The sequence below is a fragment of the Thamnophis elegans genome, chromosome 9, assembly GCF_009769535.1.
Source record: "Thamnophis elegans isolate rThaEle1 chromosome 9, rThaEle1.pri, whole genome shotgun sequence".
NCBI lineage: Eukaryota > Metazoa > Chordata > Lepidosauria > Squamata > Colubridae > Thamnophis > Thamnophis elegans.
Window position 1 is genome coordinate 33832739 of NC_045549.1, and position 72089 is coordinate 33904827.

Genomic DNA, 72089 nt, shown 5'->3' on the forward strand with positions numbered 1-72089 from the left:
GTGGTTCACAAGGCTCCCCTCGTCCGGGACCTAATATTAGACGAGGGGGCAGACCTGGCATGTATTACTGAAACCTCGCTGGGCCATGAGGGAGGAGTCCCCTTCACTGAAATGTGCCCTGAAGGGTTTCAGGTGCTCCACCAGGGGTGGGGGAGTGGCAGTCATCATCCGAGGGTCATTAGTTCCTCGTAGGATCCCTGCTCCAGAGATTGTTGGGTGTGAGTCCCTGCTGGTGAAGTTGGACCTTGGGGGTCAAGTGGGTTTTTTGCTAACGTACCTACCTCCCAACAGCATTACAACAGCCTTGCCTGTGCTCCTCGAGTCAGCAGCCGAGCTGGCGATTGAGTTCCCCAGGCTTATAGTGCTGGGGGATTTCAACTTGCCGTCACTCGGCGAACACTCTGATGGGGCGCAGGAGTTCATGGCTTCCATGACAGCCATGGACTTGACCCAGGTAATTCAGGGTTTGACTCATACAGCAGGTCACACGCTCGACCTCGTATTTCTCTTGGAGCAGTGGAGACGTGATCTAAATTTGAAGGGCATTAAGATCTTGCCCTTGTCATGGTCAGATCACTTCCTACTGAGGCTTGGCTTTTGGAAACCAATCCCCCACTGTAGGGAGGGGAAACCAATTAGGTGGTTCCGCCCCAGATGCCTGATGGACTCTATGGGATTTCAGACGGCACTTGGTGAGATACCTGACTTTCTGGCCCACAGTCCGGCGGAGTACTTGATCGCTGCTTGGAATATAGCGGCGGTGGAGGCTCTAAACCGAATTATGCCTTTACGGCCTCTCCGTGGCAGTGGATCCAGGATCCTTGGTTCACCGAGGAACTCCAGGAGATGAAGCACCAAAAGAGACACCTAGAGTGACGCTGGAGGGCTAGTAACTCTGAATCCGACCAAACACAATTAAGACCCTTTATTAGGACTTATCTAGTGGCGATATGGGTGGCAAAATGTGTGCATTTTTCTGCTCTTATTGCATCTGCAGAATCACGCCCAGCCGCCCTGTTTAGGATAGCCCGCTCCCTCTTGAAAGGGCGGGATGAGGACGAGCCTCTACAGGATAGAGCTGAGGAATTTCTTCAGTTTCTGTCGGATAAAATCGCTTGGATTTGGATGGACCTGGACTCCACTTGGACGGTACCAGCCGAGGCGCCGGGGGAAGGTCTTGATCGGATTTTATGGAGTAAGTTTCAACTTGTCGCTCCTGAGGAAGTGGACAAGGCCATGGGGGCAGTGAGTGCCTCCACCTGTTTACTGGACCCGTGTCCCTCCTGGCTGGTCTTGACCAGCAGGGAGGTGACACGTGGCTGGCTCCAGAGGATTGTTAACATCTCTCTTTGGGAGGGATCCTTCCCGCACCCTCTAAAGGATACAGTGGTGAGACCCCTCCTTAAGAAGCCTTCTCTGGATCCAGCCATCCTGAACAACTATCGCCCAGTCTCCAACCTCCCATTCGTAGGGAAGGTTGTTGAGAAGGTGGTGGCCTTTCAACTCCGACGGACCTTGGATGAAACAGATTATCTGGATCCCTTTCAGTCGGGTTTCAGGCCTGGTTACGGCACCAAAACTGCTTTGGTTGTGCTGATCGATGATCTCTGGCGAGCCAGGGATAGAGGACATTCCTCTATCCTAGTGCTTCTTGACCTCTCAGCGGCCTTCGATACCATCGACCATGGTATCCTTCTGCGACGGTTACGGGAGGTGGGAGTGGGAGGCACCATCTTAAGGTGGTTCTCCTCCTACCTCTCGGACAGGTCGCAGTCGGTGTTGGTTGGGGGACAGAGATCGACCCCTAGGCCCCTCAAATATGGAGTGCCGCAGGGTTCGGTCCTGTCTCCCCTCCTATTTAATATCTACATGAAGCCGCTGGGTGAGATCATATGCCGGCACGGGATTAAATATCATCAATATGCGGATGATACTCAATTGTATCTGTCTGCCCCGTGCCAACTCAGCGAAGCAGTTGAAGTGATGTGCCAGTGCCTGGAGGCTGTCAGGGATGGGAATGGATGGGAACGAATAAGCTTGCACTCAATCCAGACAAGATCGAGTGGCTATTGATGCTGCCTCCCAAGGATGGTCCAGACATTCCATCTCTTAGCCTGGGGGGGTGAAGTTATATACTCCTCGGAGAGGGCCCGCAATTTGGGTGTCCTCCTGGATCCACAGCTGATGTTAGAACACCATCTGTCGGCTGTGACCAGGGGGGCCTTTGCCCAGGTTTGCCTGGTGCACCAGTTGCGACTCTACCTGGACTGGGAGGCACTTCGAATGGTCACTCATGCCCTCGTCACCAAAAGACTTGATTACTGTAACACACTCTACATGGGACTGCCCCTGAAGAGTGTTCGAAGACTACAGTTGGTCCAGAATGCAGCCACGCGAGCGATAATGGGTGTACCTAGATACACCCATGTCACACCTATTCTCCGCAAGCTACACTGGCTCCCCATTGGTCTCCGGACCCGCTTCAAGGTGCTAGTCGTTACTTTTAAAGCCCTACATGGTATCGGACCTGGCTACCTGTGAGACCGCATCCTGCCATTCACCTCCCAACGACCAATAAGATCGCACAGGTTGGGCCTCCTCCGGATGCCATCGACCGGACAATGCCAGCTGGTGCCCCCCCGAGAGAGGGCCTTCTCTGTAGCTGCACTGGCCCTGTGGAACAATCTACCCGCAGAGATCCGGACCCTTACCACTCTCCCGGCCTTCCGTAAAGCGACCAAGGCCTGGCTGTTCCGGCAGACCTGGGGCTGTTGATTATATCCAGCCCCACTTGACTGTATGGATGATGTATTAATTTTAAATATTGTATCTTTTTAAATTTTTAAATGCTTTTATTTTGCTGTGAGCCGCCCAGAGTCCCAATGGGAGTGGGCGGCATACAAATTTTATTAAAGTAAATTAAAGTGAATAAGATCTGAATGAACATGAACTGAAAAGTAAATGTCCAGATGAACAGAAGTATATTGAGGTAGTTTGGTCACATAGAGAAAATGAATGATGATAATTATGAAACAAGTGGGTGAACAGATTGAATGGAATGGAAAGATGGATAACATCATGATTCAATAGAATTGATCAGTGCCTCCAAAGATAAAAAGGTGAGAAATTTGAATAACAGAAGGAAATGTTTGATATGATATGCAGTAGAAAGAGTGATATGCTCAGATTTAAAGGTATATAGAGGCGGAGTAAATGTTTGGTATAAATGATGTTTAATTAGAATTTATTTCAGGAATGGATTCCTTTGACTTATAATTTCTCACAGTATTATCCTGAAAAGAATAATTTGTACGTAAATACCCTTTTATAGGGATGTGGTGGCTCAGTGGCTAAGATGCTGAGCCTGTTGATCAAAAAGGTTGGCAGTTCGGCAGTTTGAATCCCTAGTGCCGTGTAATGAAGTGAGCTCACATTACTTGTCCCAGCTTCTGCCAACCTAGCAGTTTGAAAGCCCGCAAAAATGCAAGTAGAAAAATAGGGACCACTTTGGTAGGAAGGTAACAGCATTCCGTGCGCCTTTGCCATTTAGTCATGCCAGCCAAATGACCATGGAGATGTCTTTAGATAGCTCTGGTTCTTTGACTTTGAAATGGAGATGAGCACCGCTCTCTAGAGTCAGGAATGACTAGCACATATGTGCAAGGGGAACCTCACCTTTACCTTTTTACCCTTATATGCTAGCATGTATATGGAGTGTTTCATGTGAATTAGAAATGTGAAGGGCCAGAAAAAGAAAAGTCAGGAAACCTAATGTTGTAGCTTTTCATCTATTCAAGAAAATTAAACATAGTCCTTTAATAAAAATCTCTAGGTGATTTTCAATCAGTCCCTCCACATGTGGGGAAAGATCTAGTCCTTTAATCAAAATCTACTCATTCAGTAAGAAGATAGAGTAGCTGTGCATGAATAAGCAATCTTCACACAATTACCACATATTCCCAACTGTGTAGACCATCTATATGCTTTCTGATGTAGACTCACAGGGGAATATAAAGGGAAGAGTCCAGTGAGATGAACTATCATTAAATAGTGAGCCAGGAGGCCTAGTGTTTCTCCATTTTATGTATTTAGTTTATGCTGAGCATGAGTAAAGGGAAGCTTCTTCTATACTTTTAAATTTTGCATGACAGGGAAAACTGGCAAAGCATCAGAAATGGGAACATTAAATTTCATTTTATCTCTGAAAGCACTGAACCTCTGCAATTCTCATTGACAGTAATGCCTACAGTATGATCTACAGTAGTTTAATCCAAATGTATAGAATAGCATCTTACATTGGTCTCAAGAAACATTTTCAGTTTTATTTCTACCAATGTAATGAAATAAATGTACTCATCCACTTTCAGAATGTATGCTGTAATAAAAAGCCTAACCAGTTAAGAATAAAGCTAAAAAGCCATCACTGTCATTTGTGCCAACACTTTTCTTGAAACAAACAAAATTATCCACACTATGTTATTTACCATCTATTTCAACATAAGATGATACTCCAGAATGTGGAATTAAAAAGAAAAATAATCAATAACCACCCACTCAAAAGGGATTCCTCCCCCCATTTTTTTGTATTGAATAGATCATAGAGATAAAATAGAGATGAGAAAGTGAGGGGATAGTGGCATTTGTAAAAAAAATCTGGCAATAATTTTAGTAGCTTTGCAAATGTGCGTGTGTGTGGTTGTGTGTGAGTGTGTGTGTACACACAAAATCATATTGGCAAAGCCACTGAATGAATACACACACACACACACACACACACACACACATACACACACACAAGTTTTGCTAGATTCTTGTCACTGAAATTATTGAAAGATTTTTAGTGATTTGTAGTTTACATGTAGTTTAGTGCCTCTTTTCCTTCTTATAATATTCGTGCTGGTGTTTGAATATGTTGTGATTTATATTGAACAGATGTTGGAACAGACCTTTGTGAATTTCAGAGTCAGCAATCAAAATTAAGAGATGTAAATAGGCAAGCATAAAATACCCACTAAACCCAGTGAGGAAACGCTGTGCATGAGTATAATACAAGGGAAGGGAAGGGGAGGATAGGAGAGGGGAGCAGAGGTGGTATTCTGCCAGTTCACCCTGCTTCGGGTTATCCAGTAGTGATAGTGGTGGGAGGTTGCACCCACCTGACCAGATGTCATCATGAACGCTCTGCGTGTGAGCAGAAGCACCATGTGCAAGCGAAGCAAGTGCACACGTGTGCTCCTGGTTCTGAACCTGTAGCAAAGGTAAGAGGATTTCATGCCTGGAGGGAAGGGAAGGGAGGGGAGGGGGAGGGAAGAGGAGGGGGAGGGAAGAGGAGGGGATAGGAGGGGAGAAAAGAGAAGGGGAGGGAAGGAGAAGGGAGGGGAGGGAAGAGGAAGAGAGGGAAGAGGAAGGGAGGGGAGAGAAGGGGATGACAATCTTCCCTCTCCCAAAGCCCCAACAACAAAAATGAGCAAAACTATCTGATAAAGAAATCACTGAAATATTATGTAGGGGATATATATAGCATGAGTAGAAAAATCTAAATTTTAAATTAATATGGTTCTAAATTCCTAACTACTTTGTAATCAGGGACGTGAAGTCAAGGGAGGCAGAGCCTCACCACTGTCGTCATGAAAAGAAAAAAAATGTAAAAGGAAAAAGAGCTGAGGTCAGGCTGAGCTAGTTGCTGCCAGAGTCACTGTGGATGACTCTGCTTAACTGTTTAAAAAAGCCTCTAAAAAGCGCTCTCTACAGGAGGAGGCAGGAGAATGACATGCCTCATCTTGTCTGACTTTAGGCGTTTTATGATCACTCGAGCAGAGTTAAGCAAGGGTTAAAAGCCTAAAAATTCCTGACGTAGGTGAGGCACGTCGTTTTCCTGCCACCTCATGTAGAGGGTGCTTTTTAGAGGCTTTTTTAAACAGTTAAGCAGAGTCATCCACGGTGACTCTGACAGCAACTAGTTCAGCCTGACCTCAGCTCTTGCCTTTTTCCTTTTACATTTTTTCCTTTTCATGATGCCAGGCAAGAGCAGAGTTGAAAACCTCTCTGAAACAGCTGGAATAGGTATGTGTGGGTTGGAGGGAGGGGGAGTTTAGAGTTTAGAGTTTAGAGTTTTATTAGAATTTGTAGGCCGCCCTTTTCCCTGAGGGGACTCAGGGCGGCTCACATAAAACTGGGAAGGGGGGAACACAAACATCAAGATAGAAGACATGTAATAAAATGGTAGGCAACATACATTCATCATTCGGGAGGGGTAACTATCCTTATCCCCAGGCCTGACGGGCGAGCCAGTTCTTCAAGGCTATGCGGAAGGCTTGGACGGTGGAGAGGGTACGAATCTCCACGGGGAGCTCGTTCCAAAGGGCCGGGGCTACTGCTGAGAAGGCCCTCCTCCTTGTGGTTGCCAGCCGACACTGGCTGGCCGATGGAATACGGAGGAGGCCTAGTCTATGGGATCTTATTGGTCGCAGGGAGGTAATTGGCAGAAGGCGGTCTCTCAAGTATCCAGATCCACTGCCATGTAGGGCTTTATGGGTGATTAATAGCACCTTGAAGCGCATCCGGAGATCGACAGGCAGCCAGCGCAGCTCGCGGAGGATAGGTGTTATGCGGGTGAATCGAGGTGCACCCGCAATCACTCGCGCGGCTGCGTTCTGAACTAGCTGAAGCCGCCGGATGCTCTTCAAGGGCAGCCCCATGTAGAGCACATTGCAGTATTCCAGCCTAGAGATCACAAGGGCCCGAGTGACTGTTGTGAGAGCCTCCCGATTCAGGTAGGGTCGCAACTGGCGCACCAGGCGAACCTGGGCGAACGCCCCCCTGGTCACAGCCGTTAGGTGGTGGTCAAATGACAGCTGTGGATCCAGGAGGACTCCCAAGTTGCGAACCCTCTCTGAGGGGTGCAAAATTTGACCCCCCAGCCTGAGTGTTGGAATATTAGTCAAATCTTTGGGAGGAAAACACAACAGCCACTCGGTCTTTTCTGGGTTGAGCACAAGCTTGTTAACCCTCATCCAGTCCATAACGGCCTCAAGACCCCGGCTCATCACATCTGCCGCTTCATTGAGTTGGCACGGGGCGGACAGATACAATTGAGTATCGTCCGCATATTGATGGTATCTAATCCCGTGCCTGTGGATGATCTCTCCCAGCGGTTTCATGTAGATGTTGAATAGCAGGGGGGATAAGACCGAACCCTGAGGCACCCCATAATTTAGGGGCCTAGGGGACGATCTCTGCCCCCCCACTAACACCGACTGCGACCTGTCCGAGAGGTAGGAGGAGAACCACCGTAGCACGGTGCCTCCCACTCCCACCCCCCGCAGTCGTCGCAGAAGGATACCATGGTCGATGGTATCGAAAGCCGCTGAGAGGTCAAGGAGGACCAGGATGGAGGAATGTCCTTCATCTCTGGCTCTCCAGAGATCATCAATCAATGCGACCAAAGCGGTTTCTGTGCTGTAACCGGGTCTGAAGCCTGACTGGAAGGGGTCTAGGTAGTTTGCTTCCTCCAAGGACCGTTGGAGCTGAAAGGCCACCACCTTCTCAACAACCTTCCCCAAAAAGGGAAGGTTGGAGACAGGACGATAGCTATTAAGAACAGCTGGATCCAAAGATGGTTTCTTCAGGAGGGGTCTCACCACCGCCGCTTTCAGTGCGGCGGGGAAGTGCGGAGGAATTCAAACTTCATCCTCAAGTGTAGATCCCTCCCCAAATGTAGTTTGATTGCAGGCAGAGTCATGTTGCCTTTTCAAACAAACACACACATACACAAACACACACACACACACACCTGGATAAAACTATATAAGCCCAGCTTCACTGATTAGAAGTTTGAAAAGGCAACGCGGCTTCGCCTGCAATCAAAGGCTCGGATCAGCTCCCCTCCGGCTTCTATGCCTCTTCTCTCACCCCAGCCTTCAAGCAGGAGGTGAGTGCGTGGGTGGGCTTTATTGCATTTCAGGCATTTCCCACCCAGACAGCAGGCTGCATTTGCAATGGTGGAGGTGTTTGGGGAAGGCAGCAGGGGAATGGGGGTGGGGGTATGGCAGAGGAGCTTCTTTCAAGCCATTGGAAAATATATCCAATCCAACTTCTCTGTTTGTGTTTGTTTGAGAGAGAGTGAGTGAGAGAGGGAAGGGGGTAGGAGAGATAGTCCAATCCAACTTCTCTGTGTGCATGTGTCTGTTTGAGAGAGGGGGGAGGGAGGGGGGAGGAAGGAGGGGGAAGGAGAAGAAAAAGAATGAAGGAAACTTTTTCGCAAAGGAGAAAAACAAATGCTGTTGCTTTAAATCGGAACTGAGCATGCCTGGCTGTGGAATTCTGGGAGTTGAAGTCCACAAGTCTAAAAATTTTTGAAACCCACCACTGTGTCAGTGCCTCACCAGCCATAAACTTCACCACATGTCACTGTTTGTAATAGTGATCAGCTATCTATACTGGTTTCAGAAATTCAGAAACCTTTCTCATTCAAGGCTATTTTTCATTTATCACTGCTTTGACTGTTGCCAATTGCATAACCTATATAAGTCTATAGATTTTTAACATGGCCAGAAAGAGGGAAACTGAATGGAAGCTTTGTACTATTACCTTCAAGTTCTTGTCATTTTAATAAACATCTTTGATACATTCTTCTGTATTACTTTTGTTACATACTGACATACAGTATGCTAGTTTCCACCAAGGTCCTCTGATCTGGTGGGAAAATACTCAAAGGTGATTGGTTAAGACATCTGTTGTTAAGACAACCCCCTATAAAAGTAAGGTGACCAGATTTTCAGACTGGTAAAGAGGGACACCTTTGACCCGGGGGGGGGGGGGTTGATTTAAAATTTTATACGGAGCAACAAAAATTTTCATACAACGCAAAAATAGTATTGTAATATTTTTTTATTTCAACATAACTACAATTTACAAATATAAATTGTAACTGTTGCCAAACATCAAAATTTTGATCACGTGACCATGAAGATGCTGCAATGGTCGCTAAGTGTGAACATGGTCGCTAAGTGTGAAAAATGGTCATCAGTCACTTTTTTCAATGCCATTGTAACTTTGGTCACTATACCACCTTTCTGGCCACAGTTCTTAAGTGAATAACTGCAGCTGATAAGTTAGTAACATAAGTGAATCTGGTTTCCCCATTTGACTTTGTCAAAAGGTGATTATATGACCCCAGGACACTGAAACCATCATAAATACGAATCTGTTGCCAAACATCAAAATTTTGATTGCGTGACCATGAGGATGCTGCAATGGTCGCTAAGTGTGAAAACGGTAGCTAAGTGTGAAAAATGGTCATCAGTCACTTTTTTCAATGCCATTGTAACTTGGGTCACTAAGCCCATTATACCACCTTTCTTGCCACCATTCTGAAGTGAATAACTGCAGCTGGTATTTTGTATTTTGGATAGAATGTTTTTTTAAATAGCCTAAGACAATTTAAAAAAAGAATCCACACAGAATAAATTGAAGTAAAACATTTCAAACTATTCTTTCTATGCACAATATATTTCAAAGTATTGTGCATAGAATTTTTAAACATGGTTTCACTTCAATTTATTTTGGATAGAATCTTTTTTTAAATAGTCTAAGACAATTTAAAAAAAGAATCCACACAGAATTTTAAAAAATCCTATGCACAATAAATAAAATATTATTTTAAAATACATTAAAAAAATAAAAGAAAAAACCCTGCTCACTTACCAGCAGGCTTGCACTACAAGTCAACCCAGAATGATGTAGATGTTAATACAAAGAACTGAGCAAATTGAAATAGTGAAATTAGTCAGGAAAATATTTTTCAAAGAAACTTTGCCACCATTTTGGAGCAGCCCTCCAACGTCCAGGCCCCTCCCCTCCGGAAAATCCAGGAAGTAACACTCGCTACCTCTCTAGCCATTTCCTGGAGCTCTATGGTACTAGGTCATTTTTTTCTTATAAAATGAGGTAAAAGGGGCGCGGGGGGGAGGTCCGTTTTCTTGCTTTAATGCTTTAATTATATCTTCAATGAAAGTACTGAGACAGAGAGAGAGGTTAGGCAGAGTGTCTTTTGTCTTGCCCCAGTTAGGATTTCTTAAGCAAATCCACTGGGCTTTCAACATGAAGCGAGAAAATCGAGACTTTTTAAAAATGGCCCGGGACATAGGAAAAATTGTTATAAAGCGTGATTGTCACGCTGAAATTGGGATGTCTGGTCACCTTATATAAAAGGGCTGTTGCCAGATAGAGTCTTTGCTGGATTGTACATAGTTGTCACTAATAAAGAGCTGTTGCTACTGTAGTCTGAGCCTGCCTCTTCCATTCACCCAATCTAACATTGGTGACAAAGGTGGGATTGAAAGGCAGCAAGGCACAAAAGAGCTAACTGACAATCCAGCAAAACAATCCAGACAGAGCTAAGAGCAGCATTGAGCGGCCATCTTTAAGTGGCAAATTCAAAATTGCCTTGACTGGACTAGATGATGATGTATGCCCCACCAGGTCCATACGACCCAGCCACAGAGCACTGGGTGAGGTTGAATGTTTCCTGGAGTACTTGGTCCAAAGCAAAAGAAAAAAAAATGCATAAATCTTACACTTCTAACATTTAATTTTTCAATCCACAAATCATATTTAGTTTTTAATCTTTTTATCAACAAAGCTCTGCTGCTTCCCTATATGATTTTTAATGGTTTCAAAAATGCTGAATTTATTATTTTCTTAAGGTAAACAGAAGTACTGCAGATATAAAAGGGGTTTTAGATTTTATACACATTCAGGAGAGCTTACTTGGGATATAATTTCTTATTTATCACCATAAATATGTTTGCTTTTCTGCCAGTTTTACAGTTACTGCAGGATGAATCCATTGTCAGGGCTGCAGACTAATTGAATTGACCTGGGTCATTCTGTGAAGAAGTGTTTTTTGCTGTGATAGCATTATTGGATAGAGTTCTAGATAACTACAAGTTTTAAATCAATTGGTGTCTGTACAGACACAGAAGGTGTACAGTAGCAGATAACAAAGCAGTAGATTTTATAAATACATATTCTCTTGCTTCCATTTTTCATAGAAAATGTTTCCAATTACCACCTGTTGTGTGTGTATATAAGTGTGTGTGTGTGTGTGTGTGTGTGTGTGTGTGTGTGTAGTAATAGCAATAGCACTTAGACTTATATACTGCTCCATAGTGCTTTAGAGCATTCTCTAAGCAGTTTACAACATCAGCAAATTGCACACAACAATCTGGCTCCTCATTTTACTGACCTCAAAGGGATAGAAGACTGAATCAACCTTGAATCGGTCAGGACTGAACTCTTGAAATGCATTATTTATTAATGCATATTATTATTGTATTTGTTAGAAATGTACAAACATTACAATGCCATAAATTTCTTCTTTATGCTACTGTGCAACGATTGATTCAGCTATTAGTTATTCCAAAGTTACCATATTTAAACTGCACTTTTAGGCCTAATTAGCTAATTCTACAATTGGTTAGCTCCAGTAAATATAGACCCAGAATAGATAGGCCAGGGGTTCAAATCTTATGGCACTGCTTACATTCTAACTTCCTATGTGTAACTATGGATAAAATAGCATGGTCTATACTAAAACAAATATGTGAAAACTTTCATCAAGGTTTTTATGGATAGCACAAATTAATATCTATGGACCCATTTATTGAAGGAGGGGTACATGATTATCAGAAAGTATGTATGAAAATGCATGGAATGTTTCATAAATGTTTCACATTGAACAAGAAATCAAATAAGGGTAAATGACATCCCCAAGATTCCTTAATATATTTATTGAAAATGTATAAATAATGTTTTTAATTATATTATAGGTGTGTTGAGTGGGACATATTTCTATATACATTTGTGCACAGCCAATTTATGTGTAAACATTTGTACAAAGGCAATGCCATGTTGTTGCCTGAAAATCTGAATGATTTGCAACAAATATTAGATAGAATGTAAGATACAGTATGGTTCTTCAAATTAATGTTTGAAGTCCTAATTAACTGTGTTTCATAGGAAAATGCATATAAATTGTGAAATATTAGAGCACATAAGTCAATTTATGTAATATAATTATGTACATTTATGTACACAATTCCCATATGTGAATTTATGTAGTACATACACACACATACTGTATATACTAGATTTTATGGATTCAAAAATTCTATAATAGCAATATAGCAATAGCAATAGCAGTAGACTTATATACCGCTTCATAGGCCTTTCAGGCCTCTCTAAGCGGTTTACAGAGAGTCAGCATATTGCCCCCAACAATCTGGGTCCTCATTTTACCCACCTCGGAAGGATGGAAGGCTGAGTCAACCCTGAGCCGGTGAGATTTGAACCGCTGACCTGCTGATCTAGCAGTAGCCTGCAGTGCTGCTTTTAACCACTGCGCCACCTATAAGCTAGATAAAGCATGAAAAAAGATGGATTTTAGAATTATTTTCAGTCCCTTAATACCTAGTTCCAGCCAGGATCATGTGACGAGTAGAAGGGATTTAAGTAGACAGTCCAGATTAACATATTTTACCCTATGATAAGCTTGTTTACAATCTCATCTCCTAATAGGATAGCAGATGAAGAGTATGATCAGGAGACTGTCTAGAGTTACTGAGAGTCAGGTGGATTATACATTTAATAAATTATTCTGTTTAGTCACATAGTCAGCCAGATGTTTAAACTGAATTTGGCATTTTTGTTTACCTATCAAGTTCTTCCCAAGCACCAGGGAAAGACAGATGTTGTTGTTTAATAATATTTAATAATATTAAAGGTATTTTTTTCAGCAGTTCCAAGTAAAGTTTTTGCAACTGATGATGGTGACTTTGGAAAAGTTCAAATCTCCAGGACCAGATGGTTTACATCCCAGTTGACTCATGTGATCTCGGAACTACTGAACGAAATTTTTCAGAGCTGCTGGGGCACCAAGGAAACAAGCTGGTATGGTTTCAAACTTCAAAAAGAAAAAAAAGAGAATCCAAGAAACTATAGACCAATCAGCTTGACATCAATAGTTGGGAAAATCCTGGAAAAGATAATCAGCCAGTGGATTTCTGAGTACCCAGAAATGAACAAGGGATTACTAGAAGTCAGCATAGGTTTGTTAAAAGCAGTTCATGCCAAGCAAACCTTACTGCCTTCTTTGACAAAGTGACTAAATTAGTGGATCTAGGAACACTGTGGACAGCATACTTAGACCTCAGTAAAGGATTTGATAAAGCTTACTTCTTGGTAAGATAAGCAATGTGGGATAGATTGGATCACCAGATGGATTTCTAATTGATTGATGAAAGATATTTAAGAAACTGCATCTATGTGGAGGGAAGCATGCAGTGGGGATAAATTATCTAGACGAGGGATTGAAGGGGCAGTCACCGAATTTGTAAATGACATCAAGCTCTGAAGAATTGCTTAACCCTTTGAAAAATATGCTCAAGATTCAGAAGGATCTTAGAAAGCTTGAGCATTAAGTCCTATCCAACAAGATGTGGTTAAGTGGTGAGAAAAGAAAAGAAAATTCTATACTTAGGCAGAAAAAAACCCACACAATGGTACAGAATAAGCAGTACATGACTCAACAATAGTGCCTGTGATAGGATCTAGATCAGGGCTGGCAATGCCCATATCTGGTTTAGTAAAGGAGGAGGAAAGTCCTGATACATCACGTGATGCTGACGTGATGATGCAGGTTTGACACCCCTGATCTAGATGTTCTGGTGAGTGATACCTAAGTATGAGCCAGCAATATGCTTCAGCTACTAAAAAGCCTAATGCAGTCCTAGGCTTACATCAACAGAGATATGGCATCAAGATCATGGGAAGTGACAGTACCATTCTATGGTGCACTACTGACACCACATATTGCATCCCGTTCTGTTCACTGGGATATAGAAAAGATGCTGATTCCCTAGAAAGAGTGCAAAGAAGGGCAACAAAGTTAATAAGGGGTCTGGAGGCTAAGTCCTATGATAGAGAGCTACAGAAAGTAGATATGTTAAGCCTGATGAAGAGGAAGCTTGGAGTGGCATGATAGCCATAGTGTAATACTTGAAGGACTGTCACAGAAAAATCTTAATTTATTCTCCATAGCACCTGAGAGCAGAACAAGAACTAATGGTAAAATTAGTTCATCTAAGTAAGATTCATTCTGGAACTAAGGAGGAATTTCCTGACAATGAGAACAATTAAACAGTGGAACAGCTTGCCTCCTGGCACTGTGTGTTGGGGGAGGTTTTCAAGGAAAGATTAGGGAATGATTTGTCTGGGACAGTATAAGGACTCCTGTTTGGGCAGGGGATTAGACTATAAGACCTCCAAGGTTCTGTCCAATTCTATGATTCTATAATTTTGTCAATGACAATTATTTCAAATGGTCTCCAGATGTTTTGGAATTTCATCCAAGTCACCTATTACTATTGATACCATCTTTGTTTTCTTTTGCCACAATCATTTTGTTTTCTATTTGCAGGTCTAGGCATATGTTGTTATTTGATGTTAAAAGTATCATTCTATACACAAACATATGAAGTCAAGATGTTATTTCTATAGCCAATGTTGGCCTTCATAAACCCTGAGTTTTTCCCAAGAACCTTGAATGTCATAACGTATCAGCATAGTGCATATGCAGATCCAGCCAGTGTAGCCTTTTGCAATTTTGAGATGAAAATCTGTTCTTGTTTTATTATGTTATTATTTCAGTATTCATGTTTTATGTCCTTTACATTTAGTAAATTTCAATGTTTAACTTGTCTCAATGCTTGTCTGTCTTTTATGTAATTATGGGACATCTTATTCCCAGAGGTGAGGTGTGCCCCCATTCTCCTAGCCTTTTATAAAGGGATCAAAACCTATTTCTGTGTCCTTGTATGAGAGGCACAGAGGATTATGCAGCCATGGGATTTGGCTAGCTTCATGAGAACTCCCCACCTGCATTAGCTTATGTTAAATGGCCATCTGGTAATATTTTTACCTTTGTGAAATTTTATAATTTTATAAACTTATTATTTTAATGTTTCATCTTAAATTAACTTTAATATTTTAATGTTCATTGTATAAATAATTAAATATAAACAAAGTTATTGTTATCAATGTATTGGCACTTTTAAAGAAGAGAGGTATGTGATGTTTTCCAAATATTTGTTTTAGCTTCTCCAATACACCAGCCATATAAGGAATGACCAGGTTCTTTCATTGATTGAGTCTCAGCTCTGTCTGACATTCCTTTGTTAGATCTAGACACCGATTTAATAAAGGCCCAATTTGGATACCCGAGGCCTTAACAGCTGCCCTCTCTAGTACTTGCTTTCCTTCTTTTGGACATCCCTGGAAGTGGGGCTGTTTTCTGTCCTGTGATGTAGTGTCCGGATAACACCTAGTTTGTGCTGACATGGATAGTGGGGCTCAAACAGCAGGTATTTGTTTCTGTGTGAGGGTTTCCTATATATCTCTATTTCTGGGTTGCATAGGATCCAATTAGAACCTCACAAAACCCTACTCTATGTTCTTGGTGTCTTCCCTGATGAACTTGATATCTGAATCCACTGTGTTTATATGGTTTGTGAAGACAATTACTTTCTGAACCTTGATTTTAACTCAGTATTACCCACATACCTGAACCAGTGGGTTGGTGCTATCCACTGGAAGGAGCTGGGTGCTTTCTTCTCCACTTCTTCAATGTATAGGCTGACAACAATGACTGGTACAGAAGAACCCATGATGCAATCATATTTCTGTCTGTAGCAGGCACCTCTATAGGTAAAGCAAGTGGTGTTCAGACACAAGTCCAGAAGACAGCAGATCTGGTCTGGGTTCTGGGTTCTGGTTGCTTCTACACTCAAGGGTGTCAAGTACTGTCATCTTCTAGTCTTTTCCTAAACACTGTTAGGCCATCAGTAGTAGAAATGCTGGTGAAGAGTGAAGAGACATCAAAGGATAACATAGCTTCATCTGTATCCAGTTTCTGGACCCTGAAGCAAGCTCTTCGGAGTTTTTAAAGAGGTGGTCAATGTGTCTAACCAGAATACTAGAATCGTGACAATATTATTTGTCATTGAATTAATGCTGATGATGATTGGTCTATGAGGTCTTGAAACTGTGTGTGTGTGTGTGTGTGTGTGTGTGTGTGTGTGTGTGTGTGTATGTATGTATGTATGTATAAAAATATTGGGTTTCTGTCATGATGGTCTCTTGTGACGAGCCGATAGACAGATAATGGAAGCAGTTAGCTTCCTCCCATAATTGGGGCATACCAGGGGTTGTGACACTAAATATATACCTACTACCCTGGCTTCAGCTGATAAGGAAGAGGACCTGTGGCTTAATGGTTAAGACCTCTGCCTAAGATGCAATATAGCACAGGTTCGAATCCCAGTAAGGGTATGGCTAGCTGATGAGAGCTAAATAGCTTGAAATAGATCTATACTAGTCTCCCTTTATTTATTTATCAGCACAAATAGAACACAAAATGTAACAAAAGCAACAGTAAAAATATTGGGTTTCTTTCGTGATGGTCTCTTGTGACGAGCCGAGGGACAGATAATGGAAGCAGTTAGCTTCCTCCCATAATTGGGGCATACCAGGGGTTGTTACACTAAATATATACCTGCTACCCTGGCTTCAGCTGATAAGGAGGAGGACCTGTGGCTTAATGGTTAAGACCTCTGCCTAAGATGCAATACAGCACAGGTTCAAATCCCAGTAAGGGTATGGCTAGCTGATGAGAGCTAAATAACTTGAAATAGATCTACACTAGTCTCCCTTTATTTATCAGCACAAATACAACACACACACACACACACACACACACGTATGTAGTATGTATGTATGTATGTATATGTGTGTGTGTGTGTGTGTATCATATATATATGATAAAGGAGGGGAGCCTGTGGCCTAGTGGCTAATACAACTGCCTAATATGTAATACAGCCCAGGTTCGAATCCCAATAATTTTCCAATTTCCAATTTTAATAGATTTGTATGCCGCCCAATCCTGAAGACTCTGGGCGGCTTACATAAAAACAGTTAAAAAGCATTTTAAAAAGTTTAAAATACAGAACAAAGATGAGTTAAAGGAGGCACAACATACACTCAATCTTAATTGGGCTGAAGATCACTCTAGATCAACAGCCCCAGGCCTGCCGGAAAAGCCAGGTCTTAACAGACTTACGGAAGGCCAAGAGAGTGAGGAGGGTCTGGATCTCAGGGGGTAGATTGTTCCAAAGGGCCGGGGCAGCTACAGAGAAGGCTCTCCCCCAGGGAGCCGCCAGACAGCACTGCGCAGTCGATGGTACTCGGAGAGGCCCGCCCTGTGCGATCTTATTGGGTGCTGGGAGATATGTTGCAGGAGGCGGTCATGGAGATATCCAGGTCCTAGTCCATGTAGGGCTTTAAAGGTAATAACCAGCACCTTGAAGCGTGTTCGGAGACCAATGGGGAGCCAGTGCAGCTCTCGGAGGATAGGTGTAATGTGGGTGTACCTAGGCACACCCAATATTGCTTGGCAGCTGCATTCTGAACCAATTGTAGTCTCCGAACACTCTTCAGAGGCAGCCCCATGTAGAGTGCATTACAGTAGTCGAGCCTTGAGGTGACGAGAGCATGAGTGATCATTTGGAGTGCCTCCCAGTCCAGGTAGGGTCGCAACTAGTGCACCAGCCGAACCGGGGCAAAAGCTCCCCTGGTCACAGCTGACAAATGATGTTCTAGTGTCAGCTGTGGGTCCAGGAGAACACCCAAGTTGCGGGCCCTCTCTGAGAGGTGTAAGATTTCACCCCCCAGGTTTAAAGGTGGAATGTCTGGACTGTTTTTGGGAGGCAGCATCCAAAGCCACTCAGTCTTGTCAGGGTTGAGCGCAAGCTTGTTCATTCCCATCCAGACCCTGACAGCTTCCAGGCACTGGCACATTACTTCTACCGCTTCACTGAGTTGGCACGGGGCGGAGAGATACAGCTGGGTATTGTCCGCATACTGATGGTATTTAATCCTGTACCGTCGAATGATCTCACCCAGCGGCTTCATGTAGATGTTAAATAGGAGGGGGGACAGGACACCCCATATTCCAGGGGCCTAGGGGTTGACCTCTGTCCTCCGACCAACGCCAACTGCGACCTGCCAGAGAGGTAAGAGAAGAACCACACATAAAACGGTGCCTCCCACTCCCACCTCTTCCAGCCACCGCAGAAGGATACCATGGTCGATGGTATCGAAGGCTGCTAAGAGGTCAAGAAGCACCAGGATGGAGGAATGCCCTCTATCCCTGGCTCGCCAGAGATCATCAGTCAATGCGACCAAAGCGGTTTCGGTGCCGTAGCCAGGCCTGAAACCAGACTGAAAGGGATCTAGATAATCTGCTTCATCCAATGTCTGCTGGAGTTGGGAGGCCACCACCTTCTCAACAACCTTCCCCAGGAATGGGAGGTTGGAGACTGGATGGTAGTTTTTGAGGACCGCTGGGTCCAGAGTAGGCTTCTTAAGGAGGGGTCTCACCACCACTTCCTTCAAAGGTTGTGGGAAAGACCCCTCCTGAAGCGAGGTGTTTATAATCCTCTGGATCCAGCCTCGTGTCACCTCTCTGCTGGTCGAAACCAACCAGGAGGGACACGGGTCCAGTAGACAGGTGGTGGTACTCATCGCTCCAATGGCCTTGTCCACTTCCTCAGGAGTGGAAAGCTGGAACTCACTCCACAAAATTTGATCAAGGCCCTCCCTCGGCATCTCTACTGGCACTGTCCAAATGGAGTCCAGGTCCATCCGAATCTGAGTGACTTTGTCTGACAGAAACTGAACAAATTCCTCAGCTCTTCCCTGTAAGGGTTCACTTGCATCCCTCCCTTTCAGGAGGGAGCAAGTTATCCTAAACAGGGTGGCCGGGCGAGATTCAGTGGATGCAATAAGGGCGGAAAAATGGGCACATTTTGCCGCTCGTATCGCCACTAAATAAGACCTAATAAAAGTTCTTAGCAGTGTTCGGTCAGATTCGGTGTTACTAGCCCTCCAGGGTTGCTCTAGGCGTCTCTTTTGGCGCTTCATCTCCCGGAGTTCCTCGGTAAACCAAGTCGCCCTCCTGGATCCACTGCCATGGAGAGGCCGCAAAGGTGCAATCTGATATAGTGCCCCGGCCGCTGCAGTATTCCAGGCAGCAACCAAGGACTCCGTCGAATTGTGGGCAAGGGAGTCAGGTATCTCCCCAAGCTCCATCTGAAATCCCAAAGGGTCCATCAGGCGCCTGGGGTGGAACCATTTAATCGGCTCCACCTCCCTGCAATGAGGGAGTAGCTTCCGGAAGTCAAGCCTCAACAGGGAGTGATCTGTCCATGACAAGGGCGAGATCTCAATCCCCTTTAATTCCAGATCATATCTCCACTGCCCAGAGAGAAACACAAGGTCGAGCAAGTGTCCCGCCACATGAGTCGAACCCTGAATTACCTGGGTCAAGTTCATGGTTGCCACGGAAGCCATGAACTCCTGGGCTCCATCAGAGCATTCGCCAAGAGATGGCAGGTTGAAATCCCCCAGTACTATCAGTCTGGGGAACTCAACCGCCAGTCTGGCTACTGACTCTAGGAGCACAGGCAGGGCTGTTGCGACATAGCTGGGAGGTAGGTATGTCAGCAACAAGCCCACTTGACCTCCTAGGTCCAACCTTACGAGGAGGCACTCACACCCAACATTCTCTGGAGCAGGGATCCTGCGAGGAACTAATGACTCCTGGATTATAACTGCAACTCCTCCACCCCTTCTCTGGTGTCATGGCTGGTGGTGCACCTGAAACCCTTCTGGGCACATTTCTGAGAGGGGGACTCCTCCCTCGTGGCCCAGCCACGTTTCAGTAATTCATGCCAGTCTGCCCCTGCGTCTAATAATAAGTCCCGGATGAGGGGAGCTTTATGAACCACAGACTTGGCATTTAGCAGCAGCAGCCTGAGACCAGGGCCCTGATTTCCCATGCCACCTGGTTCCCAAGTTGAGCTATCAGGGCTGGAACGAGGGATCGCTGTGACATAGTGAAACCTCCTTCCCCAGTAATGGCTAGCCCTAAAGCTCCTGTCGTACCTGCCTTTCCCAGTCTCGACCATAATGCTCCGGCCCACCCCCATGCCCATAGACCCCCCTCTGTCTCTCAAGGCCTCCGCTCTACTCGGCAGGCCATTCAAATCATACATTCTGGGATGAGAGATGGATCCGGGCCCCCATCCACTTCTGCTACTGCACTCAGTGGAGGGGGCTCCAGGTCGCACTCTCAATCCCCTCATACGTGTCAACTAAGCATTCTCCGCACTCCCCACTACAGTTTAAAAGATACAACAATATAATAAAAATAATTACACTAATTTAAAAGAAGGTGGGTTCATTCATTCACAGGCATACACATACATTCCACATACAGAGAAGAAAAAAAGGGGGGGTGCGCAAATATTAAGATTGATGTTAAAATTGTGCAAGTAAGGTCTCTGGTTCGTGGGGTAGGGACACAAAGGTCAAGTCGATGACAAGGGGATGCAGAGGAAATAGTTCGTCTTCTCTTCTCTCCCAGATAGTATAGTAAAGGGAGGCAGAGATCTGGGTGGTTGAGGTGGTGCCTCTAGAGTAGTAATAGGTAGTAGTAGTCGTGATAGAGAAAATAGGATTATATGTCTGGAAATCCAGGAGTCCAAAAACCAAAGTCCAAAGTCCATAGGCAGTCCAAAGTTCATAAACACTCCAATGGTCATAAGCCAGGAGAGCCAGGTGGTAAGAGTAATAGAGCAGAAAGCCACAAAAGGGCAAAGGAGAGGCCACAGTGTGGAAGAGTCCGATCAAATGGGGGTGGGTGGGAAGGGTTGCCCGGAGGGGTCATAGCGATGGTAAACCAAAACAACTGTCCACCTCCATCCGGCGCCACATGAAGCAGCCACCCCACCCCGTGAAGACAGGCAATGAGTCGATACCACCCCGCAGGTTCCAAAAGCTTCCAGGGCTCTCCCAATCGCGAAGAACCGAGGCAAAGGCTGCCCGGACTGCCACAAGCCAGGATACGATGAGGAAAAGTGAGGGGGGGCAGGGAGGGCTGTGGCAGCGGCAGCAAAGCCAGCCATCTGGACCAGCCACCCCTCATTGGCAGAATAGCATAGTGCGATCCCAGAGGTTCTCCCGAATTTCTCCGAATTTTCTCCTGAGTTTTTAAGTCTAGAGGTAGGCCAAAGGCGCCGGCGTCATTAGAAGCTTCCGGGCACCGCCATTTTCGCCGCCAAAGTAACAGAGACCGCCAACAACTGCACAGGCTGGCGACCAGCCAGAGAGAGCAAACCCCCAGTTGATCGTCTTGCCTGGTCCTCCAGGTCATATCCTACCATTCGTCCCTTTTCTTACGGGGCTCGCCGATAGGACCATAATGTTTTTTGCTGTTCTTTCTGCTGTCCCCGCAGGAGCAAGAAAGCTCCTGGCCATTCACAAACTCGCACATGCGCATAAGGGTATGGTTAGCTGATGAGAGCTAAATAGCTTGAAATAGATCTATCTAGTCTCCCTTTATTTATTTATCAGCACAAATGCAACATGTGTGTGTGTGTGTGTGTGTTGTGGCCCGGCAGGATCCGTTGGAGCTGCCGCCAGACTCCAACAGCAAGGGGTCTTATGAGTCAGCCTTGGAGGGGGTGGAGGACCCTGGACAGGGTGTCGACTCCAGCAGGGTGAGGAGAGACTGGTTGGCCACCAGGTGGAGGCAGAGCATTGGATCAAAGGGAATGTTCAGGAAAACATTTGGGAATTGTTTCAGGATGCATGCAGGAGAAGGGCTACTCGACGGAAGGAACAACTGCGTAATTGTAGAGATGATTGTGCTTAGCTGATGCTGATTAAGATTCTCTCCTGAGTATAAAAGAGACTGTTTGTGCCACACCCTGGTTGCAGGAGTCAACATTCTCGTTCACGTTCATGATTCAGAGAAACCAACTTGAATAAGTGGTTTGCTGTGAGAAGCTTGTTTGTATTGCCTAGGTTTGTAGTAATTGCTGCCAGAGAGCTTATCTCTTTGTTTATTTTGGGCTTGCAGCCAACAAGAGTCTGGACTGATTAAAACATTCTTTTGTATGTCTGTTTTGGCTTTCGTTCCTGGACGGAGGAGGGGGGTCAGAACATGTATGTATGTATGTATGTATGTATGTATGTATGTATGTATGTATGTATGCATGCAATGAGCTTGAGTGGTTTAATACCAAATTTCAATTGCACAACTTTATAGTTCTAGAAGATATAGAAAAAAGATTGTGAACTGCAGATAACTGGCATATTGTGAGTTGCCACAAGATCTGTAGCTGTTTATTTCTCCGTTCAAAAAATACTTGTGGATTTTTAAAAACTGAAATTAACTATTAAAATATTTATGGTGATCGAATGCTCTGTTTTTTTTTTAGGTAATGGTCTAAGGCATTCAACATTTCGCTGCGGTTTCTGCTTAGTATCATGTTGACATGCCAAAAAAAGGGAAAAATGTTTCTAACTTTAACTACATTTTTTCACTAAGAACTGGTGATTAACACGAGGCCTGGAGTTAGGAAACTTTCAAATGTCTTTAATTATAAACTGACTGGGTGGCATGGAGGAAATGGAATCAGTTTCTCTATTCTTGTCACACACTTGCAAGATTTATTTGAAGTTGACCTCACAGACTAAGATTATACTGCAAGATAGTGATCTGATTTCAGAAGAATTGTGCAAACCTTGAGATAAATAGTTGCAAGTAAAAGAATTTTAACATTTAAACATAAATGAACATGTTTAGCAGCAAAGGGAGAAGTACATGAGTTAAGCAGTTTTGGACATAAGGAGTAAAATTAAAGCTAAAAATGAAGAGAACAGCGGATCCAATGCAAAGAGGTTTTCATAATCTATAATTTAATCCCTTACGAAGTATTCCAGTCTGATTCCTTTTGGATTGCTCCTTTCTAGCAATTATTAGAGTGAGCATGCAATGGGCCTCTTTCATGTCACTTCACACTGTGCTCTTCTTGTACTCTGCTAACCAAAAAAAGGTGTTTGCTATTTTATACCATTCAGCTCCTTAAAAAAAAAACTATTCTGATCTCTCTAAGGCAAATCCTAAACACAAAAAGGAAAAATAAAGGCATAAATTTCCTTCTTTGACATCACATGTTATTCCTTTCTTACATCTATAGTCAGTTGCTTGACTTAATATATTATGCTGTCTTGAATTCATAATTGAGTTACTTTATATAATGGGCATATGTGTGTGTGTGCATGAATATGCCTCAGCGGATAGGTAGAGAAATATTAGTGTTCTGGAGGTATTTTTCCACTGTTAAACTGTATCTTTCCTGACTTGCATCTAATTGCAACACCAACAATTTGTTTTTCTGTTGTGTCATTTATCCTCAGCCCATACTTTCCGCATTTTAAGACTCCTTGGCTATACTAGCATTAAAATAATGTTCTCTCCCTTAGTCTGTTATAGATTTGTGCTATGGATAAATTATGTTCTCCTTCACTGATCAATCTGTCCGTGCAGTTAGATGAGCTCCAAGGAATCCCAGCACCTATTGACCCCTGAAGGATACTCATTGTTTATAAGGTCCAGATTTGGCTTTAGAGAGAAATGAATTCCATTTCTGTCTAGCATGGCTTTCCTCTTACACTCACCAGGTCTCCAGTCCCAACTAGGCAGTGGCACCAGGCTGTATGAATCAGAAGAGAAAAAATATATGGCTCTCTCTTTGTTGCTTAATTGTAGATTTCTCTCCATATCTGTGGGATGTCATTAAGGCTCTTTTGAAAACAAGTCCAGTAATCTTTGGTAAGTAGCACTAAAGAATCAAAGGGAACATGTCTATTAGTGAATAGCTTGAACCTACAAAAAGAAAAAAAAACTTGTGTGCCAAACATGAATTTTGACAGGCAGCTAAACTGGCTGGTCAAAACTCACTTCCTCCCACAGTTTTCCATGTAAAGGGAAAAGAGTGATGGATGTTTTCCTGCTGGCAGTTGTTGGAAGAAGGAAGGAAGGAAGGAAGGAAGGAAGGAAGGAAGGAAGGAAGGAAGGAAGGAAGGAAGGAAGGAAGGGAAATCCACCACTTTCTATATTTGACGTGCCCATCACATTGCAAATAATGACAGCAGTATTTGCCTGCATGGCTGCTATTATTGTCATGGGAACAGTAATTTTTATGGCTGCAGAGTTTTCTCTCAGCACAAAGAATGGTGGGTAGAAATTTTACTTATTCACAAGGAAGATATACAAGAAAAGAATATTATTAGAACACCTAGAAACAATAGCTCTTTTCAAGTTCACAGGAGGAGAAAGCAAATATTCATCTTCTGACATTAACTAATGATATCTTCCTCATTTCACTACCTCTGCCATTATCCATTCACTGCAGGGATAGATAAAAGCAGGGAACTTGCTGTGCATACAGAGTGATTCAAATAATTCAGGATTCCTGAAAAATCAGATGGAGGGTCTATTTGCATGCTGGAAGTTTTCTTGAAGATGGCAATGGGGTTCTGTGAATCAGTGGTAAAAATGGAGCAAAAGGTCCCTCTACTTCTAATTGTGTGAACAATGAGAACCAATAAAGGAGAACAATGAGAAAGAAGCTGAATACTAATGTATTCACATGCATTTACATATTGATATTACCTTTCTTTTTCTTCATAAATAACATTATGGTATAAAGTGGAATATTTTCATTAAGCCCTCATCCTTTCATAAACAATTTTGAACTAAGATATTTGGAGACTATATTGGTATATATCCACTCTCCATTAAAACTATCAGATTGTAATTTAAGGTATATGCAATAAGAAGTCAAACAAGCCTTATGTTGCATCTTCAGTAAACTTTATTTCTTTTGTGCTGGCCACCTAATGAGGAGATGTCAAACTAGATTTCATTAAGGGCTGCATCAACGTAGTGTTTGACGTTGGGGCATGACCAAGTGGGCATGGCCGGAGTGGGCATGACTGGGGTGGGTGTGGCCAGCTCAACATCCTGAAGCGCTCTACCAGCAAAAACAGAGTCCTCTGGAGCTCTGGACGTTTTCTCTGGCAGAGGCACCAAGGGCCAGTCCTGCACTGTTTCCAAGGCAACCACACAGATCTAAGCACCCTGCAGGCTGCATTCGGCCTGTGGGCCTTGAGTTTCACACCCCTGATAATGTGAACAATACAAAATGTGATATACCAAAAACTAGTAATTAAAGATTTGAGTTAATGAAATAGGGCTTTGACATTATTTAGTTACGACATTATTTTATTTTGGACCCATTTTGATTAGTTCTAGTCAGCCAGATTGAAATGTCAGGGTACCAAACAGCATCCTCAATAAAATAAGAATCTGAGGCAAGAGGTTCCTCAAAACTCCAATTTATTACAAGAGCCATGTTGGCACATCTGGGAAAATCCGAATCTTAAAGCTTCCAGATTTTTCCACCCAGTTGAAAGTTCAAGGCCCCAACACCCACAAGTCTATCGCATGGTGCAATCATTCATTGCCACGAAGGACGAAGGACGATTCCTCCCATCCACATCCATCCAGGTGCAGGGACAAAGCGACCTTGACTTTCTGAGAAAGAATGTTGTTATGACTACAAATCACCCATACTCTGTATAATCCCTTCTCCCATTCTCCCACAGTAAAAAGTGTGTCAGGCCTGAAATCCAAAAGGCAAAAGATGGCTTCCAGGCCTGACATGGACTTGATTAGATTAGGATTTTGACCACTTACCTAGTCCTTCCCATTGTTCTTTAGTAATTCTAAAGGTATTGTCACAGGATGTAAGCTGTTCCAAATAATGCTTCCTTTTGCAATTGATTAATGGTGATTTTTCCAATGGTTATTACATTCAAGTGGTGCTCCAGATATTTTGGGATTGCAGGTAAGATGCCTATTAGTATTGGCATTTCTTTTGCCGCAGTCATTCTACTTCAATTTGCAGGTCTTTGTATTTTGTGATTTTTCTCCACTTCTTTCACTTCTATTCTGCTGTGTCTAGGTACTGCAATATCCACTTTCCAGACTTTTCTTTCTTTCTTTCTTTCTTTCTTTCTTTCTTTCTTTCTTTCTTTCTTTCTTATTGCATTTCTATTATTGGAGCTGAATTTCTGAGCAAATACATGATAGTGTCTATCTTCAGAGGATCATCTAGTAAAGTAGGTGACTCAAACTCTTTCAAATTTTGTTTTTATGAATATTAATAATCACAACAAAATACAATATCCAATCATTATACCCTGTTTTGCCAAAAATAAGACCTCCCTGGATAATAAGCCCAATTGGGCTTAAAAAATAAAGGCCAAGTGTTTATTTTGGAGGTCAAAAGAAAAAAGACACTGTCTTGTTTTCGGGGAGACACGGTAAACAAAATATTATGAGAAGCTCTAAAATAAGGCCAAGTGTTTATTTTGGAGGTCAAAAGAAAAAAGACACTGTCTTGTTTTCGGGGAGACACGGTAAACAAAATATTATGAGAAGCTCTATAAATAATTGTAGCACTACAACATTTAGAGTCTCTCAAGCCAGATTAAGTTGATTAAAGAAAGCAAGAAAAACTTAAGGACACATTTTAAAAAGCTGCAAAGTTACTCATCAGTTGTACCAAAATAGACATAAATGAGAGGAAGAAGAATCAAGGCTACAGTCACAGTTCCAACCATTACTGGGTTTGCAATAGTAATTATGCAGTGTGGTGAGAATGAATAAAGTGCTTGTTGAGTCATTTCAGCTGGATGGTCAAAAAGAATTAGAAGGTGGTGAATAAGATAAAACATATGTGCTAACAGATAGTAATACTACTGCGTTCTTATTTTGTGCATTCTGGATAAATCAAGTTTGACCTAAAGCTCTATCCATAGATATATGATTGAATTCTGATAATATAAACTTCCATCTCCACTTCTGTATACATAAGTCATTTGTAAAGTATTTAATACATTTAGTCTGTCACAATGTTTTTACATTTCTTCCAAGGATAAGGAATGCTGATAAGGCTGGGTTCCTGATCATGCCTGAAGATGAAAGTTAAATTTAAAGATGAATTGTTTTCTTTCCCTAGTGAAAAATGTGCTCAGATATTTATCATATGCAAATACATTATACAATTCTTCCTGCCATCTAAGGATTTACTGAACCATCCTGACAGTCTCTTTTCCTGTGTTTATTGTGAAATGAATGAATGAATGAAAGTGTTTATCATTGTAGCTTCATAATCTTAAAAAGGTCAAAGATGTTTATGAGATATGAGATACTATAAAGGAAGCAACAACTCTAATGGCAGAAATTGAAGAGTAACTAAAGACCCTCTTGATAATGGTGAAAGAGAACAATGGAAAAGTTGACTTGAAACTCAACATTAAATAGAAAAAACAAACCTAAGATCATGGCATTGGGTCTCATCATTTCCTTGCAAGTAGAAGGGGAAGAAATGAAAGCAGTGACAGATTTTATTTTCTTGAGTTCCAAAATCACTGTAGATGGTGATTGTATCTATGAAATTAAAAGGTGCTTGCTCCTGTTATGGTCCCATTGGAGCCCAGTTTGGCAGTGGTGGTGGTGGTGGTGGTGGTGGTGGTGGAGGAGGAGGAGGAGGAGGAGGAGGAGGAGGAGGAGGAGGAAGAGGAGTTGGAACTCGGAACATTTGACAGGGATAGTACATTTCCCTTGGCATGTTTGGAGAGGCCAAGGGCTGAGGATGATGCTGTCCCAGATCCTTGGGGCATTGGGGGAGGTGCCTGCCTGCAGAGACATAGGGGAGAATTGGCTGCTGAAGGTAGTGGGATGCAGCAGATCTCCTCTGATGAGGAACAGATGCCTCTTCCATTTGCTCAAAGGGCAAGAAAAGTGGAGCATAGGCCAAGACCAGAGGAGGACTCCGGTACTCGGGAGAAGGTCATCCCACCCTTCCTCACAAGGAACACCTGAAGTAGAATAACTCAAAGAGAAGACTTAATTAGCCAGGAAAAATTGTTTGCCACTAACAGTTTTTTGCTTTGGCTTATACTGCCTTGACTTTGATGGGTGCCTGTTATTGTTTGCCTTGCCTAACTTGGAAGATTGCTCTTCATCTTTTAGCCTTCATTGTGGACTGCTTTTGGCCTTTGCTTCACTGTGTATTTGGAACTGCTTCTTGCCTTGGTTCTTTTCTTTGGCCTGAAGACTGCCATTGTCTTGTGCCTGGACTCCACTTTGGAACCCTGGGCCTGGAAGCTTGGAGCCTGCCCAGTGAGTATGCTTCTATTCTTTATTTGTACTATAGGGCAGGGCTGTCAAACAGTCTGCAGGCCAGATCTGTCATGCACTGGCCATGCCCACATCCGGTTTAGTGAAGGGGAAAACAGTCTTGATGTGTCATGTGATGATGTGAGTTTGACATCCCTGCTATAGAGGCTGTTGTTTGAAGGACCGGGGGTGGCTGCTTTCAGGGTAGCATGGCGGTGAAGCCTTACAGGTCATTGGAGGGCCAGTTGCTAGAATATTTGTTGAGAGAAATGAGGACTTTCAAGAGGCCTGTCTGGCTTTGATCACCTATGCCATAACAGATCCTTGGGAGGAAAGCTATGGCAGACCTAGACAGCATATTAAAAAGCAGAAACATGACTTTGCTGACAAAGAGCCATACAGTCAAAGCTTTGGTTTTCCTTGCAGTAACATATGACTGTGAGAGTAGGACCATAAAGAAGGCTGAGTTCTGAAGAATTGAGACTATCGAATTGTAGTATTGGAGAAGACCCTTAAGAGTCCGGTGGACTGCAAGGAGATCAAAATAGCCCATCCTAAAGGAAATCAATTCTGACTGTTCTTTGGAAGGACAGATACTGAAGCTAAAATCCAAATACTTTGGCCACCAAATGAGAGGGGAAGACTGATTGGGAAAGATTGGGGAAAATTGAAGGCAAAAGGAAAAGGAGATGGCAGAAGATGAAATGATTCAATAGTGTCATCGATGCAGTGGGCATGAGTTTGGATGGACTATGGTGGAGGGTGGGGAGGTCCTGTGCAACAACAGTAAAATAAGAGATGCTAGTATGAGCTGTATGCTCTTCTCTTTGTACATTACATAATGAAGATAAAATTGGAAATAAGATTGGAATGGTCCTAAAATGAAAAATAATTAAAATTAAGAACAAGAAAAGAGAAGTGCAGATTGGCTTGCAAACAGTGATAGGATTTAATTAAACACACGTGCCCAAGATGGTGTCCTGTCGCATTTGAGGAGAGCTTTGGGGAGATGATTGTCCTTCTCAGGGCTTGCAGGAGTTACCTTATCCCATCGTTGATTCCAGGTCCAGGTATGAGAACTTCCTGGGACCTCGGGGATACCCTTGAGCTGCGATTTCCTGCTTCGTAGCCAGAACGTTGTGAGTGAAACGGGGAGGTTGGCCGTGAAAGGAGAATGAAGAGCTTCAGTGGCTGCCGGCGTGGGTGTCGTCAGCGGCGGCAGTGGGACGCCTGGGCTGGGGTCTCTTCAGCTGGCGTGGGTGTGGTCGCCGGCGGCTGGATTCCTGGCCTGGGGTCTCTGCAGCTGGTGTGGGTGTGGTCAGCAGCAACGGCAGCGGGACGCCCGGCTTGGGATCGCTGTAGCTACCGCTCCCCACACCCTATTGCTCCCTCCTCCTCCTTGCTTATGGACATGATAAATTGGATGAGCAGGGAGTGGCTGAGGCAGCTGGCATGGATATTGATGCCAGTAGAAGATGACTTCGGTAATGGGCATGGGCGCAGTTGGAGTGAGGGGGTTCCTTCATTCTGCTCCACCCCGGTATCACTGCCGTTGCCTGGGCCACCGTACTGTGTCATTTGGCCATTTAGCCCCTACTCTTGTGACAAAATGGACTGGATCAACAGAGTGCGGCCCTGGCGATGGATATTGTTGCAGCAGATTGAGGCTTTCGCCACAATGCTCAAGAAAAATGGGACGTGAGACCACGAAGGTGCAAGAGAAACACGTTTATTGATGCATCGAGTTCAGCATGTTCACACACCAAAATCTGAACTGCCTTGGCTCCACCTAGGATGCTACTTTTATGCCATGCTCCACACTGTGCATTCTCAAGGCGTTTCCATACATGAGACAAACATGACATTTCGAAAAGGAGAAGTTCATTTTGGAATGTTACAAACAGAGAAGTACATAGGAAAAATACAAAAAGAGAAGTTCCTATAATGTCTTAAGCTATTGGCCCTTTCACCTCTGTTCTATCTTACATCCACGCCTGGCTTCCTGTGCCCCTCCTTTACAGCATCTTGCCACACTGTTCCAGTAAGGTTTGTTGCAACTTAATAAAAATCCATATTAAGTCTATATTGATATTCAAAAGCTAGTTAGAACCTGGGGGCTCAAATACCCAGGTGATATGGTCATATTTTGGCCATTTTCTCCTGGCTGCCTCATTCCTCCCTTTTGAAACTTCACCCTAATGTGTAGTTTCATAAATGTTAGGGTTGTGTTCATATCCACTCCTTTTCAACCAATACTTCCTTTACGGGTCTCATCCAACCTGTTTCCTGTAGCCAAGAGAACCATTCATCTGTCCCTTGCATTCTTTGGCCAATTGAGGAAGCTCGGTCTCATAGTTCTTTAACCACCACCCCGGACTGCCCTTGATCTATTCATACAGAAACAGCACTCTTCTCCCAGGAATACACATAGCCAACCCTTTTCAGCAGTTAAAAGATCTATGGCATGCCAGTTCAGCAATTTGGTTCAGGCTTTCTTGGAATTCTTCTGACGGCTGCCTGAATTGTGTAATGGAGTGGGTCATTCCACCTACACCCGTTCTAATTGTAGTCCCTATTCTCAAGATCGCTAATAGCGGAATTAGGAGCAGCATTCTTTTCTGGACCTGTCCCATGAAGGGTACAGGGAGGGTCTGTTCCCTACTTACCACCCATTTTTAGGGAGGAGGTGTATTAGAGTGCATGTGCCTGTCCAATTGGTGGGTAAACCTAGATATGCATTTTTCCCACATGGAAAGAAAACTCCATTTTCTCCTACACATACGCCAATGTTCACGGAGAGGGCATGGGCTCAGAGGTTCCTTTCATTAGTCCAGACTTGTAAGGTTCCTGCTAGGAACATACCAGTCAGGGGCTGTAATGGAACTTTTTGATTAGGATCCATTAACTTATTCCTAAGGTCTGGAAACAAGTGGAGGTGGGAGCGGGAAAGTGACTTTCTGTTGGAAGATCTTGTGAGCAGAGGGAGACATGCTGTGAGCCAATTTTATGTCTACAAGGGTTTTCCTGGGGGCAAGATACATTTCAGATGGGCATTGTTCCTCTGATAGTGACCCCACAGGAATGCCAGGCTCCTGATATTGTTTGATGCACAAGGAGGGTGACCCTATAATTTCTACACCAACTGCTATGGGGCTAGCAATAGGGAGACAGCTCATCCCCAGTCTTTTCACCATGCAGCTGGGCTTCTGCCATTCTAGTTCCCCATTTACCTCCCTTGTCAAAGACTATCATAGCTCTGATCATTTCCCCAAAATCTGGCTCAACTGGAACAGCATTGTAAGATGAAGAGGTTGCAGACAAGCACAACCAACATTTTTGGCCTAGATCAGGGTCAGACCAATTGATTAGGCTTTGACCTAACTCCAGCACTCTTAACATATAGTTCCCTTTTCTCAATTGTTGCAGGGGCCCATTTTCCCTATGCTCTGGGAACTACTATTCAAGACATTATCACTTAGCAAGCTCTTTGGCAATAGCAGCCATAATTGTCCTTCACGCAAAACATCTCCTAATACAATTCTTTTAGCCTACTGAATCACCACGTCAGGGAGAAGGCAGGGGTTCTATATAGTTTGAGGAAGGGCAATATCATCTTTGGGCAATCTATAAAACCAAATCTTATTTGCTAAACATATCACCCACAATCCCAAAACTCCTATTATACTACAAAGAACCCATTCCCACGGTTCCTCAAACATAAGTGTCATCAGAAGATTCACACTCTTCTTTGTCACAGTCAATGATTTTAGCCTCAGCAACTGTTTTCCTCTGGAGGGAGCAATTCCTGAGGGATGAATATGCAATACAACAAATACATACATTCACTAAAGCGAGAGATAGAACATATGAATACTTGGCTTGCCATTTCCTGACAGGTGCTCAAACTTTCTAATGCATCTTATAGCTAATAAATTTCATTTCATTTTCATTTTATTTGTCTTGTATGCCGCCCATTCACGAAGGACTCCAGGCGGCTCACAATAGACAAGGGAAGGGGGATAAATAGACAAAGACAACAAAGACAACACTTTAAAAACACAAATGGAACATTGTCTTCCTTCCTTCAATTCTTCAGCCATACATCGAGAAACCAGCTTTCGGTTGTGGTTTCAGTAGGGCTTCTTCTGCCCCATAAGAACTTCCCATTGCCAGTAGGGAAGCTTATAGGGGATGTTTCTTTAAGCATATCACTAGAGGATGGGCTTCATCCTGGTCTGCCCCCCCAATACTCATCAGCATCTGGCTTAACTCGAGTCCAGTGAATCCAAAACTTGGATTCCAACATTTTTACTGCAAGTGGAGAACACCTGACCACAGTATACGGGCCCTTCCGTCTAGGTTTCAAATTCTTCTCCTTTCTAGTGTTTTACCTATACTTTTCTCCCACCTGAATACTATGACTAGAAATGGTGGACTGAGGGATGCACAGCACCACTGGATCTCTTGTACTTGCCCACTCAGTTCTCTCACCGTTTGGCTCACCCATGAGGCCCCCATTTGATCTAGGTGCCCTATAGGATTTTTCAAGTTAGCACTTATAACTGGGGATCTCCCAAACATCATTTCTAAAGGAGATAACCCAATTCCCTTTTGTGTAGTGCATCACACAGACCAAAGCACCTAGTGGCAATGCATTCACTCATTTATGACTAGCATTGCCTTATATAGCCCACACTTGAGCATGTCTGTGAAGTTAATAACTAATGAATCCATGGGATAATATCCTTTGGGTTGACTTCCATGAGGGAGTCTAGGTCCTTGTCTTGGATTAACCTGAGCACATGTGTTACATCTCTCAGTTGCATGGGCACATAGTAAGTGAGGGCGATTGATGTACATGATACGCTGAAAAGCTTTTGCTAATGCACTCTTGCCCATGTGAGTTGTTGAGTGGGAGTCTTTTACTACTGGCCAGGTTAAATTTTCTGGTACATAAATTCTTCCATCTGGGAGTATATACCATTCTCCCTGCTTATGTCCCTTCAAGAGTTCCTCTGCTTTAGAATATCTGGGGCTCAGTCCCCTTGGCATTTCCAATGCTACATAAGCTGTCATGTCAGGGTAGCTCTGATCATCTTGGGTTGCTGCCTTGCTTCTCTGTCAGCTGCTTTTCCCTATTCTGTTGGATCTGACCATCCACCTGGGGGAGATTGTGCAGATTTCCTCATATGGAATCTTTAATTCCCTTGAGCAAGCACACTAGTTGTTCTTCCTTTCTTCTGCTATTCAGAGTCCTCTTTCAGCATGGACATGTAAAGTGAGGATAGCTTATTTAGAATCCGTCCAAATATTTATACTTTCATTCTGTGCCCTAGTGCTTGTATTAAAACTCACAACTCTGCCACTTGAACACTAATGCTCTTTGTATCTAATACTCCATGAATTGAATGACTAGAAAATAGAGTAATTGGCTTCCTAAAAGTCAATTTATTAGTTTCCTTGATCAGAAGAGCAGTTTGCGGCCAGGATTTTAAGGCAATGAGCTAACCTTCCTTTTGATAAGCTGCGGGGTGTTGCCACGTCCCTTTTCTGGGATCAGGACTCCAAGTCCTGTATTACTCCACATACAAATTGAAAGATTTCTCAAGGTTGGTAAGTTGAAATTTCAAATGCCTGTTTTTTGTTCCAGTCCCTAAATGAAGGGTTCCTTTTCACCCCACTTCTTTTCTCTGGGGTAATATAATTTCCATCAGACTTTGTATGTCAGACCAAGCAGACTGGTGAGTTCAGAAAAATTGATGCAAAAAAGAACATGCATCACATCTGAATTTCTTTATAAGCAGGAATTTGATTTTTCCAATTATATAAATCAGCCACTGAGAATGGAGCATATCCACACCTTACGTAGCTCCCCCTCAGCTTCTGGCAATAAAATTCCCTTAGGGGCAATCTGAGTTTTTGTCTCAACTGCTCCCTTGGACCTGGTTTGTGGTCCACCTGATCTGTCCCTTCGGTAACCTTTTTGGTTTCCTTCCTCCTGGCCCCACCTAAGGGGACCGTTTGTTCATTCTAACCAATATTTGATTCCACCTTTTGTCTCCCTGGGTCTCCTACCCCTTCAGTGTCACCACTTCATGTTAAGGGTGCACAGGTGGAGGGCACTGATGTCAGAGGCACACTCTCTCTTTCTCTTTCTAAACACTTAAACACATCAACAAAGACAAACATGCAAGCTATAACAGCACAGGAACTAAATGTTTCATTGAGACTCTGTCTTTTGTCTTTTTTCTTTTTTTCTTTCTTTTCTCTTATCTTTGTCTCTTTTGTGGATTCATACGTTGGTTTGGCTAGAAGGGCAAAATTCAGTATCCATATTCTACAATACCCTGCTACAACCAAAAACCCTCATAATTGTCTCCTATTAGTTGGTTTTGTCGTGAAATCAAATCATTAAATTTTTCAACACCACTACTCTGTGGGGAATAGACAGCATGAAGTTTCCACTTAATTCCAAAAGCCTAGGAACCAGTTTGTGTCACCTGAGCTGTGAAGTATGGATTCACATGCTTCAGGAACAAAATGAACAGGTAAATAATTTAAACACACAATAACTACAAGGATGAAACTTTTCTTGTGTCCTTTTGGATTGGAGACATCTGTTTCAATTACCTTGAGGGTGCACAAAGACTTAGACACACCTAAGAATTTCAACAGACATTACATCAAATTAATCAAGTCCAATTACCTAGGTCTTCCCATTCAATAGGCTTTTCCTTCTTATTACCTGCTAATTTTCTTACTTTTGCTCAAAGTTATGCCCAATGTTCTATCTCCTTAAGCACTAGATTGTTAATACCTGTCTCTGTCCTGGGGTGTTCCGTTTCTAATTTGAATCTGCCAGCTGGTTTTAAAGATCCAAACTCTTCTATCTTGATCTCCCAGCCCTAGCTTGCATATTTATAAAGTTCAAGATGCATGGAGACTTTCATTAACACATCATTTGCATCTGGGTGGTACTCTTGATTCATCTGATGGTGGCCAGAATCTGAGGCCCTACAGAAAGGTGCCCCAAATCTTGGCACAATGTCTTTTAGTACACACAAAACCAAGAGATCTCTAAATCCCAATTTCTGGGGAAATTGTGGAGAAATCTATTTGCCACACAGCACCCGGGAACCCTGTAGAAGGACTTCCAAAGGAAGTTTCTATCCTGTCTTTGGGTTATTTTGTCACAACAGAGACAGGCTGAAGCAACCTGATTAACAACAGCATATGTGCCTTTAACTACCGATCCCCGCAAACAACCTCATCGACAATTCTTCCGGCAGGTCCCCTGGCCTCCCACTCTGTCTAGGAGCCTTGGCGAGGAAAAAAAATGTGTTTCCTCTTGCCTTTTGAAGTTCCTTCTTTTCTGAGGTATGAGCCCTAAGTAATCTATGCTTTTTATGCTCAATTCCACAAGTTCAGAGAAGCCTTTTTTGGGCCTTCCAACCCCAAAGATAGGCCATTCTCCCTCACAAAACTTTCTGAGATCATGTCTGCTCCACTCAATGCCATAGTCCTGGGACATATCCTGCCTTAAAGTTTTTTTTAAACATACATCCTGTTCAACATATATACGAAACCACTGGGTGAGATCATCCGTGGTTTTGGGGTACAGTATCATCAATATGCTGATGATACCCAACTTTTCATCTCTACCCCAAACCACCCAAATGATGCCCTCGATGTGATGTCCCGATGCCTGGAGGCTGTGTGGATCTGGATGGGGAGGAACAGACTCAAGCTCAATCCCTCCAAGACTGATGGAGTTTCCATCATCCTGATTTGTGCATCTTCTTCCATCTTTGATGATAGGGGGAGAAATTTTAGCCCCCTCAGAGAGGGCCCGCAATCTTGGAGTCCTAATGTCACTGCCCCTTCATTTAATAACCAAGAAAGAAACCACTCAAGTCCATATTTCAGAATTAAGTGTACTTTTACTGGCTACAAACGAAAAGAAGCAAAGCAAAGCTGAATCTGAATAAAAAGGCGCAAAAGCAATAGATATCAATACAAGATTCAATCCCCTCCCCTTGGTACCCCAGTCCATAGTCCAATCATAATTCACCCAACTGTCAGGTGGGAGACATCTTTGAAAATCATCATCAGGATGGAATGCTGGACAGTTGGCCTTGGCGGGAAACTCCCTTCCTTCTGCATGCACAAAGAGATGGTGAGAATAACTCCCTAATTAAACAGTCCTCCAGCACAGAATGATTCCCCTCCCAAATACCATGCCCCCCTCCCTGTTTCAATGGCAGCTGAAAAGCAGCAGCGAAGCAGAGGCTGACATCCGGCCCTCCTCCAGAAAAGGACCGGTCACACCTGCAGAAACGAAAGAACACAGACAAAACAAATGAACAACATGACATAGAAGAGAAAAGGGGAAGGGGGAAATTAGAAATCCGAAGTGAGGTCAGGGTTTGTCTAGGTAAGTAGAGTAGAACTTGTGGAGCAGACGAGGAGCCTGCACATGGGATTTGTCAACCCATTCAATGTGAGAAGGGGGAAAATGTTTCCAAGCCACAAGATACTGAATACGGTTTCTCCGTTTACGAGAGTCCAAAATCTCCCAAACTTCAAAATGTTGCTCACCCTCAACCAAAAGCAGAGCAGGTGGAGGCGGAAAAGGAGCCCTCAATGGAGAAGTACGTTCCGGTTTCAGGAGATTAACATGAAAAATAGGATAAACCTGGTTGAGATACTTAGGCAATTGGAGACGGATGGAGACAGGGTTGATGACTTTGATAATTGGAAATGGGCCAACGTATTTGGGACCCAATTTTTTAGACCTTTGAGTTTTCTGAAGAAACTTAGTGGATAAATAGACACGATCACCAACTTTATAGTCATTAGGTTTTGCCCGTTTCCTATTCGCCTGTTTCTTGTGCGCGCGGTGTGCAGCATCCAGTGCCCGGTACGTCAAAGGCCACATCTCTCGAAGGCGATCACTCCACTCAGAGAGGGTGACACCTGTGGTTTCTCATGAGAAATCTCGGGGATGGGCACAAAATCATGTCTATAAACCACCCGGAAGGGGGTACAGCCTGTGCTACTGTACACTGAATTGTTGTATGCTACTTCATGAAACAGCAAAGATATTGTTCCAGCACAGAGTTAGTCCTCTCGCAGGCCCCATTAGTCTGAGGATGGTGGGAGGAGCTTAACCCCTGGGTGGAGCCAATCAGTTTCAGGAATTCTTTCCAAAATGAACTGGACCCCCCTATCCGAAATGATGCAGTCCGGAACCCCATGCAAGCGATAGATATGTGTGATGAACAACTTAGCCAGGGATTTGGCGGATGGGATCTTGGAGCAAGGAATAAAATGAACTTGCTTGGAGAATAAGTCAGTGACAACCCAGATCGCTGTATTTCCCTGACTCTCTGGAAGTTCAACAATGAAATCCATAGAGATCTACTTCCACGGGACTTCTGAATGGGCTACCGCCTGGAGCAACCCCTGGGGTTTACCCAGCGGACGTTTTGCTGCAGCACAAGTGGGGCAACTAGCCACATAAGATTCAATGTCTTTTTTCAATGAAGACCACCAAAACTGCCTCTTAATGAGGTGCAGGGTTTTGACAAACCCAAAGTGTCCGGCCATGCAAGAATCATGAGCATGTTGAAGGACCGTGGATCTAATGTATGTAGGCATGTACAATTTAGCACCAATCCAAGCCAGTCCATTTTTCATGGTGCACTCATTCTTATGTTGCTGGAACCACTCATCATTTGTAACAGCCCCCTTGAGGTTAGTGACAAGGTCTTGTGTGACCTCTAATTTAGAGGTTGCCTGACTCCTGGTGACAACAGGAGCGGCCAGACTTCTTGTGGGCATGACAGGCTGGACAACACTGAGTTTTGAACTGTTGTACTGCGGAAGCCTGGACAAAGCATCAGCCATAAAAAAATTTCCATCCGGAATGTATTTCAAAGTAAAATTGAATCTATTGAAATGTTGTGCCCACTGCATTTGTTTGGGAGATAGTTTTCTGGGGGTCTTCAATGCCTCTAAGTTCTTGTGGTCAGTCCACACCTCAAAAGGGTGTTTTGTGCCCTCTAGAAAATGACGCCAGGTCATCAATATTAGCCAGGGGCTGGCTAATATTGCGCATGTGCGGGTTTGGAATGGTGGCCGGGCTTTTTCGCTCTCTGTAATCTGGCGAAAAAGTACTGAGTAGCCTTCCAAACGGTCCGCAAAGTTTCCAGAAAGAGCCTCTGGGTGAGTTCAAGACCTCCAGAATTGAAGGACCGGACGGAATTCAAAAAAAACATCGCTCCCGAAGGCTTGCTTCAGCCTCCACTGCGCCTAACAGCTGAACAGCCTAACAGCTGAATCCATCTAGCGAGGGCGGCGACGGCGGCGACGCACGGACGATCGGCGTCCTTTAACATCTCGGATACCTGGGTGCCCTTAGATGCCCCCGGTGGTCGCCTGCCCGATCGGGTGAGCCCTGGTCCTGGAAGGTGCCCCAGAGCAGCGGAACGGCGGCAGCGGGAATTGGATGGAAAATGGCTGCCTGAGCTTCTCGCTCTCACGACTGGGTTTCCCCCGCTGTTCTTCTTAGATCTAAACAGCGTGGGGCTGGGAGAGGAACCCTGGACTTTCATCTACAGCTAAAAAAAAAAAAAAGGAATGGTGAGCTTGGGGATTGAAATTGGCAATTACCATCTTTATTGCCATCTTTATTACTACCACCACCATCGTGGTAAAGAGGAGGAAATTATTGTGGCTTGAGCGAGCGAATTAAGTGGCGATTTAGCCACTACCATCATTGCTCGCCTGAACGCCCGCCCCTCCCCTATCTTGTATTTTGGTGCCTACCTCTCTCACCGTTGTAGCCTCTCCTTTTACCCCTCCCGTGTCTTGGACAATTTCTTTCCCTGTCTGCCCCTGCTGCTACGGAGCCATGCTTGCCTGCCTACTTGTTCTTATTTAATACGAGCTTTACTGCCTGGCCTGCGACCATCGGCATTGGCCCGGAACAACTACCCTTCTCCACCACTTGCTACCACTGCTACTCTGGAACACCTAATGTGAACAACGACCATCTGTTTAACATTTGACATCTTATGGTGTATATACTTATGGTGCATTTGGTTTGGGGAAAGGAGTGATAGAGGATGGCAGCTTCAGGGACAGGAACTTGGCGTTTTAAAAACTGGGCACTAAGCTGGCACCCCCCCTTCCCCCTTTTAACTGGTTCCAGTCATTTGTAGACTTTAGACATCTAGACTCTGGCCTCTCCAGGACTTTAGGAGAGGGGGAGGATAAGATACCCCCCTGCATACGACCTTTTTATCTCCTATGGACCATTATTGTTCATCATTCCACGCTTTATCTGGACTTGGAGGGTGTGAGATCGCAAAGCTGGTGCTTGTTAATACCTGGGGCTTGGCGGACAAAGTTGCTCGGTTTCGATCGGAACTGGACTCCACCCACACAGATCCAGCCGAGACACAAGGGAATGACTTGGCAGACCATCTCTGGGCTGAGTTTCAGGATGTTGCCTCCGGGGATGTGGACAAGGCTATGCGAGCTGTGAGTTCCTCCACCTGTATACTGGACCCGTGTCCCTCTTGGCTGATTGCCAACAGCAGAGAGGTGACACGAGGCTGGATCCAGGCGGTTGTTACCGCCTCTCTTCGGGAGGGACACCTCCCCACCGCGCTTAAGGCGGCGGTGGTGAGGCCCCTCCTGAAGAAACCATCCTTGGATCCAGCAGTTCTTAATAACTATCGTCCAGTCTCCAACCTCCCCTTTGTGGGGAAAGTTGTTGAGAAGGTGGTGGCCTTACAGCTTCAGCGTACCTTGGAGGAAGCTAACTATCTTGACCCCTTCCAGTCTGGCTTCAGGCCCGGTTACAGCACTGAAACCGCTTTGGTCGCATTGACCGATGATCTCTGGAGAGCCAGAGATGGAGGCTATGCGTCCATCCTGGTTCTCCTTGACCTCTCAGCGGCTTTCGATACCATCGACCATGGTATCCTTCTGCGACGACTGCGAGAGGTGGAGGTGGGCGGCACTGTTTTACAGTGGTTCTCCCCCTACCTCTCGGACAGGTCGCAGTCGGTGTTGGTGGGGAGGGAGAGATCGACCCCGAGGCCCCTAACCTATGGGGTGCCGCAGGGCTCGGTTCTCTCCCCCCTGCTATTTAACATATACATGAAACCGCTGGGCGAGATCATTCGGAGGCACGGGATTAAGTACCACCAATATGCGGACGATACATAGTTGTATCTGTCCGCCCCGTGCCAACTCAATGAAGCGGTGGACGTGATGAACCGGGGCCTTGAGGCTGTTAAAGACTGGATGAGAGCTAACAAACTGGTGCTCAACCCGGAAAAGACCGAGTGGCTGTTGTGTTTTCCTCCCAAAAATTCGGCTAACGTTCCATCAATCAGGCTGGGGGGGCAAAATTTATACCCCTCAGACAGGGTCCGCAACTTGGGAGTCCTCCTGGATCCACAGCTGAGTTTTGACCACCATTTGTCGGCTGTGACCAGGGGGGCATTTACCCAGGTTCGCCTGGTGCGCCAGTTGCGGCCCTACCTGAACCGGGAGGCTCTCACAACAGTCACTCGAGCCCTTGTGATCTCTAGGCTGGAATACTGCAATGTGCTCTACATGGGGCTGCCCTTGAAGAGCATCCGGCGACTTCAGCTAGTCCAGAACGCGGCCGCGCGAGTGATCATGGGCGCACCACGGTTCGCCCATATAACACCGATCCTCCGTGAGCTGCGCTGGCTACCTGTTGATCGTCGGGTGCACTTCAAGGTCCTACTTACCACCTATAAAGCGCTCCATGGTAGTGGATCTGGCTATCTGAGAGACCGCCTCCTGCCAATTACCTCCCTGCGTCCCATCAGATCGCACAGGGTAGGCCTCCTCCGAATTCCATCCGCCAGTCAGTGCCGACTGGCGACTACGCGGAGGAGAGCCTTCTCAGTTGCAGCTCCGACGCTATGGAACAACCTCCCCGTGGAGATCCGCACCCTCACCACAGTCCAGGCCTTCCACACAGCCCTCAAGATCTGGCTATCCCGTCAGGCCTGGGGATAGGATTTATTCTCACCCCGCCCGAATGTTGAGTGAATGTTGTGTTTTTATGGTTAATTTTTTTTTTCTTTTAAGTCTTGTTTTGCACTCCCTTCCACCATTGTTGTAAGCCGCCCTGAGTCCCCTCAGGGAAAAGGGCAGCATATAAATGTTCAATAAAATCCTAAAATCCTAAATCAAAGCCCAACGAACAGCAAAAGCTTCCTTCTCCCAAATAGCCCAGTGTCTCTCAGTGTCGGTTAGCTTACGAGAGGTGTAAGCACAGGGTTGTAATTTCCCTTGTGCATTTGCCTGAAGCAGTACTGCCCCCACTGCCACATCACTAGCATCAGCCTGGACCACAAAAGGTGTGTCCATGTCTGGGTGTTTGAGGACTGGTTCCTCTGCAAACAGGCATTTCAATTTCTCGAAAGCAGCCTGACATTCCATAGTCCAGTTCAAAGGTTTGCTAGGTTTGGGCTTTGCCTCTCCTTTTGACTTTAGGAGGTTTGTGATTGGTAGAGCGATCTTAGCAAAAGAGGGAATAAATTGACAATAGAAGTTAGCAAATCTCAAGAAGCTCTGTAACTGCTTACATGTACGTGGGGCTTCTCATTCGGTGACAGCTTCAACCTTTGCTGGGTCCATCTCTATCCCTTTGTGGGAGATTCGATAGCCCAGGTAATCTACCTTCTCCTGATGAAATTTGCACTTGGATAATTTGGCATATAGTTGCACATAGTTTTTTGAGAACTGTGCGAACAAGTTTCACATGTTCTTCACATGTTTCTGTGTAAATAAGGATATCATCTAGATAGACCATCACGCCTTTGTAAAGATGGTCATGTAAAACTTCATTAATTAATTGCATGAAAACTGATGGCGCCCCCTGTCCAAACGGCATTACTCGAAATTGGAAACAACCAAGAGGGCCCGACGTCTGCCTACGCGACTACCAGGGGAACCAGGTCCCCATCATGGGCCCTTTCCGGATAAGTCACAAGGAATTCTGCAAAAAACCTCCCTGTGACAGTGGTCAGAGATGACCTCCAGAGCCTGCTAGGGTTTGATTGGTTCCAAGCCCTGGGAATGGAAGTGACCAGAGTCAACTCTGTAGAGGAGGATGCCACAGAAGCCGCCGTTGAAGCCATCTTTAAGGAGTTCGAGGACGTCTTCGGCACTGGTCTGGGTGAGTACAAATGAACTCCCATTTCTTTTAGCTTAGACCCCGCAATAGCCCCAATTAGGCTAAAGCCCAGGAGAATACCTTTCGCTCTCCAGCCAAAAATCGACAAAGAAATTGATAAGCTCATGAGCCAGGGCATCCTCGAACCAGTCGATCATGCATGCTGGGAACGCCAATTGTGACACCTGTCAAATCTGATGGGTGTGTATGCATCTGCGCTGACTATAAATGTACAATTAATAAAGCGTTACAAAAAAGCGCTTACCCTGTACCCGTTGTACAGCACCTATTCATTCCCTCGGCCCAAGAAAAATCTTTGCTAAATTAGATATGGCACAGGCATATCAGCAATTGCCAGTAGATGGCGCTACCGTGGAGGCCCAAACCATTGTAATGCACAGGGGTGAATTCAAATGCAACCGCCTACAATTCGACGTTAGTATCTCCCCTTGACTGTTCCAAAGCATCATGGAACGACTTTTGCAGGGGATACCAGGAGTTGTCCCCTATTTCGACGACATTTTGGTATCGGCCACAGATGAAGCGCAACTTTTAAAATGCATACGAACAGTTCTGACTAGAATCAGAGACAAGGGCCTCTGCCTGAAAAAAGAAAAATTACCAAAAGTCGAATCCCTAGGGTACATGATCAATGGGTCTGGGATTCACCGAACCTCACAAAAAATTAAAGCAATTAAGGAAGCCCCCACACCTCGCAATCAGACCAAACTACAGGCATTCCTCGGGCTCCTTAACTTCTACAGCGTCTTTCTCAAACAGAAAGCGACAGTTGCTGAAGCACTACATCGTCTCCTAGCAAAGAACGTGAAGTGGTCCTGGGGCAAAACCGAGGCCACCACATTTGCTGCCGTAAAAAGACTCTTATCAGCAGACTTGTTCCTAGTACAATACAGTCAGACCCTGCCTCTGGTGCTGACCTGTGATGCATCTCCTTTTGGTGTCGGTGCAGTTCTTAGCCACCGCATGCCAAATGGTGCTAAAGCCCCCATTGCATTTTACTCCAGGACATTATCCGCCGCTGAGTGTAACTACAGCCAACTGGACCGTGAGGCTTTGGCTGCAGTAGCCATAGTAAAAAAGATTCCACGAGTATCTCTACGGCAGAACTTTCGAACTGATCACAGACCACCACTCCATTGCTAGGATTGCTTGCTGGGGATCGACCCACCCTGGTATCACTATCTCCCCGGATGACCAGATGGACGATATTTCTGGCAGCCTATTCCTACAGCCTCATCCACTGACCAGGCACCATGTTAGGGCACACAGATGCCTTGAGCCACTGCCCATTGCCCGAAATTCTCGCTGACCCACCCTCCAAGACATTGGTCCTCCTTATTGACTGCCTGGACTCCGGACCCATCTCATCCAGTGACATTGCATGCCACTCTGCAAAGGACCCTGTAATAAAGCAGATTTTGAACTGGGTGTGGAGGGGGTGGCCCAAGGGACCTGTAGAGTCTGAATTCAAAATGTATTTTTCCAAGCGGGATGAATTGTTGGTTATTAATGGTTGTTTGTTGTGGGCACAGGGTAGTCATTCCCAAACAATTGTGGATAGCAGTCTTAGAAGCACTGCATGTAGGGCACCCGGGGATTGGTAAAATGAAGTCTCTAAGGAGTTATGTTTGGTGGCCTAACATGGACAAGGATATACAAGAATGGGTAGCCACATGCACACCCTGTCAGGAGTCCAGACCGGCTCCCCCAGAAGTGCCTGCCAAGGAATGGGAGCACCTGCAAGCACCATGGTCCAGAATACACATTGATTTCGCTGGACTAGTCCATGGCCAAACCTTCTTCATAGTCGTGGACACATTTTCTAAATAGTTAGAAGTAGTCCTGATGAATTCCACTACAGCAGAATCGGTCATCAAGGTACTACGGAAACTATTTGCCATGCACGAGTTCCCCAATGTGTTAGTCTCCGACAACAGGCCCCAATTCATGGCCATGACATTTGAAACATTCCTAGCAGCTCAGGGAATCAGACACACCCTGGTTGCGCCGTTCTATCCAGCCTCCAATGTTCAGGCAGAATGAATGGTAAGATCCACAAAAGAAGCCCTCAATAGAATAGGCCCAGGTGATTGGCAGACACGAATTGATCACTATTTACTCATTCAACACATCACACCCAGTACTACCACTGGAAGAAGTCCAGCTGAACTCCTCATGGGCTGCTGCCTTAGGCCTCACCTAGACCGGCTACATCCAAATTATTCCACCTCATCATCCCCTGACTACACTAGCAAAGTCAGGTCCTTCAAGATAGGAGATTCAGTATATGCACCCAATTACACCAGGGGAACGTTATGGATTCCTGCAACTATAAGTGGTATTACCGGTCCACGATCATACACTGTAAAACTCGAGGACGGTAGAAACTGGAGAAGGCATATTGACCAACTCTGTAGCTGCCTGTCTAACTCAATGCTCAGACAGCCAAACATAACTCCTGCACAAACCGAAAGAAGTTACAAACAAAATAACAGTCCTGAAGAAAACCCGAGAATGTCTGCGTTGCAGGCCCACAGTGAGCTCTTAGCGAGTCAACACCAGAAGCGCCAGCTGTGGCCTGTGAAAGATTCCAGGAGGTTCCACCAGGCAGATCTGCAGGAGCAACAGGTCCGTCCGACTTGCGTGAAGTTAACACCAAGTCTGAACTGCGCAGGTCAGGCAGAACTACGCAGAAGTGACTAGTCACTAGTTAGATTGTTCCATCCTAGAGGGGACGGTTGTTAGATATCACCCCCCCGCTGACAGACTGCAAGAGGTTTCCACCAAGGACCTCTGTTCTGGCGGGAATAGAGGTTGAATCTCATTGGCTGAGAGGTCTGACAGATCACTTTAAAAGGGGATGCTGTCCGACCATTCCTTAGCTGGATGTTTACTTGACTTGCAATAAAGAGCTGTTGTTTACTGAAGCCTTTTGTGCCTCCTTTACCGGATCTAACAGTTTACAATTATAAAACATAGGCAATAAAATATCTATATAAAAAAAGCCTAGAAAATAATAAAAACTAAAGAACAAAGTTCCTCCATCCATCATTATTCATCTCAGTAATAATGAGTGACTGTGGTGCTTCCTAACAAAATATGCATCACATTGTGTCCAAATTTATTTATTTATTTATTTATTTATTTATTTATTTATTTATTTATTTATTTATTTATTTATTTATTTGTCTTGTATGCCACCCACTCCCGAAGGACTCCGTGCGGCTCACAATAGACAAGGGAAGGGGGAATACTAGACAAAGACAACACTTTAAAACAAAACCGCGACATTCACAATTTCCGTGGAGCTGGATGTTTCACAGGCCCCCCGGCCTGCTGGAGCAGCCAGGACTTGGCTGTGCGGAAGGCCGGGAGGGTAGTAAGGGTCCGGATTTCGACAGGGAGATCATTCCAGAGGGCTGGAGCTGCAACAGAGAAGGCTCTCCCCCGGGGGGTCGCCAGCCGACATTGGCTGGCAGATGGAATCCGGAGGAGACCTACCCTTTGAGATCTAATCGGTCTGAGGGAGATAATCGGCAGGAGGCGGTCTCTCAGGTACCCAGGTCCGATGCCATGTAGGGCTTTATAGGTAGCGACCAGCACCTTGAAGCAGATTCGGAGACTAATGGGTAGCCAGTGCAGCTCGCGGAGGATAGGTGTGATGTGGGTGTACCTGGGTGCACCCACAATCGCTCGCGCAGCTGCGTTCTGGACTAACTGGAGTCTTCGAACACTCTTCAAGGGCAGCCCCATGTAGAGCACATTACAATAATCCAGTCTTGAGGTCACAAGGGCGTGAGTGACTGTCTGAAGGGCCTCCCGATTCAGGTAGGGTCGCAATTGGTGCACTAGGCGAACCTGGGCAAAGGTCCCCCTGGTCACAGCCGACAAGTGGTGTTCTAAAGTCAGCTGGGGATCCAGGAGGACTCCCAAATTGCAAACCCTCTCTGAGGGGCGTATAATTTCACCCCCCAGCCTGAGAGATGGAATAATTGGCCAATCTTTGGGAGGGAACATCAGAAGCCACTCGGTCTTGTCTGGATTGAGTGCCAACTTGTTTGCTCCCATCCAGACCCTAACAGCCTCCAGGCACTGGCACATCACTTCTACTGCTTCGCTGAGTTGGCACGGGGCAGACAGATACAACTGCGTATCGTCTGCGTATTGGTGGTACTTAATCCCGCGCCAGCGTATGATCTCACCCAGCGGCTTCATATAGATGTTAAATAGGAGGGGGGACAGGACCGAACCCTGCGGCACCCCGTAGTTGAGGGCCTTGGGGTCGATCTCTGCCCTCCGACCAACACCGACTGCGACCTGTCCGAGAGGTAGGAGGAGAACCACCGAAGAACAGTGCCTCCCACTCCCACCTCTCGCAACCATCGCAGAAGGATACCATGGTCGATGGTATCGAAGGTCGCTGAGAGGTCAAGGAGCACAAGGATAGAGGGGTGACCCCTATCTCTGGCCAGCCAGAGATCATCGATCAGCGCGACCAAATGTCCATTAAGAGGTTACAAAAATCAATGTCTGACTTTTTTCAACATAGACCATCCTGTCCTTGAATGGCTGGGTGGACTGGACATTAACATTTGAACCACTATAAGCTCATGCATTTGCCATATGCTAAATAAATAAATACATCAGTAATGGAAGACTATCAGAAATTTGTCCTGGGCAAATGAATTGGGATGGTTGAGTCTGATTGGAGCAGGCATGCCAGAATATAGCTTGGTGCCAAATGAAATATGGCTTTATATGTAATAACCAGTACTTTAAATCGCAACCTAGAAGCAAACTGGAAACCTATGCAGCATTTGAAGCACAGATGTTATTTCTTCATGGTGACAAGTATCATTTAGTAAGTGGGCTGTGGTTTCTTGGATTTCAAAGACAGTCCCATGTAGCACACACTGTAGTAGTAAAAGAAAAAAGAGGGCTGTGATATCAACCTCCCTCCAAAGGACACCTAATGATATCCTCTTGCAGTGCCCAGAGGCTGTTAGAGGTTGGATGGGAAGCAACAGGTTGAACCTGCAAGACTGAGTGGCTCTGGGTTTGAGGTTCTTTGGCCTATGGAGAATTGACACCTTCGGTCTTGGATGGGGTGGCACTACCCCAAACAGACCATATACATAATCCATGGGTTCTCCTAGATTTGCGACTCCTGCTCAAAGAGAGTATGGCCTTACCAAGACATTATAAAGTAGTATTAACACTTTACGAGATCTTGATTCCCTCTGTTTCATCTAATCTTCTAATAAAATAAATAAATAAATAAAATAACAGTTAATGCCATCTCCATTCCATATTTTAACTGGGATGCAGACTAATATAGGTCCAGAGCATTTTGCAGTTTCCCCATGACCATAGTGTCAGTGAGCTCCTCTGAAGTTAGAGACAGGGAATTTTAAAGGTTGCTGAATTCAAGGAGGACTCCTCAAGGAAAGATACCACAGCATGCACAAGACTGCACAAACCAATTAATGTGGGCATGAATGTGAATTTAGCTCAATACTAACTTCAAGGATAAAAGAAAGTTTACTGCTGTTTGAGGCTTCAATTCAATGAAGCTTTGACTGAATTATCCCTGAAGAATGAATCAAAGTGGGGATCTGCTTTGAAGCAGTGAATCAAATCAAATGGCTTCAAAGCAACCTTTTGAAGTGCTTTGCAGATTTGATTGCTTTTCTACCGCTTCTGAAGTTGTCACAGACAATATTCAATGTTGCAACTTAAATTCCATATATGGATAATGTGTGTGGAGGGGCTGACAGGTATGAAGGGCTCTCTGACATTGACGTGAGTAACCAGGCAATCAGTTTAATGCCTCATTAAACTCTGCTTATCAGAATTATGGGAATGTCAAAGCTAACACTGCTTTAGATTTATTCACTTTTTAAAAATCTCAGTTTCCTTAATGTGATCATTATAGAAGAACAGCCATGTTATTCATTGTAACAAAGAATCAGAAGCCCGATAAACCTTTTTCTAACTAACAATATGATCAGTCTCACCATTCTATGAATCTGATGAGCCATTTAATAAAATGTGTGAACAAGAAAACATGCTGCCTGATTTTTCCTCATTTTATAATGTGTTCACAACCTCTGTCATTATAACACAAATGGTGAGATCAACTCAGCATCTTGAATATAGACAAATATTTACTGCTTACTTTTCAATTCAGCATGATTCAGCAAATTTAAATCCTCTGACAATAATAAATAGGGAAGCCTAATATTTAAAGGAGCTAACTCAAACTGGTACTGCTTGAAAATTAGCCCGAAGGTGGCAATATCACTTTGCTTGTATCTTTCTTTATGGTTCACCTGGTTCTATAACATTATCTAGTATTGTGTCATAGTCAAAGGTGGTATTCACTTACCTTCCCTACCGGTTTGCAAATGTGAGCTCAGCCTTCTGCACATGCGCTTTTGGCTAAAAAAGGCCCTAAATGGAATGCCATAGAACTGGGGTGGGTAGCCGGGACAACCCGCAATTTCCACTATAAATTTAGGTGAACCAGTCTGAACTGGCAGAAATCTACCTCTGGCCATATTGTCAGAAATCATAACTTTGGGAAACTACAGGAAATGAATTCCTCAACAGGAAAGTCATTTACTTTTCAGAGGGGCTGGCAGAATTCTACCTCTGGCCATATTGTCAGTAATCATAACTTTGGGAAACTATAGGAAATGAATTCCTCAACAGGAAAGGCATTTACTTTTCAGAGGGACAAAGCTTGCTAACAAGGTATGCCAGACATCTTTTTGACTTGCTGGGAATTTCAGTGAATAGAGATTGCAAAACGGTATTCCTCTGCTAGAGAAAGTCAATAGTCATTCTTCCCCAGTTCACTTTGACATTCCACTCAGGGAAGTGACAAGATTCTTAACAGGAAGGGCATTCTTACCTAACAGTTGTGTTAATTTTTCTCCAGAAAAGCTGGTATTTGAAGGACACAAAGAAGGATGCTTAGCCAGAAAGGAATCCCATGGTTATTTTAAGTGTTAGTCACTCTTAGAAAATAAAGTAAAAAGGTAAAAATAGATTTATTGAAACAGTTTTTGAAAATTTGATGTAGGTAGAGTTTAGGGTTACCAGGTGGGAAAAAAGAGGCCATGTCATCCTTTGTGTGCTTAGGTGCTTCATCTGGCAGGCATAATCTTAAAATCAAATACTGTTTGACTTTTTAAGTGTCTTTATTATATATATAATCAATTATATATAATATATAATTTGACTTCTTATTGCATATACCTTAAATTAACTCCCACCTTACATCAAAGGCACCCAGATAAAATCAGAAAAATTCTCCACAAACACAATATCAAGACAGCCTTCGGCACTGACCAAAAAATAGCCAACATCTTAAGAAAACCCAAAGACAAGATCCAGCTAGAAAACCAAGGAGTCTATGAAATACCATGCAAAATCTGCCCAGCCACATACATTGGACAAACTAATAGGAGAATAAATGCACGCATCACAGAACACAAGAACGCAGTCAGAAAAGAAGAAAAATCTTCCTCCCTTTTCCAGCACCTTAAAGCAACAGGACATGAAATTGATTTTGAAGGAACCAAATTAATCTCCAAAACTGAACACTTGAATAAGAGAATAATTATAGAAGGGGTTTCCAGTGGCACCATAGGCATTGAAGGACATTCCTGTGGGAATGCCAGCCCCGTAAGCTGCTAGAACAGCGTAAATCAGCTGTCTAGTAGCTTGAAAACTTTCCCCTTGGGAAAAGAGGGGGAGGCGAGCAGCTGGGCAAGGGTAGAGCTCCCCATAGACACCCAGGAGCAATTCTGGGGCTCGAAGGGTGAGAGCCCCCAGCAGCCAAACAGAGCTCCACGTCCGGGACGCTTCTGCTATAGCAGAACAAAACGCCGCAACCATCCCTGCAATCAACATTTTAATCTACATTTGAATAAGAAACAGGCAGAGCAAAGACAGGAGTGATTATAATTGCAAGTACAAACTTTAACTCTGATCCAGTATTACTTCCTTCTGTGAAGATTGAGGGGAACAAAAGGGTAATGAAGATGGCATTTCAAAGTCAAAGGGCATGGTGAAAGTGAAACTTAAAAAGAAAGTATTTGTTAAGTGCTTGTTAATGTTAATGCTTGGTTAAAAGAACCAAGAGCTCAAGATCAAAGAAAATAGTGTTGGTTTACTAATAAACTATAAGATCTAACAAATTGGAGGATTAAGTGGCCTTTTTGGACTCGATAATTTGGCTGCTGGAAAGTGTGGTTTGAATATCTGGAAATGGCTTCAAAACAAACAAAAATAAGTGCTTCTAAGAGTGCTGGAGGTCTCCCAGCACAAACACTTAAATTGCAGTCTTTATTACCCTCAGCGGATACACAAACAGTGACATTTGAAGCCCTCCAAGGTGCTTTAAAGGCACAACAAGCCTCTATTTTGCAAGAAAAAATTACAACTGCCCTTAAAGATGTGTCTGACAAAATGTCTGAAATTAAGGACTTAATCCAAACCCACAATCAACAAATAAGAGAGGATATAGTGGATGCATTTAAGGGTTTGCTTGGTTATGTAACATCTCTGGAGGATAGGGTGGAAGAAATTAATCAGTCTAATGTGAATTTGGAGAACAAAGTTGATGAGGCTCAAATCAAGATCAAAAAATCGGAGGCAGAAGTTACAATGATACAATACAGAGAGATGGAATTTGCTTTGAGAATAAAAGGCCTGAAAGAAAATAACCAAGAAAATTTGAAAGAGATTTTTGCAGAAGCTTTCGCTCAATTAATTGGTGAACCAAAGGCAGAATATGATTGGCAGATTGATAAAATTTATTGTGTTAATTCATGGATTGCTAGACAGAGACAACTACCAAGAGATATTGTAATCTATTTTGTCACCAGGAAAACAAGGAATGGAATATTACAAGTGACTTACAAAAAACAAGCTACAGATGGCAGGACAGGAGGTGGCTGTACTGAAGGAAATTCCCCCTAAAATGTTGAGATCCAGAAAGGACTATGCATTCCTAGTTGATGAACTTAGAAATCGCCAGATACAGTATAGATGGGAGGTTCCAGCCGAATTGGTGGCAAATTATTTAGGAGAAAGATATCATCTTAATTCAGTTTGGAAGGCAAAAGATTTTTACAGTAATGTACTAAAGGCTGGATACCCTCCCTCTCCAGGATAAATCAAAAAGAAGAATCAGAAACACTAACACGATGGGAGATAGTAAAAAAGGTTATATATTTAGGAGTTTATATTACAATTTCAAATGGGAAATTATATAAGTATAATTATGAACCATTATGGCACAAAATACAGACAGAGATGAATAAATGGGAAAAATTACAATTGTCTTTGCTGGGAAGGATAACAGTAGTAAAAATGAGCGTTTTGCTTAAGTTTTTTTTTCAAATGATACCAATATTTTAAAAAGATGCAAATTTGGAAGAATGGTAGAAAGGTATTAATAACTTTGTTTAATAATGATGGAAACACGGGAAAAGATTTGGGTAAGAAATGTAAAATTTAGGCAAGCTTAAAATTTGAGAGATAATTTTTATAAGATGTTTTATAAATGGTATTTAGATCCTAAAAAGTTAGCTTGTATGTATCCGAATTTATAATTGGAGATGTGATTGTGTTGATGCTATGTATTATCATGTATGGTGGATTTGTAAAAAAGTTAAAGCATTTTGGACAAAAATATGGTGGCTTACTTAAAATATTTCTAAAAAGAAGATAAAGTCCACTCCTCAGCTGTTTTTGCTAGGTATAATTACAGACTGTACAGTTATAGAGACTAATTTGATTTTGAATTTAATAACGGCAGCAAGATTGCTGGAAGAAGGAAGAATTGCCTATTATTCAAGAATGGACGCTAAAAGAATAAACGTAGCAGAGATGGCTAAAATCTCAGCATATTTGAAAGATTATTCAGATGAGAAATACAAGCTGGAATGGAGAAGATGGATAGACTACATTCAAAATAAATATTGGACTAAGAAATTTCAATTAACTTATGAATGAACAAGGAATGTTATAATTTATCTAAATTTAGCTTAATAAAAGGGGAGTTAAAGTACAAGAGGGAGGCAGGATGTTATAGTTAGCTAGCTTATGTTAGTGATTGTTAAATGTTTATACCCTGTATTTTGCTCTGGGAAGTTGGGGGGAGGGAGGGCTGGAGGGGGGCAGGGTTGGGGTGGAGGGAGGGAAGGGGAAATATTTGTAAAATTTATTAAAACTTTTCAATAAAAAAAATAAGAGAATAATACCCCCACAAAATGAATAAACGTGACGATACCTCCCACCTACCAGACATCTGGAAACTAGCCCTAGTCAACAAATGAGTCCCAGTCACGAAAACCAACACCGGACCCAGAACAACACAGGATGCCACTACCAATCACCCTCACCAGACTCAAACCCAAACCCATCCCATAGATAAAATGCAACCACCATCCAGAAGCCAAACCACGGTGGCATCACCAACTGCTGCACCACCTTCAGACCCCCCACACAAAGCAAACTGACACATGCCATGAACATATGAACAGACCACAAACTCGGAGTCAAACCAAAGCCCGGGATGTTACATCACAGCTATCTGGTCAGGACATTACATCACAGAACTCAGGAGGTTACAACACAAAGGCTCAGGATGTTACAATGCAGCCAACCTCCCAGGATGTTGCAGCATAGGACTCAGGATATCACTACACTAGAGCTCAGGATGTCATCACACAGCCATCACACAGCCATTACCCAGGTTGTTACAACACAGCTATTACCTCAGCCACACAGGATGTTATGAAAAAGCAGACTAATCTGCATACATCAACTCCATCAACTAATGTAGATGTAACAACACAACCAACCAACACGCTTACAGCAACAAAGTCAGTACTTCACACATCCCCACCAACCAGCTCCGATCACGCTTTGCTTGCACAAGCACAAAGCTGAAGGCACCAGCCTGAAGATGGCGACTGAGACCTCGTCAAAATGTCACCAAGATGCTCTCAATCTTACACAGGAAAAGACATGAATACACCAAGACCTGCATACCTGTACCCATGAAATAAATACATATACATATAAATATAAATATACATATACATATACATATACATATACATATACATATACATATACATATACATATACATATACATATACATATACATATACATATACATATACATATACATACACATACATACATACATACATACATATATATATATATATATGTATATATATGTATATATATGTATATATATGTATATATATATTTTCACGGGTGTAGGTATGCTGGTTTTGTTGTATTCGAGTCTTTTCCTATGTAAGATTGAGATTGTCTTGGCAACGTTTCAGCTGCCATCTTTCTATAAATCTTGGTGTGTGTGTGTGGAGTGCTGGCTTTGTTTCAGTAAGTGGAATGATTGGTTGTGTCGTTGTATCATGATTGGTAGATTAGTGCTGATTGGTGCTGGCTGTGTGTCCATTGTTGTTTCGTGTTGTAACAGCCTGGGTGGTGGGCGGGGCTCGTTTGTTGATTAGGGCTGTTTTCCAGATGTCTGGTAGGTGGGAAGTATCATCATGTTTATTCATGTTGTGGGGGTGTTTCTCTATTTCGATAGCTTCCATAATTATTCTCTTGTTGAAGTGTTCTGTTTTGGAGATTAACCTGGTTCCTTCAAAATTAATTTCATTTCGTTTGTCCTATGTATGTTGCAGGGCAGATTTTGTATGGTATTTCGTAGACTCCTTGGTTTTCTAGCTGGATTTTGTCTTTGGGGTTTCTTAAGATGTTGGCTATTTTTTGGTCAGTGTTTAAGGCTGTCTTGATATTGTGTTTGTGGAGAATTTTGCTGATTTTATCTGTGGTGCCTTTGATGTAAGGGAGGAGGGTGATGCCATTGTCCTGTTCTGTGTCCTGGTTTTTTGGGGGAGTCTTCCTTTGGATTAGGTTGGTAATTGTTTTTCTTTGGAATCTGTTGGAGATTAATACGTTTGTGAGAGTGTGTAATTCAGTTTTCAGGTGGTCTTTGTCGGCTAGGTGTTTGGTTCTGGAGATGAGGGTCTTGGCTACAGATCTGTGCAGGGTGTTGATGGGATTGTGCGTGCGTGCCCGTGTGTATAGTTTTGGGCTGTATTCACAACCATAGTTATTCAGACATTTGTGTATTTTGACCTCTTAAATTATTTGTTTATATTTCTTTCCCTTGTCCATTGATAAACTTCTCAGACTAAATTTACATTATTTAATTTATTTCCTGATTCCAGCAATCTGCTTCAATGTACCTCAAAACTATGGGTAGTTTGCAAATCATATAACTTACAATACATTTCAATGGTAAATTGTTAATTCTATATTCTCACATTAGCATAAAAATAAAGATTTGTGAAAAATATTGAGGTTTTCTTTAAAAGCTTTCTGATGCTGGCAAATGTAATTTTATATTATAATTTTAATTTTATATTATAAAATTACATTTCTATATTACATTACATATGTATAGGATATAAAATTATGTAATAATTTTATATCCTATACATATACAACAGACATTTTTGTAGTTTTGCACTGTACATTTTGTAAATGCCAAGAAAAGTTAAGCTTCCTTTTGCCACCCTCAATTGTCCTCTTCTCCAGTTCTCCATATTCTCATCTGTCTATTGGGATACCTCATAACCTTAGTAGAACTACCATATCCGGGCCTCAAAAAAAAGTCTACCAAATAACTACCAAATGGCAACAAGGAATTACTTTTCTATTTCTATTTGATTCCATCTTATGAATTTTTGCAGTCCCAATATGGAAAACCTACAATAGGTTAGGGTTAGGGTCTTGGTATAAATAATGCCTTGATAAGACTAGACTTGAAATATTGCATTCAGTTCTGGTCATCAAGATATGAATAATACTGTATCTTGAGATTCTAGAAAGAGTGCCGAAAAGAGCAACAAGGATGATTAGGGAAGTTGAGATTATAATTTATGAAGAATGGTTACAGAAACTGGGTATGATTACTTTAATGAAAAGAAGGACTAGGGGAGACATGATAGCAGTATTCCAATATCTAAGGGGCTGCCACAAAAAAATGGGGGTCAACCTATTCTTCAAAGCATTTGAAGGCAGAACAAGAAGTAATGGACAGAAACTAATCAAAGAGAAAACTAACGTACAATTAAGGAGAAATTTCCTTACAGTTAGAAAAAGTAAGGGGTGGATTGCTGCAGGCATTACTGCTGGTTTGGTGTGGGTGTAATTTTGAGTGCAAGTGCTCACTTTGCTCATGCGCATGTGCACAGTTGCTCATAAATAGGTCTGCAATGCACAGAACATTAAAAAATGAAAAAAAAAACCATGCTATGCCAACCGGGGAACCAGTTCAGAGGTGTGGCAGGGTCGCTGCTGGTTCCAACCCAGGCCACCAAACCATTACTTGTTTGGTTGAACTGATCCGAACCGGTAGGAATCCTCCTCTGCCCAGAAGTTGTAGTGTTACAACACTGAAGGTTCTTAAGAGATTAGACAACCATTTGTCTGAAATGTTATAGGGTTTCCTGCTTGAGCAGAGGGTTGGACTAGAAGACCTCCCAAGGTCCCTTCCAACTTTGTTGTTTTGTTATTCTGTCTATAGGATATTTGCTGGACAATCTGGAAGATGCTACATTATCCTTTCCTCATGTATGATACCACTACCCTTAAAAAGGTACAGAAGGGCTATTTTTAATATAGGCAGAGATAAATCCCTTGAAAGTATCCAAATGAAACAGCAGAATTGGAATACTCTAAAGGGTCTGTCATCCTTGCTATTTTTATATAGACTCATAAAAAGTAAAATAATTTCATTTGTTTTTAAATGTCCCCATTTTATTGTTTGACATTTTTCTTTCATATTGAACCTTGAAACAACTTGATTTATTGGATTCAATTTGTACCTTAAAACTTGTAACAAACCACTCTACCTTGAAATAAGCTATCTGAATTGGACTGATTGCAGAGTTTTAATATAAATTTACACAGTAGTGTGTCCATCTAAATTAATGGTCTTATTTTCAATGAAGTGCATATAGAAGAAGATTTGATAGTCAAAGTTAGTGCTATGCCAATAACTAGCTACTTATTTCATTGGAATTGTCTCCTCTAAAACATGCATAATGTTGTAGATTCCTTTTGACTAAGAAAACAACAAAAGTGTTCACTGCATAATTCTATCAGTGGCTTCTCTCTCATTTCTAAATTATTTGTGTCACATAGCTAATCTTACAATAATCTCAGAATAAAAGTGTGAAAGTATATACATTTGAGAAGGTTTTAGAGAATTCCCAGTCTCCCAACAAAACAAAGGATGAGTAGAGTTTCTTAATATAATTTTATGTTTAATTAATGTTAAACTAATTTATTTTACAATAATACAATAGTAGAGTTGGAAGGGAGTTTGGAGATCTTCTAGTCTAACCCCCTGCCTAGGCAGTAAACTCTATACCATTTCAGACAAATGGCTATCCAACATCTTCTTAAAGACTTCCAGTGTTAGGGCATTCACAAGTTCTGGAGGCAAGCTGTTCCACTGATTAATCGTTCTAACTGTCAGGAAATTTCTCCTCAGTTCTAAGTTGATTCTCTCCTTGATTAGGTTCCACCATTGCTTCTTGTTCTACCCTCAGGTGCCTTAGAGAATAGCTTAACTCCCTCTTCTTTGTGGCAACCCCTGAGATATTGGAACACTGCTATCATGTCTCCCCTACTCCTTCTTTTCATTAAACTAGACATACCCAGTTCCTGCAACCGTTCTTTATATGTTTTAGTCTCCAGTTCCCTAATCATCTTTGTTGCTCTTCTCTGCACTCTTTCTAGAGTCTCCACATCTTTTCTACATCATGGCGACCAAAACTGAATGCAGTATTCCAAGTGTGGCCTTACCAAGGTATTATAAAGTGGTATTAACACTTCATGTGATCTTGATTCTATCCCTCTGTTTATTCACCCTAGAAGTGTGTTGGCTTTTTTGGCAACTGCTGCACACTGCTGGCTCATATTTAAATGGTTGTCCACTAGGACTCCAAGATCCCTTTCACTGTTACTACTATTGAGCAAGGTACCACCTAAACGGTACCTGTGCATTTCATTTTTGTTGCCTAAATGTAGAATCTTACTCTTTTCACCATTGAATTTCATTTTATTAGATAGTGCCCAAAGTTCCAGTTTGTCAAGAACCTTCTATATCTTAAGCCTGGCTTCTGGAGTGTTGGCTATTCCTGCCAGCTTGGTGTCATCTGCAAATTTGATGAGTTCCCCATTTACTTCCTCATCCAAATCATTGATGAAGATGTTGAAAAGTATTGGCCTAAAAGAGAGCCTTGGGGTACTCTACTGCATATTTCCCTCCATGTATATGCAGTTCCATTGAGGACTACATGTTGAGTGTGGTAGGTCAGCCAGTTACGAATCCATCTGGTGGTGATGCTGTCCAACCCACATTCTTCTACTTTATCTAGTAATAGGTTATGGTCTACCTTATCAAATGCCTTACTGAAGTCCAAGTAAACTATATCAATGGCATTACTCTGGTCTACTAATTTTGTCACTTTGTCAAAGAATGCAATAAGATTAGTCTGGCATGATCTGTTTTTGGCAAACCCATGTTGGCTTTTGGCTATTACTTTGCTTCTAGGTGTTCACTATTTCATTGCTTGATTATCTTTTCCAGAATCTTTCCTGGTATTGAGGTCAGGCTGATTGGTCTACAGTTTCCTGGATCTATTTTTTTCCCTTTTTTGAAGATGGGAGCCACATCAGGTCTTTTCCAGTCCTCTGGTAGTTCCCCGGTGCTCCAGGATCTCTGAAAGATATAGTTCAGTGGTTCTGAGATCTCATCTGCCAGTTCCTTCAGAACCCTGGGATGTAATCCATCCGGTCCTGGTGATTTGAACTCGTCTAGGGTAGACAGGTGCTCACTTACCATTTTCTTCCCTATTTCAATTTGTGTTCTTAATCTGATTTTTGTGGTGCTGTTTTTGATAGGTTGGATTGTTTTATCCCTTTATGTAAAGACAGATGCAAAAAATGAGTTAAATAGTTCTGCTTTCTCCTTGTTGCTTGTCACCTTCTTGCCACTTTCTCCCAGCAATGGACCAATTGTTTCCTTAACTTTTTTCTTGTTTTTAACATGTTGGAAGAACCTTTTTTTGTTATTTTTTTACTTTTGGGGCAAGCCTTTCTTCATTGTGAGCCTTAGCTTTCCTCACTTCATCTTTACAGGCTCCGGCTATTTACTGATATTCTGCCTTAGTTATGTCTCCCTCTTTCCACTTTTTATACTTATCTTTTTGTCTTTCAATTTGTCAGAAAGTTCTTTATGCAGTCATGCTGGTTTCTTTTGGGAGCTGTTATTTTTCTTCTTCATTGATATTGTGCTAGACTGGGCTTTTGTAATCTCATTTTTCAAAATATCCCAAACTTCTTGAGTTGTTTTCCCCTTGAGGATTCTCATCTATGGAATTCTTCCCAAGCTCTCTGTAAGTTTATTGAAGTTAGCTCTCTTAAAATCCAAGAGTCTAGTTTGACTTTGTTCTACTACTTGTATTTGCATAATGTTGAATTCCAATATTGCATGGTCATTTGCCCCCAGGGTTCCTATGGCTTCAACACTTTCTATCATTTCCTCTCTGTTAGTGAGAATTAAGTCTAATATGGCCGATCCCCTTGTTCCCTTCTCTACTTTTTGGGAAACAAAGTTGTCTGCTAGGTTCATTAGGAACCTGTTGGATCTTCCACTTGGTGCAAAGTTTGTTTCCCAGTTGATGTCAGGGTAGTTAAAATCTCCCACTACTATTGTGGTGTGCTTCCCTACATACCTTAGATAGCTGACTAGCAAAAGTTCATCTACTTTCTCTGCTTGGTTGCATGGCCTGTAGTATAGACCTATGGCAATGTCCTCCCCCCCCCAACCTTAATATGACCCGAATGCATTCAATTGTTGTGCTCTATTTCTGTAGAGATGTAGTTATTTCTTATATAGAGAGCAACTACACCTTCTCTTTTATTTGCTCTATTTCTTTTAAATAATTTAAATCCTTCTAGCTGTATGTTCCATTTGTTGGTTTCATCCCACCAAGTTTCTGTAATGGCAACAATATCGTATTTGCCCTCTTTTACTTGAATTTCTAATTCACCCTGTTTATTCCTCATACTCTGTGCATTGGTGTATAGATATTTGAGTCCATTTTGATTGACCCTGTGTTTACTGTCTACATAACCTGTATTATTCCTGACTGCCCCTATTTTCTTGCCATTTGTATGATTCATACACATGGTATGGCACTCACTATTAAATGCTTGGTTTTGCTTGATAGTGGGAGTGATAATCTTACCCGCACAAACAATATACATTCACTGATAACCCTATGAATTTTAGATTGCTGGGGACAGAAATGTTCTGTATCAATTAATTCTCTGTCCCCACTGCTCATTTTAAATGTTTACCCAGAAAATCTATGAATTTAATGCCAAGTAACTCAGTCCCTTTCTTGGATGGGTGCAAACCATCTCTTTTGTACAGTTTTTCATTGGACCATCTGCAGACATCATGACTAATAAAGCCAAAGCCTTCCCTTTTACAAAGTCCTTTAGCCACACATTAAACTCTACTACACGCTAGCCCTTCCCTTTTGGTCCTTATATACTAGTAAAATCTCTGAAAAGCTAGAAGTCTACAACCTAAACTACTAAGTTCATACCCCAAGCGCTGGAAATAATTTTTGCACAAAAAAGTACAGTCTTTTGGGGACAGATCTTTATGCCAAGATGTAAATAGCATCAACTCACAGTCCGTACTTACATTCTTGACTATCTTAAGAATATCTCTTGTCTCTGCTGGCAGTAGCACCTGGAGACACCTGACCTCTTTTAAAACCTCCATATCCTTTCCTAAGATTTTACACCCCTTATGATTAATCACCACCAGAAGGTGACTTCTCTTTTTGCATACTTTGCTCTTCTTGTGCTACTGAGGTGTGATACCTGGTTCCCCATTTTCACCTTTCTGAGTAAGATTCTTCAGTTTTGGACCAAAATCCCCTTCTTATTGAGTCAGTATTATCACAACTACCTTGACCTGTCTCTTTAGTGTCCCCATTAAGGTCAACAAGGGTGCTATATCTGTTATGCTGGGTGACAGCAAAAGCTTTGTGTTTATGGTTCACAGCTCTTACCCTGCCAGATCCCATGGTTGTCCAGACTGCTCTTCTCCTGCAGGATCTTTGCAATAGGCGTGAAATTTCCACAAAATGGAACGGCCGAATTGGATACTTAATTTCTGCTTGGAGAGCACAGATTAGAGATTCTAGATAGGTAATCTGTCTATGTAGACTAGTAATTTGTTTACAAAGGGGACAGTATAAAAATTTGAAAAGAGTACTGCGAAAGACAGGTGCAAAACAGCTATTACATTGAACTAAGCCGGTCATTTTGAAATAAAATAAAATCACAATTTCAAGTGCACTAATCCAGAATATATTATTGCTATTTTGGTTTATGGGTATATATATGATTCATGCACCGTTAGGCATGCGGGCCACTACCTACTCCTACTTGTCTCTCTGATTCCCCCTTGTCACCAGCAGCTCCAATCACCAGTCTCAGGAAAGTTCAAATGAAGTCAGTTCAAATGAAATTATGTGGGTCATAAATTAATATTTAATCAGTGAAAACTATAAGCTGCTGCTCCTAAAGGTCCCAACCAGGATAATTTTCAGGAAGGATATACGATATAAACATGAACAAAAGAAGAAAGGAAGGAAGGAAACAATTCTTTAAAAAAGAATTCCGTCACATCAAATTTGCACCTGATCTGCAAAATTACCAAGGTCTTCAAAATTTAAATTCAGTTAGAAATGTCAGAAATGCAGCAAGTATTATATTGGTCTAACAGAATTATATATAATAAAATAAAAGTTCCTGTGGCATATTTTGTTTTGATAATGACTCTCTTGACAGTTCACACTTCTTCTAACTATAGTTTGACCTTCAAACACAGTTCAAAAAGCAGACTGCCATACTTAAATAATCCTCAGGCTTGTATGTCACATGAATACTAAAGATTGTAGAGGACAAAAGATGCTTAGGCCCTAAAGTAATCTTCCAGTGCTGTGTCTGATAAAATGTCCACACCCTGTAGAGTGGACATAGGCCATGTAAACAGATGTTCACTAAGAGAAAGTGTTCTACTGAATAGCTGAATTGTTCAGTTGACGCTCAGTTTAGAATGACAGTTCAGAGTTTAAAAGCGGGTGCCATGACTAACAACACAGCCCGTCTTTTGACAGAGTCCAACAGAATGATTCAGCATTATTTGTTTTGCCCTTGAGACTCTTTGATTCAAGAATTACTTAGTTTGACATAAATGCATGTCCAGATGTTGAAGAATGCTTCATTCCATGCAATAAATCAGAACCAGATAGAAGCTATTGTTTTCTTATGGCTTTCAAGTTTATGATTATCTATCTATCTATAACCATCTATCATCGTTCCATTATATAACTATGTAGCTACAATAAAGGCTAACACAACATACTTTTTTTAAAAAAGCAAATCCTAATTAATATTTTATTTAAACAATATTTCTAAAATGCAGCAATGTTTGAAGTAATAGTGGGCCTAGTAAGCAAGAACTTTGCTTCAGTTTCCTAGCAGAAAAAATAGTTTTACATACCAAAAAACCCAAGAATTCTACTCTCTCTCTTGCCCTCGCTCCTCAGAAAGTAACTGAAAACCATAATACGTTGCTGCTTGAACAAAACTTATCAAAATCACTTTTGTTGGAAGTAGTGGCTATCTTGACATTAGTAAAGTAACAGCACCAAATACTTTATTAAAACTGTGTAAAAATGTGAAGTTTGAATTTTTATTTGGTATACATTCAAAACTGCCTGAATAATAGTTAGCACATTTTCTTCCTCAAAATATGATTTTCATATTAGTATTTAATATATTTTTAATTTGTCAAGAATAGAGGAGGAAAACTTTCAAGCTAAAATTCAAGCCTAAGTCATTACAGTATTTCACAGGAAAAAAATATAAATTCTTTGCTGCATTTTTCTGCCGCCAGAGTTCTGGGCAGCTTAGCCAGCAACACTGGGCTGTGACATAGATTCTCTCAAGCTAGTTCTATCTTGTGATGCATACAAGCTCAGTGAATAGATTAAATGGTTGATCTTGTGCCTTTCTTGTTCTGCCACATGCTTTTACTTTGGACCACATGTCATTAATAGGGCTAATGGGATTTTGGCATGGAACCAAAGAGAAGGAGGTTAGAAGGATGGGAGGGAGAAGTGCTGAATGAAAGAGCGGCTGCCTTTCTCTACTCCAAAATGATGTCAGACTTCTTGATGGGGACTGCAGGCACTTCTATATACATGCCTGTGTCTCATACATTCATGAGGTTCTTTGACACTGGGGCTTCCTTTGTTAGGAGATGAAAATGCAGACCGTATCCCTGGCTTTCTCTCAGCTGCCATATGGCATTGTGGAAAGAGGCCCACAAAGAAAGGAAGGAAAGAGGGAGGGAGGAATGGAGGGGAAGGGGGGAAAAAAGTCCAGAAACCAAACTACTAGCAGATGAAATTGATTTATGTTCACAATTGGGAAAGAGAAGAGGGGAGGAATGGGAGGGTTTTTGGAATATAAACCTGTTCGAGTGCAAGCCAAGAGGCTGCTCAGATGACAGCTCTGGGAGACATGAAACAAAATAACATGGCAGAAAATAGAAGCGCCATTGTTTCATCTCACATCTGAAGCAAATGCACATGAAACAAAATGCTTCATACATGAAACAACTGCTGTGGTTTTTTTTGAAAAGCATGAAGAGATTGAGGGAGATTTCCAAAGGTAAAGGCTTTAAAAGAAGCCTCAGACATCTAATGCCATCCATTTTGTGATCTTCTGTATTTTCCTAAATTCAAATGCTGGGTTTCTTTTCTTTTCTTTTCTTCACTATGTAAACATTGGACAAGTTAGGCAACTGTTCAATCAATTCAACAAACTGCTTAAAACAATGTAGAAACATATTTGAATGGTTGACCAATGATTATGTTTTATTTTTGAATGACAGAAGGCAAAATGGTGGCAAAACAATAATTTTAGAAGCAAAATAATTTAATTTGTTTGGAGAGAATTAGACATGGGCTATTAATAAAAAGGAAGGAACTCTAAAAAGCAGCGAGAGGAGGAGGAGCCATTCTTAAGGAGTCTGCAGGTTTATTTATTAAAAACACCCTAAGACAATGCAGTCCAAGATGAGCTTTTCATGGAAAGTTGTAGACCACAATCTATCACACTAGTACACTGCAGTTTCTAGATAGATGATTTTAATCATTCTTGTCCAGGATTCAGGATTCAGGATTCAGGAGTTTATTTGTATGCCGCCCTTTTCCCTGGGGGGACTCAGGGCGGCTCACATCCAAAAGGGAAAGGGGAAACAAATTTTTACATATATGACAACACATCATTAAAAGAAAACACAACATTCATACCATTCGGGAGGGTACAATCTTAGCCCCAGGCCTGGCGGGATAGCCAGGTTCTAATGGCTGTGCAGAACGTCTGGAGAGTGGTGAGGGTACGAATCTCTGCGGGGAGATCGTTCCATAGGGTCGGAGCTGCCACCGAGAAGGCCCTCCTCCGCGCGGTCGCCAGTCAGCATTGACCCACAGATGGAACCCGGAGGAGGCCTAATCGGTGAGATCTAATAGGTCGTGTGGAGGTAATTGGCAATAGGCGGTCTCTCAAGTACCCAGATCCACTACCATGGAGGGCTTTATGAGTGACAAGGAGTTTGAAAAAGTAACTAGTTCAAAATCACTTAGCTGGAATCTGTGCTTAAGAAAGGATTTGAATTCAGTCTCTCCACTCCTATTCCAGCACCTTAGCTAAACAATTTTTTTTTTTTAAAGATACTGGAATTAGAGGTGGCATTCAGCCAGTTCTGACTGGTTCTAGAGAACCGATAGTGGAAATTTTGAGTAGTTAAGAGAACCAGCAAATACCACCTCTGGCTGGCCCCACCCCCTGATCTATTTGCTGCCTCCTGACTTCCAGTTGATCAGCTGGTTCTTCTTTTATTGCCCTGCACAGGAGAATGCAGCTGCAAAGCAGGTTATTGGGGTGGGAGGGAATGGGGATTTTGCAGTATCCTTCCCCTGTCATGTCCACCATGCCACACTCACCATGCCGCACCATGCCCACCATGCCATGCCCACAAAACTGGTAGTAAAAGTTTTTTAATCCCACTCTTTTTTGAAACTTCAAAAATATGTGACACTTGTTAATTATGTACAAAAGAAGTATTATGTATTAATTCATCCATTATTTCATATTGATACTACTAAATTTTTAATGAGATTACTCTTAGGAATGCTGTTCCAAGAGCCATGGGGTCAGTTACATATCCACTCTTAGTTAGAGGAAAGGAACTAAGCTGTGGGGAGAACTTTGACACTGGATTCTCTTTCCTTCCTTCTGCTGTCTCTTTTGGCTACTGGGAATTCCTTAGTTAGGAATATAGAAAGAGAAAAATGGGAGGGAGGGGAAGTTGGTTGATTGGGGCTTATGACAAGCAGTGTTTCTAAAAGATTTTAAGCTTTGTATATTGAAAACCCTGAGATAAATGATCAGCCTTTCTGAAGTTATTATTTTCTTACCATTAACATAATCACTTATAAAATAGAGTGATAACAGAAATGATTCATATGAATGAAGCTATAAATTCATTCTGATTCAGATACATTTTGAACACTTTATGTTGGAAATTCTTTCTTTCTGTTTAGACTAAAATATTCTTATGCTCAAATATTTACAGTATCTCTCTCTCTCCCTCCCTCTCTCCCTCCCTCCCTCCCTCTCTCCCTCCCTCCCTCCCCCCTCTCATCACTATTTTTAATAGCAAAATAACTACAATGTCATTGTATGGAATTATACCTTTAGTTTTATTCCTCGACTGGCAATATTCATTCTTCATCATATCCCTGTTGTTGAAAATTTTTAGTATGTTTAATAATACACTACTTTCAAAATCGAATTCCAAATGCAATATGTTTTTTGACATTGGGATCACTTGTAATATATTCTAAGTTTGGACTACATTTCTCTCAATAGCTTATTTTGCTTGAGTTCTTGCTTTTTAAGGAAGAGAACATTAGACTACACAGAAGGCTGAACTACATGGCCTTTAATTAAGTAGAACAATTTTTATGCTGACAATTGTCAGTTGAAAACAAACCTGCAACACATTAAAATACCAAATAAAGTACATTTTGTCACTGCTCACTCATAATACATAAAGATTATCCACACTAGTGATTTCCAATGTCATTCAGTGTGTAACATTAATGCATATGATCTTTATACTGCCACAATTAGGCCTGTATTGGGTTAATTTTTTTTTTAATGTGGACAGCTTCATAAATATTGATGAAACCATAAGAATGTGTGAAAAAGTGATATATGTAGCTAATGGACAGAATTATGTAGGAAAAAAAGCATTATAGGTAGTCCTAGACTTACAACAGTTCATTTAGTGACTGTTTGAAGTTACAGTGGCACTGGAAAAAAGTAACTTATGACTATTTTCACACTTACAGCTGTTGCGGCATCCCCATGGTCAAGTGATCAAAATGTAGACACTTGGCAACTGACTCATATTTATGATGGGTACAGTGTCCTGCGGTCACATGATCACCATTCGTGACTTCTGACAAGCAGTAAATGGGGAAGCTGGATTCATTTAACAACCAGGTTGCTAACTTAACGACTGCAATGATTCACTTAACAAATGTGGAAGAAAGGGTATAAAACGGGGGGAAAGTCACATGACAACTGTCTTGCTTTGTGTCATGCCCCTGCCAGAGTCTGAATCTGCATGGGAAGATGAGCTGGAACAAGAACTGACAGCGATTGAGATGGCAACTCCGTTGGCCTTGGGGGAAACTAGGGAAGGGCAGAGTCATCCCAGGCAAGGCTTTTCAGAATTAGTAAGGCCTTCAGGCAGGACTAACAGAGGCAGGATGAACACGAGAGACAGAACTCAGATGAGGAGCAAGGACCACTCCCTCCTGATCCAACAGCTCAGAAAGTGCAGAGAAGGTTTGATCAGGGCAGACTGAACAGGCCATTTTGGAACAGAGTGCCCCACTCATCTTCACCAGGCACACCTGGGGAATGAGACCTAAGGAGGGAAGGGGAATTTGTTGAGAAAAAATGCTGAGTTCCTGAAGTGTTGCATGCCAACGTTTGCACTTGCCAAGAGTCCTTGCTTTCCTTTTGGCATTCTTGACTAAATATGTGGGTCTTTTGCTCGCTGAACTCCTTGATTTGCCCTTGATTTGCCAAATACATTTGGATTTATTGCCCTGCAGTCTTGGTACAGACAGCACTGGGATGGACTAATTGCAGCCAGAGGCTCCTTGAGATTTGTGTGGGGGTTTGTTATCACTCTGCTCTGGGATTTGCCAGAAACAAAGGAGTGTTTGGGGAGATTTGGAGCAATAAAGGGGTGGTTTGAACCAGTGGTGGGTGGAACCTACTCTGTGGGTGTGGCCTCCTTTGTGGGAGTGGCTTGCCACCCATGTGACTGGATGGGAGTGGCTTGCTGCCCATGTGGCCGGATGGGAGTGGCTAGCCTCCCATGTGACCAGATGAGAGTGGCTTGCTGCCCATGTGACCGGATGGGAGTGGCTTGCCACCCATGTGACTGGATGGGAATGGCCTGCCACCCATGTGACCTGGTGGGAGTGGCCAAGACAATGTCACTGAATTCTTTGCCCCAATGGATGAACTACAATAAAATTAAAATAAGTACAAAAACAATAAAAGAGCTACTTACAGATGGAAGATGACTGTTCTTGCCAGTCTTCAGTATCACAAACTCCAATGAATGGGCTGCACAAAGAAGAGACACAGAAAGCAAGACTTTAATTGCATACACTGCGTTGGGATGAAACCAGCACACAAAACAATGGAAAAGGAAAATTACTCTCCTTTTTTGCATCTTCTGCACCACCACCTCACTACCTTGCTCCAACAACCTGCACAAAGAAGAGACACAGAAAGCAACACTTTAATGCTGGCACTTCACTATCTCAAGGAGGAACACAACACAGACCACACCACACCCAGCAATAAAGACAGCTACTTACAAAGGAAGCATCACTGGCTTGCCGGTCTTCTGCATACCACCGTATTAGATTTAGGTTTAGGGGCTTTACTTTGCTTGCACTTACACCTTACATAAGAATAACACAATGAAACAGATACACTCAAGTACTTACTTGTCTTATTGCTTTTCTGGTTGTTGATATCTCCATACTGTTCTTAGGCTTCCCGATTCCTCTGTTGCAGCTTTCTTCATCTTTACGCGTGGATCATCAGCCATGTGGTGGTGCGCTCTGAGCCAAACTTTCACTGTAGGAATTGGGTCCCATCTCTCAACAGATATGCCAACAACACTTATCACCATCAGGTTACTGATGTTTGGAACAATTAGGCATGTTCTTTGCTCTGAACATATGAGGTTCATTTTTGAGAACCCCCTTTCCACCTCTGCTGAACTAACAGCAATTGTCCTGACAATGTCTCTAGCTTTTCTGACACTGTCAGGAATTTTGTAGTTCTCTGGATTTTTAAGCACATTTTCCAAAAAATCCCTGTAGTCGTTCAAATCAATTTCATAATTAAAAATACGGCCAAATTCAACCAATGCTTCCTCTGCGTCACCCCATGGAACGACTACATCTTTCATGTTCCAGCAACCTGGCTCCAAATAGGTTTTAAAGTATAACTTTTTTGCTGCTGGCAATAGGCTACCTGTTCTTAGATCGTCGCAATCCATCAGCCTTTTCTTTAAATTGGTGATGATGATTTGCAACAGTTTTTCACAGGGAAAGGCAACAAATTGTTGATTTGGAGCTAAATTCATGTTTTCGAAGGTTTGTGTTTCTAGCAATTCCTCAAGTTCTCTCTCATATTTGCCCTTTTTCTGTAGTAGTACTTCAACAGCACCGATTGTTCTTTTCGACCACGATGATATTTTTGCTCTCCCCTGTAGGACATCTGACTTTTCGACCATGATGATATTTGTCGTTCTCCCCTGTAGGGCATCTGAAATCTCACTTAGGATATCGATCATCAGGGCCAAATCCTGCAAAAAATTTAAATTTTCTAAATGGGAAGCCATGCCTGGGAACCTTTCATTGCCTTGAAAAAATTGATGTAGCGCTTGATAAGCATGCCACACAGCCATGGTTGCCCTTAAACTACAGGCAGCCTATCTTGGTCCCAAAACTCTGCCAATCTTCACAATTTCTATGCCCAATTGCTCAGAGATTTGGAAGAGGTCATTCTGGCTCTTGCAGGATTTGTGGAAGATGGTGTGCACTTTATCCAGGAAGATCTTGAAGTGGTTGACCTGCTTCACCTCTCTTATTGCATCATCTAGCACAAGTTGCAGGCGGTGGTTCAAGCAGTACCAGATGATGGTGTTTGGGAATTCTTGAGATATTCTGGCGCTGACTCCAAATTTTCTTCCAAGCATAATGTTGGCACCATCGGAGCAGAAAGTGATTAAATTCTTCCATAGATATTCGGTGGTGAATCCAACTTTGTGCAAGCTTTCCATTGCTGCAGAATATATGGTCTCCGCATCTTGTCTCTGTAATTCTAGAAGCTCAACGAAGATGGTTGCTGGGCATTCTGGATCCTCAACTCTAACAAAAACTATCAGCACTGCTCTCATAATAATCATTGAAAACACGGTGGTCTTGATTTCTTTTGCAATGAAGTCAACGATTTTCACTGCAGATATTCATGAATGCAAGCCAGCTCCCACATCCACTGCAACTGTATTTAGCAAATTTACTTGCGCTTCGATATCTGAGAATGGATTACATCTATGCACCAGATCATACACGGTAGTAAATATTGTGCAAGTACTGGATAAATGTTTCTCAGTTGACTTATCCAGGGATTTGGTGAAAGCTTCCTGCTCCTGTTGCTTACTGGTCTCCATGCAAATAAGGTGTGCCTTTGATTGAAAATGTTCCCTTAATTTTTTAAGGGATGCTTGTTGTGTATCCTTGCTTTTCCCTGATGGTGCCACCTGGAAATATTTCCACTCTTTGGAAACATGAATACCTTTCTCCAACGTGAACATGGTTTTTGCACAGTACTCACAACCCACCTTCTTGTTGGATATTTCCAGTCCATCATACTTGTCCTTGAAGTGTCTGTATTGCTGCAAATTTCAGCAGTCAGGAAATTGTGGAGCTGCAGTGGAGTCGATGGACTTGCTGCTTTCTCTGACCTCAACTGGTGATAGTGGTCGTGCTGGAGGTGCTGGCAGTGCTGGTGCGGCTGGTGGTGCTGATGGTGCTGGTGCAGCTGGTGCGGCTGGCGGTGTTGGTGCGGCTGGCGGTGCTGGTGCGGTTGGCAGTGTTGGTGACTGCTTTGGATCAGCTGATTCCTCAACTCTTGGTTTTTTGGAGAAGAAAGCGGTCATACTCTATTGCCTCTTCTTCATTGTGCTAAGTAAATCTAACTGCTGCCAAAGAAATAAAACAATATTGGACTCAATTGTGGTTGTAAGCTGAGGACTCTGTAGTCACTACAGGTAACAAGAAGGGACCGCTGCTTTCAACCAACAATGTACAGTCTTTTCAGGAAGGATGAGAAACAGGAAAGATATAAACAAACAGGGAAGATATAGTCTTTCATCCAAGAAGATAGTTCAAGAATGAATGTCATATTCCCAGAGCAATACAGATTTCCTTTTTCTGAAATTTAGTTCTCAGTTCCAAAAGACAGGAATATATGAATTCATATGAAATTATGAATTAGTACATAGGTCAGTCCAAGTAGCTATTCAGAAGTTAGTGGTTAGAAGCAATCATAAAGCAAGATATGGAATTAAAACCAGAAATATTTTGTTGGCTACTTGAAAGGGAGTACAATATATATTTAATTTTACACATGTTAGCAGCTGCTGGAATTGTGTTTGTACAACAGTGGAAAAACAGATATGTAAATGAATAAATATTACAATGTGCAGGAATAAATAAATTGACAATTAAAATCAAGAAGGCTTTGATTAGATCTAATCCTAGAAGGGAAAAAGACATTGCTTCTGGGAATTTATGCTCCTAATCAACAGCAAGATGGATTCTATAGAAATCTTCATGCTAAATTAGTACAGTGGGATTATAGGTCTTGTATACTATTGGGTGACTGGAATGGCATTAAAGATACCAAGAGAGACAAGAAGACTTCTCGTCCAAACATTAAGATGCGTGCAAAGCTACCCAAATCCTTTTTTGATATGATGGATGACTTTGAACTGAGAGATATCTGGCGAGAAAGAAATGCAGAGGAATATGATTTTACCTTTTTTTCTGATAGGCATCAATCCTTCTCTAGGATTGACTTTATATTAACCACTAATGATTTGCTTTCTAGGGTGAAGAAGACAAAGATTGCGGCTAGGGTCCTTTCGGATCATAACCCAGTTTGGATGGAATTGGGAGGGGTGGTACAGGCAAGAAGGTCTTGGAGATTGAATGAAAACTTATTTAGATATGAAAAGTATACCAATGATTTTAAAAAATTGCTAACTGAATACTTTGTTTTTAACATGAATAAGGGTACACCTATGGAATTTGTATGGGATGCAAGCAAAGCGTATATGAGAGGAGTATTGATAAATATAAATAAATCACATAGACATAAACAAGGGGCAAAGCGATCAGAGTTGGAAGAGGAAATTAAGAGGAAAGAACTGGAGTTAACAATGAATCCAGGCGACACAAAGGTCAAGGAAGCAATCACCATATTAAAATCCCAGTTTGATATGTTGATCTCTGACCAGGTAGCCACCAGTTTGTTATACGCAAAACATTATTCTTTTAGTAATGTAAATAAACCTGGCAGGTGGTTAGCTTATCGGATTAGGGGAAAAAAAGAAAATTCGAAATATATCTAAATTGACCTACAAAGGGAAGGAGGTGTTTCAACAGGATGAGATTCAAAAAGCATTCCGGGAATTTTTTATAGAGTTGTATAAAGGGGATAAAATTAATGGTTTAGATATAGACAAATATTTAGATAAAGAAAAAATACCCTTAGTTAAAGAAGAACACAGGCAAAAATTGAATCAACCAATAACTTCGGCGGAAATCCTACAGGTAATTAAACAGTTAAAATCAGGGAAGTCACCAGGCACAGATGGCTGGACAGCAGCTTACTATAAAAACTTACAGTTGGAAATGGTAGAACCTCTTAGAGAATTATTTAATAAGATTCAAATGGAAGGTAAGGTATCCCCCTCATGGAAGACAGCCTTTATATCCTTGATACCCAAAGAAGATCAAGATACCACCCAACCAAAAAACTACAGACCTATCTCATTACTTAATGTAGACTACAAAAATTTTACTAAAATACTAGCAAATAGGTTAATGCTGGTTATCCAACAATTGATACACACTGATCAAACAGGTTTTATACAAGGGAGACAGATGAAAAGTAATGTTAGATTAATTATTAATGCACTAGAATACTTGGGA